Below are 72,089 nucleotides of genomic sequence, written 5' to 3' on the forward strand. Positions count from 1 at the left end.
TATTTAGTATGATAATTTTTACTAATAATAGTAGTGTTAGTAACATTTATAATCATACCACGGATAATATTAAGAATAATACTATTTAATAGAAATGATAAAAATAAAAATAATACTAAATAATAATAATATTTGATATAGATAATAGTATTAGTATAATTCCTAAAATTGTAATAATAATAATTATGATAACAATATTCCCAATTATAATCATAATGATAAATGTTAACTAATACAAATAATAATAGTAACATAACAATAATAATAATAATAATCAAAATAAATAAAAATAAAATAAAATAAAAAAAACTACCTTCATGTAACAAGCTTAAAGGAAAACAATCACCACTATCCGGACTCGAACCTGCGACCTCTCGCTAACCTGATACAGCCCTAACCATTCCTCTCCTCTTTACATTCTGTTATATTTTAGAACCTTAATTTATTTAATCCATTCCTTATAGTAAATCAAAGAGATAAAATATAAAATTAAAACTAAAGTTAATATCTTTACCCAAAAATAAATAATCGGTTGGGATGAGGGTTTTCAGGGAGCCTTTTAGCATCAGGGGTACGCTTCAACAATCTCATTCAATTAAAATAAAATTCACTCGATCAAGAACATAAATCACAATCGATTGAGACTTGTTTCATACTCGGTTGTATTTAATCTTTCATCCATTCATAAGAAATCAGGCCGTCGTTCTTCTTCCTCAACAGAGTCTGGTGACGTGCAGCGGTGGCTTATGGTGGTGTTTGGAAATCTGACAGAAACAGTAACATCAATAAAGCATAATTCGAAGATCGGTGATGGTTTTGGATCGGAATAGGAATCAGAGAGACTTTTGCTCACACCATCGTGTTTCATCTTCATTATCTTCATTATTATAGGTATTCTCTCCTTCATCATATCCTAATCCTCATCTTATAACAACAATTAATGTGATGTTTTTGTCGATGATGGTGGTTTCGACACATAGCTAGGACAGAACAGAAAATATAAAGCTGCAGTAGCAGTCATATGTATTTGTAGGTTTTTAGATTATTGTTTGATATTTCGATTGTGGGTTTGATTGTCATAAAACAGAAACAATCGGTGGTTTTGATGTGGTTTCAAGGTGTGATGGTAATTATGGTTGATCAGGAGAATAAAATGGTTAAAAGGTTGTGGTGGTTATGGTGAGATGGAGGTGAAAGTGAGTTGGGTGACGGATTTGCTAGTCACATAAAATAGAAACACTATATACTAATAACGAATAATTGGGTGCTATTGTGGATTGTATGGTGGTAGTTCTTGGTTGTGTTTGAGTGGGTTTGATTTGATCTGAAACAGAAACGAAAATTAGTGTAGCAGTAGTATTTAACTATGGTGATTGTTGTAGTGTTCGAACTATTAAGATAGAGGCTGCAGTAGTCGAACCTCAAACATAGCAGTAGCTGTAGATGGCGTTTTTGTGGTGAGGTGGTTTTCGATGGTGGTGAGTTTTGTGGTGCTTGTGTTGAACCGAAACAATAGCAGCAGTATAGTCAAATAACAGAAGTAAATTTGCAGGTCTCGTTCATGGTTCTCACGACAGAAAAATAGAAACAATAAATGTGATGCTTTGGTTTGGTAATGCGATTAAAACAGAAAAATAAATTGTAGCAGAAATTGACATGGTTCTTCGATGGTGTAAGGGTGGTGATGGATGCCGTTGGATGGTGGTCAAAGGTGGATAGGTGATGGTTGAGGGTGGCCGTTGACAGGTTGTAGCACCAAGGAGAATGTATGTGTGTTGGTGTTAGATAAAGATAATGAAGGTGCAACAGCTCGATAGTTATTGGATGGTTCGAAAGTGTTCATAGTTTTAAAGTGTAATGGAGAGTGGCGGTTTGCAAGGTGTTTGCAAGATAAAAAAAAAAACAAGAGAAAGAAAGATAGTGGTAGTGGTGGGTTTTGTTATTGAATATGTATGATAGTGTTTATGTATACGGATATATCTATCTTACATATTCTCCATCATTATATATATAATATATTAATATATAATTATAATAATAATATTAGTGTATGCAAAAGTAAAAGAAAAGAAACGCATAGTGATTAATTTGGATTGAAATGAATCAAGTGGAAGCTCTGTGTATGTGGTTAGAATTAATAAAGCAATCAATCAAGTACATTATACATAGATATTTTGTGTCGACATATTTATTAGATTATTATTTCGTGCATCGTTGTTAATTAGTGGCGGATAAGAGTCTTCGAAAAAAAAAATCCATATTTTTAAATTACTATAATTATTTATTTTGGTCATTATGGTATAAAATTCAGTCATTAACTATTAATTAAAAAATACATTAATTATTCACTCCCAATCCCAAGTACCATATAAAAAGTTTTTTTTTAAATTAAATAAATAGTTCCTAAATATATTTTTACTAAGCCTATAATTTATAAATCCCCTTTTCGAATCACCGTTTATTTTAAAATAACATAAGTTCCTTTTTAACTCGTTAAATACCTATCAAATGACAATAGAGCGTTACCGTCGTTTATTAAATAACTTCAAGATCACAAAATATATATTCTATATACTTTATTTATATATATACTCATTAAATATTAATTATTATATATTATTTTTATTTTTCAACATTGATTATAACAATTACAGTATATAATATTTCTTTTTATAATATACATATATATTTGTATATATATATTTAATTATATGCATTTCTATATATTATATATTAAATTAATAATATTAACTATTCTAATATTTTATATATTTATTTTCAACAATTAAATCGTATATTATTTCAAATAATATTTCAAATAAAATTATATATAACTATTTACAAATTAGTTGTTCGTGAATCGTCGAGAGTAGTCAAAGGTAAAATGTATACATGAGCACAGTTCACAGTTTTTGAGACTTCAACATTACAGACTTTGCTTATCTTATTGAAATCATATAAAGATTAAGTTTAAATTTAGTCGAAAATTCCCAGGTCGTCACAAAAACGTAGCTAGAGGGTAGATGAACAACTTTAAAGCTTGCACTTAGACCCGATTCAACCTTCTTCTTCCTTATTTTGAGCTCTCTCACTCTAGAAAAACCCTCTCTCTTTAAAATTGAATGGATGAGGTTGATGAAGGTGGAAATTGGAGTTAATGAGGGCCCAACAACTGGTTTAGGGCCTTAAAGTAGGACCCCATGTGATTTTACCAATTTACCCCTAAAATATCTAATTTTAAAAGGAAGTGAGCTGTCACAGCATATCGGCGCGGCGTGCCAAAAGGCTGCGTGGCGCGCCAGTCATCCAGTCCAGATTCTGCCTTTTATTTAAAATATGAAACGAACACCCACTCAACCCATATCATATTTACACATATGTACGATGAAATAATAGGGTCTTACAATAGGGAATATCTGGACTTCATAACCTTTCCGGCTCTGAAAGAAACGTTGGCCGCTCTTTCCGCCACCCAGGCATAACACTTGCGTTCTCAGTTTGCTGTCTTTGCTCAGCATCTTGCGGCAGATGAATTAAACCGGAGCGAGGCTGATGCTCTTCGCATTCACGAGCATTGCGTGATGTTTGAGATTGATAACCGTCGTGTGGCGGAGTTTTCGGGGACGATCACTCGCCTTGAGAGGGAGTTGGTGTCGGCGAAGGAGGCCTTGGAGCCCACCTGGGACGAGTAACGTGTTTCCCGGGAAGTGCAGGAAACGTTGAAGGTGACAGTTGCCCAGGAACAGGAGAAGGTCGCCCTACTTTTTGATGACAATAAGAAGTTATCAGAGAAGGTGTCGGCCACATTAGGCGAACTTACCCGCCTTCAACATGGTATTCCTGTGCTTTTTGGCCTCTCCCGAAGTCATCCATTGTTCATCAGCCGTTTAGCACCTTTATTGAGGCTATCAAGAGGCTGACTACGTTTAAGGTGTTGAAGGTAGTGCAGTATTTCTTGCCACCTGGTAGCGCGACCCAAAAGATGAAGACTGATTTGAGCGCTACCTGTGTCCAGGACTGCCAGCAGGCACATGAGGCTCTTGGCTAGATTAGTTTTGAAGAGTTAGACAAAATCGCAGGGACGAGAACTCATCCGTGGAGGATATTTTAAATTACCAACCGTAGAGATATGCACTCAACTGTGTTTTGTATGATTAATGTGACTTATTTATATCTTGTTACATATTGTGTATAAACTAGTTTATTTTGCTTCGAGTTGCGTATATTGTCATGACAAAAACGTAGATATATAGACTACGCATGAGTATGGTCGAGTTGTTTATACGGTAGAACCTGACCATCAATGATATGGTCGAACACCCTTGTTATCCGAGAAGGTTCTTCAAGGGGTGTCCTCCTACCAACGAAAGCTAGAAAGCATTTCTTCTGGCGGTAGGTCTGAAGTATGCCAAAATACTTTTGATTTTACTTGTGTCATATTCAGAGTTGTTACAGTGCATAAGTATATAAAATGAAACTTTATTGATGACTTATACATAGAATGATTTGAGTACATAAGTGTTTTGCATTTCTGCCATCCGAGTGGGTGATCAGTCCTCCCGGTCGCAGACAAGTTACACATGATATTTCTTTAAATGAAAGGCGTGCCAAGGGCGTTGTATCGGAACTCCGTCTGGTGTCTCCAGGTAGTATGCACCATAATTAGTTATGCTGACAACCCTGTAAGGTCCCTCCCATCTTGGGCCCAGTTTTCCGACATCTTGCTATCGGCTGGCCTCGTTGCTACGTAACACCAAGTCGTTTAACTGAAAGTCCAGTGGCTTGACTTTTTTGTCATAGTGGTTTGCAATTTTTTGCTTCTTTTCGGCTTGCCGGATATGTGCTATCATCCGTCGTTCTTCTAGAGCATCCAAGTTTTCTCATAATGCTTCATCGTTTTGTTGTTCATCGAATGTTGTTATTCGGTTGGTTGGGACAAGCACTTCAGCCGGGATAACCGCTTCGGTGCCGTACACCAAGCTGAAAGGTGTTTCGTTCGTACTGTCTTTTGGTGTTATCCAGTGCACCCATAGTACATGTTGGAGCTCGTCCACCCATCCTTGTCGGTGTTTACCTAGTCTTGCTTTTATCCCGGCAACGATGTCTCTGTTAGTGACCTCGACTTATCCGTTGACCTATGGATAGGCCACAGAAGTAAATGAGTGTTGAATGTCCGTGTCTGCACACCAGTCCTTAAATGGATTATGTGCAAACTGTGTGTTGTTGTCGCTGACTATCTCCCGTGGTAAACCGAAACGACAGACAATATCCTCCCATACAAAGGTTAAGATTTTTCTTCCCGTGATCGTGCTCAACGGTTTTGCCTCGACCCATTTTGTAAAGTAGTCGATTGCGACTACTAGGAATTTGATATTTTCGACACCTCTTGGGAATGGGCCGACAATGTCGATCCCCCATTTGCAGAATGGCCAAGCGGTGTATATAGGAATCATGTTAAGGCGAGGGGATCTGTGGACGGGAGCGTGTATTTGACATGCCTCACAGTTTACGATCAGGTCATATGTGTCCCGATACATGTGTGGCCAGAAATAACTCATTCTCTTGATCCTGCTAACTATCGTTCTGTAGCCAGAATGAAACATCCCAACCCGTATTCCATACGATAAATTTTTTTTTATATAATACACATTTACGCGCCAATTAAATATGTAAACCATTCCACAAGTTCCATTTAAACGTACATCAATTTAAATGTTTACAAAAGGCACGAAGGCCATTAATTAAGTTTAATACAAGTTTGACCCACTACAATGATAGTTTATAATCCAAACGACACTCGAGCATGGTTTGGGGCTAAACTACCCAAAATGTTAGGCCAATTTCAAAAAGCTAACACCAATAGCACCCCCCGGCAACATAAGCGGAAGACCACTTGTCTAAATGTATGCCCTTACCCTTGTCCAAGCCGGAACCTATAAAATGGTAAACAACGAGAGGGTAAGCAAGGCTTAGTGAGTGCAACAATTATATATATATATATATATATATATATATATATATATATATATATATATATATATATATATATATATATATATATATATATATATATATACATACATATATATAACCTACTTACTTTCAAACACTTACCAAATCCGCATACATACTAGTTACATAATTAGCATACCTTTCACATGTATAACGCTAAGTACCACGATAACAAGGCTAGTATAACAATACCATATAACACAACAATACAATATACTAAAACATAAGTATAACGATGATGTTCACAACATCCATAGTACTCAAGATCCCAAGGCTAGCTCAACGAATGGTATCGTCAACATTGAACTTAAATCCCATTCGCCTATATTAATGTGGTATCGTCAACACCGAACTTTAAACCCACATATGAGGTATCGTCAACAACGAACTTTAAACCCTCATCAACGTCACTATAATAATCGTATGGCATCGACAACATCGAACTTTAAGTCCATACGTGTGAGGTATCGTCAACAACGAACTTCAACCCATACCTCACAACTAAATAAATTATATACATGCATATATAATAATTCCACTCACCTCAAGTCTCTTGTGAAAGCTAATCGAGCTTACAACCCTTCAATGTAACGTACCTATTACATTATGCATTTATTAACATACAATCTAGTTGAATTAAATGCCAACTTCTAATCCTTGAGCATTTTATGACCAGATTGCATTAAATGACTCAACTACACCAAAACCGCCCATTAATGACCATTCCTAGTCATAAATCACTAAAAGCTAGTGATTAGGGTCTATTAACATCAACTAACACAAACTTGGTGTATTTCATACCCATTTTACCCAATTAGGTCAACTTTGACTCATATGACCCATTTTAACACTTACACTTGCAAGCTTAGTCAAACATGACCCAATTAACACCATTCAACTTTAAACAAGTGTTTTAATGCTTACAACACCATTAACACTTACAAACCTCATTTCATTAGACCAAACCCTAGATTATGGTAATTAGGGTTTCCTTTCAACAATCTAACCCAAAATTCACCCATTTAACCCTCAAATGGGTCACAAAAGTTCCATATGAACCAAACCCTAGCTTAAACTAAATAAAACTCAAAACTTAAAGTTGAGACTTACCAAAACTATCCTCTTGTAGCTAATAGCAAGGAGAACAACTTTAATTCTTGCTCCTAGGATTGATTCACAAAACTTTTTCTTCAAATCTCATGTTTAATCTAAGTGGATTTTAAGTTTTGAGAGGAAATTATGAAAGAAAAGAAAAAGAAATGAGAAATATAGGATAAGTGGCTAATATTAAAAGCTCCCATCAGATCTACACGCAAAAAGACCAAATTGCCCCTAAAACCCTTTTTAATTTGAGCAGAAATCGGAGTCAGAACTGCAGAGGTACCGCGGCGCGGCTCCTTTGTCGCGGCGCGACATATAGAAGGAAAAACGACCCTTCTTAACTCATGTTCTGATCTGGATTTGCTTTGATTGTCGCGTCGCGGCCCCTTTCCTCGCGGCGTGGCATTGGCCTATTCCTGATCACTTCGACAATTTAACATAAATCAAAGGTTCAAACAACAAGCACAACATCTTTCACCCTTCCTATGCACGTCTAAACCTCGACCTTAGGTCTCACACGACTCGATGCCAATGCGACACATTCATAAACACGTTCACACACGCATTCATATATATATATATATATATATATATATATATATATATATATATATATATATACACACACACACACACACACATATATGCACTAACTCATAAACTAACACTTTGGCTCATTTAATCACATAAACGAACACGTTATAAGCGTGCTAATAATTAAGTTTGTACCTTTAAACGCGCACGGAAAAACGGGGTGTTATGAAATGTCCCGTTCTTATTGATTAAAAACGTTCCATATTAATTGATTTCGTTGCGAGGTTTTGACCTCTATATGAGACGTTTTTCAAAGACTGCATTCATTTTAAAACAAACCATAACCTTTATTTCATCAATAAAGGTTTAAAAAGCTTTACGTAGATTATCAAATAATGATAATCTAAAATATCCTGTTTACACACAACCATTACATAATGGTTTACAATACAAATATGTTACAACAAAATCAGTTTCTTGAATGCAGTTTTTACATAATATCATACAAACATGGACTCCAAATCTCGTCCTTATTTAAGTATGCGACAGCGGAAGCTCTTAATAATCACCTGAGAATAAACATGCTTAAAACGTCAACAAAAATGTTGGTGAGTTATAGGTTTAACCTATATATATCAAATCATAATAATAGACCACAAGATTTCATATTTCAATACACATCCCATACATAGAGATAAAAATCATTCATATGGTGAACACCTGGTAACCGACATTAACAAGATGCATATATAAGAATATCCCCATCATTCCGGGACACCCTTCGGATATGATATAAATTTCGAAGTACTAAAGCATCCGGTACTTTGGATGGGGTTTGTTAAGCCCAATAGATCTATCCTTAGGATTCGCGTCAATTAGGGTGTCTGTTCCCTAATTCTTAGATTACCAGACTTAATAAAAAAGGGCATATTCGATTTCGATAATTCAACCATAGAATGTAGTTTCACGTACTTGTGTCTATTTTGTAAATCATTTATAAAACCTGCATGTATTCTCATCTCAAAAATATTAGATTTTAAAAGTGGGACTATAACTCACTTTTACAGATTTTTACTTCGTCGGGAAGTAAGACTTGGCCACTTGTTGATTCACGAACCTATAACAATATATACATATATATCAATGTATGTTCAAAATATATTTACAACACTTTTAATATATTTTGATGTTTTAAGTTTATTAAGTCAGCTGTCCTCGTTAGTAACCTACAACTAGTTGTCCACAGTTAGATGTACAGAAATAAATCGATAAATATTATCTTGAATCAATCCACGACCCAGTGTATATGTATCTCAGTATTGATCACAACTCAAACTATATATATTTTGGAATCAACCTCAACCCTGTATAGCTAACTCCAACATTCACATATAGAGTGTCTATGGTTGTTCCGAAATATATATAGATGTGTCGACATGATAGGTCGAAACATTGTATACGTGTCTATGGTATCTCAAGATTACATAATATACAATACAAGTTGATTAAGTTATGGTTGGAATAGATTTGTTACCAATTTTCACGTAGCTAAAATGAGAAAAATTATCCAATCTTGTTTTACCCATAACTTCTTCATTTTAAATCCGTTTTGAGTGAATCAAATTGCTATGGTTTCATATTGAACTATATTTTATGAATCTAAACAGAAAAGTATAGGTTTATAGTCGGAAAAATAAGTTACAAGTCGTTTTTGTAAAGGTAGTCATTTCAGTCGAAAGAACGACGTCTAGATGACCATTTTAGAAAACATACTTCCACTTTGAGTTTAACCATAACTTTTGGATATAGTTTCATGTTCATAATAAAAATCATTTTCTCAGAATAACAACTTTTAAATCAAAGTTTATCATAGTTTTTAATTAACTAACCCAAAACAGCCCGCGGTGTTACTACGACGGCGTAAATTCGGTTTTACGGTGTTTTTCGTGTTTCCAGGTTTTAAATCATTAAGTTAGCATATCATATAGATATAGAACATGTGTTTAGTTGATTTTAAAAGTCAAGTTAGAAGGATTAACTTTTGTTTGCGAACAAGTTTAGAATTAACTAAACTATGTTCTAGTGATTACAAGTTTAAACCTTCGAATAAGATAGCTTTATATGTATGAATCGAATGATGTTATGAACATCATTACTACCTTAAGTTCCTTGGATGAACCTACTGGAAAAGAGAAAAATGGATCTAGCTTCAATGGATCCTTGGATGGCTCAAAGTTCTTGAAGCAAAATCATGACACGAAAACAAGTTCAAGTAAGATCATCACTTGAAATAAGATTGTTATAGTTATAGAAATTGAACCAAAGTTTGAATATGATTATTACCTTGTATTAGAATGATAACCTACTGTAAGAAACAAAGATTTCTTGAGGTTGGATGATCACCTTACAAGATTGGAAGTGAGCTAGCAAACTTGAAAGTATTCTTGATTTTATGAAACTAGAACTTTTGGAATTTATGAAGAACACTTAGAACTTGAAGATAGAACTTGAGAGAGATCAATTAGATGAAGAAAATTGAAGAATTAAAGTGTTTTTAGGTGTTTTTGGTCGTTGGTGTATGGATTAGATATAAAGGATATGTAATTTTGTTTTCATGTAAATAAGTCATGAATGATTACTCATATTTTTGTAATTTTATGAGATATTTCATGCTAGTTGCCAAATGATGGTTTCCACATGTGTTAGGTGACTCACATAGATTGCTAAGAGCTGATCATTGGAGTGTATATACCAATAGTACATACATCTAAAAGCTGTGTATTGTACGAGTACGAATACGGGTGCATACGAGTAGAATTGTTGATGAAACTGAACGAGGATGTAATTGTAAGCATTTTTGTTAAGTAGAAGTATTTTGATAAGTGTCTTGAAGTCTTTCAAAAGTGTATGAATACATATTAAAACACTACATGTATATACATTTTAACTGAGTCGTTAAGTCATCGTTAGTCGTTACATGTAAATGTTGTTTTGAAACCTTTAGGTTAACGATCTTGTTAAATGTTGTTAACCCAATGTTTATAATATCAAAAGAGATTTTAAATTATTATATTATCATGATATTATGATGTACGAATATCTCTTAATATGATATATATACATTAAATGTTGTTACAACGATAATCGTTACATATATGTCTCGTTTCAAAATCATTAAGTTAGTAGACTTGTTTTTACATATGTAGTTCATTGTTAATATACTTAATGATATGTTTACATATCATAATATCATGTTAACTATATATATAACCATATATATGTCATCATATAGTTTTTACAAGTTTTAAACTTCGTGAATCACCGGTCAACTTGGGTGGTCAATTGTCTATATGAAACCTATTTCAATTAATCAAGTCTTAACAAGTTTGATTGCTTAACATGTTGGAAACATTTAATCATGTAAATATCAATCTCAATTAATATATATAAACATGGAAAAGTTCAGGTCACTACAGTACCTACCCGTTAAATAAATTTCGTCCCGAAATTTTAAGCTGTTGAAGGTGTTGACGAATCTTCTAGAAATAGATGCGGGTATTTCTTCTTCATCTGATCTTCATGCTCCCAGGTGAACTCGGATCCTCTACGAGCATTCCATCGAACCTTAACAATTGGTATCTTGTTTTGCTTAAGTCTTTTAACCTCACGATCCATTATTTCGACGGGTTCTTCGATGAATTGAAGTTTTTCGTTGATTTGGATTTCATCTAACGGAATAGTGAGATCTTCTTTAGCAAAACATTTCTTCAAATTCGAGACGTGAAAAGTGTTATGTACAGCCGCGAGTTGTTGAGGTAACTCAAGTCGGTAAGCTACTGGTCCGACACGATCAATAATCTTGAATGGTCCAATATACCTTGGATTTAATTTCCCTCGTTTACCAAATCGAACAACGCCTTTCCAAGGTGAAACTTTAAGCATGACCATCTCTCCAATTTCAAATTCTATATCTTTTCTTTTAATGTCAGCGTAGCTCTTTTGTCGACTTTGGGCGGTTTTCAACCGTTGTTGAATTTGGATGATCTTCTCGGTAGTTTCTTGTATAATCTCCGGACCCGTAATCTGTCTATCCCCCACTTCACTCCAACAAATCGGAGACCTGCACTTTCTACCATAAAGTGCTTCAAACGGCGCCATCTCAATGCTTGAATGGTAGCTGTTGTTGTAGGAAAATTCTACTAATGGTAGATGTCGATCCCAACTGTTTCCGAAATCAATAACACATGCTCATAGCATGTCTTCAAGCGTTTGTATCGTCCTTTCGCTCTGCCCATCAGTTTGTGGATGATAGGCAGTACTCATGTCTAGACGAGTTCCTAATGCTTGCTGTAATGTCTGCCAGAATCTTGAAATAAATCTGCCATCCCTATCAGAGATAATAGAGATTGGTATTCCATGTCTGGAGATGACTTCCTTCAAATACAGTCGTGCTAACTTCTCCATCTTGTCATCTTCTCTTATTGGCAAGAAGTGTGCTGATTTGGTGAGACGATCAACTATTACCCAAATAGTATCAAAACCACTTGCAGTCCTTGGCAATTTAGTGATGAAATCCATGGTAATGTTTTCCCATTTCCATTCCGGGATTTCAGGTTGTTGAAGTAGACCTGATGGTTTTTGATGCTCAGCTTTGACCTTAGAACACGTCAAACATTCTCCTACGTATTTAGCAACATCGGCTTTCATACCCGGCCACCAAAAATGTTTCTTGAGATCCTTGTACATCTTCCCCGTTCCAGGATGTATTGAGTATCTGGTTTTATGAGCTTCTCTATGTACCATTTCTCTCATATCTCCAAATTTTGGTACCCAAATCCTTTCAGCCCTATACCGGGTTCCGTCTTCCCGAATATTAAGATGCTTCTTCGATCCTTTGGGTATTTCATCCTTTAAATTTCCCTCTTTTAAAACTCCTTGTTGCGCCTCCTTTATTTGAGTAGTAAGGTTATTATGAATCATTATATTCATAGATTTTACTCGAATGGGTTCTCTGTCCTTCCTGCTCAAGGCATCGGCTACCACATTTGCCTTCCCCGGGTGGTAACGAATCTCAAAGTCGTAATCATTCAATAATTCAATCCACCTACGCTGCCTCATATTCAGTTGTTTCTGATTAAATATGTGTTGAAGACTTTTGTGGTCGGTATATATAATACTTTTGACCCCATATAAGTAGTGCCTCCAAGTCTTTAATGCAAAAACAACCGCGCCTAATTCCAAATCATGCGTCGTATAATTTTGTTCGTGAATCTTCAATTGTCTAGACGCATAAGCAATCACCTTCGTTCGTTGCATTAATACACAACCAAGACCTTGCTTTGATGCGTCACAATAAATCACAAAATCATCATTCCCTTCAGGCAATGACAATATAGGTGCCGTAGTTAGCTTTTTCTTCAATAACTGAAACGCTTTCTCTTGTTCATCATTCCATTCAAATTTCTTCCCTTTATGCGTTAATGCAGTCAAGGGTTTTGCTATTCTGGAAAAGTCTTTGATGAACCTTCTGTAGTAACCAGCTAGTCCTAAAAACTGGCGTATGTGTTTCGGAGTTTTCGGGGTTTCCCACTTTTCAACAGTTTCTATCTTTGCCGGATCCACCTTAATACCTTCTTTGTTCACTATGTGACCGAGGAATTGAACTTCTTCCAACCAAAATGCACACTTTGAAAACTTAGCGTACAATTCTTCCTTCCTCAATACTTCTAACACCTTTCTCAAATGTTCACCGTGTTCTTGGTCATTCTTTGAGTAAATAAGTATGTCATCAATGAAAACAATGACAAACTTGTCAAGGTATGGTCTACACACTCGGTTCATAAGGTCCATGAACACAGCTGGTGCATTAGTTAAACCAAACGGCATGACCATAAACTCGTAATGACCGTAACGTGTTCTGAAAGCAGTCTTTGGAATATCATCTTCTTTCACCCGCATTTGATGATACCCGGAACGTAAGTCAATCTTTGAATAAACAGACGAGCCTTGTAGTTGATCAAATAAGTCGTCGATTCTCGGTAGTGGGTAGCGGTTCTTGATGGTAAGTTTGTTCAACTCTCGGTAGTCGATACACAACCTGAATGTACCATCTTTCTTCTTGACAAACAAAACAGGAGCTCCCCACGGTGATGTGCTTGGTCGAATGAAACCACGCTCTAAAAGTTCTTGTAATTGGCTTTGCAGTTCTTTCATCTCGCTGGGTGCGAGTCTGTAAGGAGCACGAGCTATTGGTGCAGCTCCTGGTACAAGATCTATTTGAAATTCAACGGATCGATGTGGGGGTAATCCCGGTAATTCTTTCGGAAATACATCGGGAAATTCTTTTGTAATGGGAACATCATTGATGCTCTTTTCTTCAGTTTGTACTTTCTCGACATGTGCTAGAACAGCATAGCAACCTTTTCTTATTAGTTTTTATGCCTTCAAATTACTAATAAGATGTAGCTTCGTGTTGCCCTTTTCTCCGTACACCATTAAGGGTTTTCCTTTTTCTCGTATAATGCGAATTGCATTTTTGTAACAGACGATCTCTGCTTTCACTTCTTTCAACCAGTCCATACCGATTATCACATCAAAACTCCCTAACTCTACTGGTATCAAATCAATCTTAAATGTTTCGCTAACCAGTTTAATTTCTCGATTCCGACATATATTATCTGCTGAAATTAATTTACCATTTGCTAATTCGAGTAAAAATTTACTATCCAAAGGCGTCAATGGACAACTTAATTTAGCACAAAAATCTCTACTCATATAGCTTCTATCCGCACCCGAATCAAATAAAACGTAAGCAGATTTATTGTCAATAAGAAACGTACCCGTAACAAGCTCCGGGTCTTCCTGTGCCTCTGCCGCATTAATATTGAAAACTCTTCCGCGGCCTTGTCCATTCGTGTTCTCCTGGTTCGGGCAATTTCTAATAATGTGGCCCGGTTTTCCACATTTATAACAAACTACATTGGCATAACTTGCTCCGACACTACTTGCTCCGCCATTACTCGTTCCGACACCATTTGTTCCTTTCGTTCTATTAACCCCTGGTCCGTAGACCTCACACTTCGCCGCGCTATGACCATTTCTTTTACACTTGTTGCAAAATTTGGTGCAGAACCCCGAGTGATACTTTTCACACCTTTGGCATAGCTGCTTCTGATTGTTGTTGTTGTTGTTGCGGTTATTATTGTTGTTGGGATGATTGTTGTAGTTGCTGTTGTTGTTGTTGTTGTTGTTGTTGGGCCTTTTGTTGTAGTTGCGATTGATGTTGCGATTGTTGGGATAATTGTTGCGATTATTGTTGTAATTGCTGTTGTTGTTGTATTGGTGATTCTTATCACCGTTTTCCTCCCACTTTCTTTTGACTTGCTTCACATTGGCCTCTTCAGCAGTCTGTTCTTTAATTCTTTCTTCAATCTGGTTCACTAGTTTGTGAGCCATTCTACATGCCTGTTGTATAGAGGCGGGCTCGTGTGAACTTATATCTTCTTGGATTCTTTCCGGTAATCCTTTCACAAACGCGTCGATCTTCTCTTCCTCATCTTCGAATGCCCCCGGACACAATAGGCACAATTCTGTGAATCGTCTTTCATACGTGGTAATACCAAATCCTTGGGTTCGTAACCCTCTAAGTTCTGTCTTGAGCTTATTGACCTCGGTTCTGGGACGGTACTTCTCGTTCATCAAGTGCTTGAATGCTGACCACGGTAGTGCGTAAGCATCATCTTGTCCCACTTGCTCTAGATAGGTATTCCACCATGTTAACGCAGAACCTGTGAAGGTATGCGTAGCGTACTTCACTTTGTCCTCTTCAGTACACTTACTTATGGCAAACACCGATTCGACCTTCTCGGTCCACCGTTTCAATCCGATCGGTCCTTCGGTTCCATCAAATTCCAAAGGTTTGCAGGCAGTGAATTCTTTGTAGGTGCATCCTACACGATTTCCTGTACTGCTAGATCCAAGGTTATTGTTGGTATGTAGCGCAGCCTGTACTGCGGCTATGTTTGAAGCTAGAAAAGTACGGAATTCCTCTTCATTCATATTCACGGTGTGTCGAGTAGTCGGTGCCATTTCCTTCAAAATAGTCAAATGGAACAAGTTAATCATACAGAATATTAAGAGTAGTTAATAGTATTTCGTAGCATAATATGAACTCATTTATAAAAGCTTTTTCTTCATATTAGCGTTTTATAAGTTTAAATTCGGGTAGTACCTACCCGTTAAGTTCATACTTAGTAGCTAATATACAATTCAACTACTACAATTCTATATGAAAAACTGATTATAATAATATTTCGCGTTCAAACTTTTATACAATATTTTACAAACTTACAATACCGCTTACTTTACATAAAGCATGAAATATAGCACACAATAACTTTGATACAAGATAGTTGTGAAGATAATTCTAGCTAGTACACAAGTCGTTCAGCAAAGGCAATAAAGACACGTAATTCATACGTCCAGAAACAAGTCATGCATTCTGGTTTTACTAGGATTACTTCCCATCCTTGGTCTTGTGGAACAAAACCGTTATGGCCGTTGATAAGACAGCATGTTGTAACGTCGTCAAAGGGACGAGGGTTACGTAATGTCCAACAGTCCCGTAACAATCTTAAAACCTCATTTCTTACCCCAATTACCGACTCCGTCACTTGTGGAAACGTTTTGTTTAATAGTTGTAGCCCGATGTTCTTGTTCTCACTTTGGTGAGAAGCGAACATTACTAATCCGTAAGCATAACATGCTTCTTTATGTTGCATGTTAGCCGCTTTTTCTAAATCACGAAGTCCAATATTCGGATATATTGAGTCAAAATAATTTCTTAACCCGTTGCGTAAAATAGCATTTGGGTTCCCCGCAATATATGCGTCAAAGTAAACACATCGTAACTTATGGGTTTCCCAATGTGATATCCCCCATCTTTCAAAAGAAAGTCTCTTATAAACCAAGACATTCTTGGAACGTTCTTCGAATGTCTTACAAACTGATCTCGCCTTAAATAGTTGTGCCGAGGAATTCTGGCCGACTCTAGACAAGATTTCATCAATCATGTCTCCGGGTAGGTCTCTTAAAATATTGGGTTGTCTATCCATTTTGTGTTTTTAAACTGTAAAATAGACAAGAGTTAGATTCATAAAAAAAAATACTTATTAATACAAGCAATTTTTACATATATCATAAAGCATAAGAACACTATATTACATATATTACACCACACGAATACAACTATCTTATTCTGACTCGCTCGTTTCTTCTTCTTCGGTTTTGGTTCATTTTGCCAAGTTTCTAGGGATATATGATGTTCCCCTAATACGAGCCGTCGTTGTCCACATTGGTTTAGAAAAACCTGGTGGTTTAGAGGTTCCCGGGTCATTGTTACAACTTAAGGACTTCGGGGGTTGACGATACATATAAAGTTCATCGGGGTTAGAATTAGATTTCTCTATTTTTATGCCCTTTCCCTTATTATTTTCTTTTGCCTTTTTAAATTCAGATGGGGTAATTTCTATAACATCATTGGAATTCTCGTCGGAATCCGATTCATCGGAGAATTGGTAATCCTCCCAATATTTTGCTTCCTTGGCGGAAACACCATTTACCATAATTAACCTTGGTCGGTTGGTTGAGGATTCTCTTTTACTTAACCATTTTATTATTTCCCCCACCGGTTCCGATTCTTCTTCCGGTTCCGATTCTTCTTCCGGTTCCGACTCTTCTTCCGGTTCCTCTTCGGGAACTTGTGAATCAGTCCACGAATCATTCCAATTTACATTTGACTCTTCATTATTATTAGGTGAGTCAATGGGACTTGTTCTAGAGGTAGACATCTATCACATAATATCAAACACATTAAGAGATTAATATATCACATAATATTCATATGTTAAAAATATATAGTTTCCAACAAAAATGTTAAGCAATCATTTTTAAAGAAAACACGGTCGAAGTCCAGAATCACTAATGCATCCTAACAAACTCGATAAGACACACTAATGCAAATTTTCTGGTTCTCTAAGACCAACGCTCGGATACCAACTGAAATGTCCCGTTCTTATTGATTAAAAACGTTCCATATTAATTGATTTCGTTGCGAGGTTTTGACCTCTATATGAGACGTTTTTCAAAGACTGCATTCATTTTAAAACAAACCATAACCTTTATTTCATCAATAAAGGTTTAAAAAGCTTTACGTAGATTATCAAATAATGATAATCTAAAATATCCTGTTTACACACAACCATTACATAATGGTTTACAATACAAATATGTTACAACAAAATCAGTTTCTTGAATGCAGTTTTTACACAGTATCATACAAACATGGACTCCAAATCTCGTCCTTATTTAAGTATGCGACAGCGGAAGCTCTTAATAATCACCTGAGAATAAACATGCTTAAAACGTCAACAAAAATGTTGGTGAGTTATAGGTTTAACCTATATATATCAAATCATAATAATAGACCACAAGATTTCATATTTCAATACACATCCCATACATAGAGATAAAAATCATTCATATGGTGAACACCTGGTAACCGACATTAACAAGATGCATATATAAGAATATCCCCATCATTCCGGGACACCCTTCGGATATGATATAAATTTCGAAGTACTAAAGCATCCGGTACTTTGGATGGGGTTTGTTAAGCCCAATAGATCTATCCTTAGGATTCGCGTCAATTAGGGTGTCTGTTCCCTAATTCTTAGATTACCAGACTTAATAAAAAAGGGCATATTCGATTTCGATAATTCAACCATAGAATGTAGTTTCACGTACTTGTGTCTATTTTGTAAATCATTTATAAAACCTGCATGTATTCTCATCCCAAAAATATTAGATTTTAAAAGTGGGACTATAACTCACTTTTACAGATTTTTACTTCGTCGGGAAGTAAGACTTGGCCACTTGTTGATTCACGAACCTATAACAATATATACATATATATCAATGTATGTTCAAAATATATTTACAACACTTTTAATATATTTTGATGTTTTAAGTTTATTAAGTCAGCTGTCCTCGTTAGTAACCTACAACTAGTTGTCCACAGTTAGATGTACAGAAATAAATCGATAAATATTATCTTGAATCAATCCACGACCCAGTGTATACGTATCTCAGTATTGATCACAACTCAAACTATATATATTTTGGAATCAACCTCAACCCTGTATAGCTAACTCCAACATTCACATATAGAGTGTCTATGGTTGTTCCGAAATATATATAGATGTGTCGACATGATAGGTCGAAACATTGTATACGTGTCTATGGTATCTCAAGATTACATAATATACAATACAAGTTGATTAAGTTATGGTTGGAATAGATTTGTTACCAATTTTCACGTAGCTAAAATGAGAAAAATTATCCAATCTTGTTTTACCCATAACTTCTTCATTTTAAATCCGTTTTGAGTGAATCAAATTGCTATGGTTTCATATTGAACTATATTTTATGAATTTAAACAGAAAAGTATAGGTTTATAGTCGGAAAAATAAGTTACAAGTAGTTTTTGTAAAGGTAGTCATTTCAGTCGAAAGAACGACGTCTAGATGACCATTTTAGAAAACATACTTCCACTTTGAGTTTAACCATAATTTTTGGATATAGTTTCATGTTCATAATAAAAATCATTTTCTCAGAATAACAACTTTTAAATCAAAGTTTATCATAGTTTTTAATTAACTAACCCAAAACAGCCCGCGGTGTTACTACGACGGCGTAAATTCGGTTTTACGGTGTTTTTCGTGTTTCCAGGTTTTAAATCATTAAGTTAGCATATCATATAGATATAGAACATGTGTTTAGTTGATTTTAAAAGTCAAGTTAGAAGGATTAACTTTTGTTTGCGAACAAGTTTAGAATTAACTAAACTATGTTCTAGTGATTACAAGTTTAAACCTTCGAATAAGATAGCTTTATATGTATGAATCGAATGATGTTATGAACATCATTACTACCTTAAGTTCCTTGGATGAACCTACTGGAAAAGAGAAAAATGGATCTAGCTTCAATGGATCCTTGGATGGCTCAAAGTTCTTGAAGCAAAATCATGACACGAAAACAAGTTCAAGTAAGATCATCACTTGAAATAAGATTGTTATAGTTATAGAAATTGAACCAAAGTTTGAATATGATTATTACCTTGTATTAGAATGATAACCTACTGTAAGAAACAAAGATTTCTTGAGGTTGGATGATCACCTTACAAGATTGGAAGTGAGCTAGCAAACTTGAAAGTATTCTTGATTTTATGAAACTAGAACTTTTGGAATTTATGAAGAACACTTAGAACTTGAAGATAGAACTTGAGAGAGATAAATTAGATGAAGAAAATTGAAGAATGAAAGTGTTTGTAGGTGTTTTTGGTCGTTGGTGTATGGATTAGATATAAAGGATATGTAATTTTGTTTTCATGTAAATAAGTCATGAATGATTACTCATATTTTTGTAATTTTATGAGATATTTCATGCTAGTTGCCAAATGATGGTTCCCAAATGTGTTAGGTGACTCACATGGGCTGCTAAGAGCTGATCATTGGAGTGTATATACCAATAGTACATACATCTAAAAGCTGTGTATTGTACGAGTACGAATACGGGTGCATACGAGTAGAATTGTTGATGAAACTGAACGAGGATGTAATTGTAAGCATTTTTGTTAAGTAGAAGTATTTTGATAAGTGTCTTGAAGTCTTTCAAAAGTGTATGAATACATATTAAAACACTACATGTATATACATTTTAACTGAGTCGTTAAGTCATCGTTAGTCGTTACATGTAAATGTTGTTTTGAAACCTTTAGGTTAACGATCTTGTTAAATGTTGTTAACCCAATGTTTATAATATCAAAAGAGATTTTAAATTATTATATTATCATGATATTATGATGTACGAATATCTCTTAATATGATATATATACATTAAATGTTGTTACAACGATAATCGTTACATATATGTCTCGTTTCAAAATCATTAAGTTAGTAGACTTGTTTTTACATATGTAGTTCATTGTTAATATACTTAATGATATGTTTACATATCATAATATCATGTTAACTATATATATAACCATATATATGTCATCATATAGTTTTTACAAGTTTTAACGTTCGTGAATCACCGGTCAACTTGGGTGGTCAATTGTCTATATGAAACCTATTTTAATTAATCAAGTCTTAACAAGTTTGATTGCTTAACATGTTGGAAACATTTAATCATGTAAATATCAATCTCAATTAATATATATAAACATGGAAAAGTTCAGGTCACTACAGTACCTACCCGTTAAATAAATTTCGTCCCGAAATTTTAAGCTGTTGAAGGTGTTGACGAATCTTCTAGAAATAGATGCGGGTATTTCTTCTTCATCTGATCTTCATGCTCCCAGGTGAACTCGGATCCTCTACGAGCATTCCATCGAACCTTAACAATTGGTATCTTGTTTTGCTTAAGTCTTTTAACCTCACGATCCATTATTTCGACGGGTTCTTCGATGAATTGAAGTTTTTCGTTGATTTGGATTTCATCTAACGGAATAGTGAGATCTTCTTTAGCAAAACATTTCTTCAAATTCGAGACGTGAAAAGTGTTATGTACAGCCGCGAGTTGTTGAGGTAACTCAAGTCGGTAAGCTACTGGTCCGACACGATCAATAATCTTGAATGGTCCAATATACCTTGGATTTAATTTCCCTCGTTTACCAAATCGAAAAACGCCTTTTCAAGGTGAAACTTTAAGCATGACCATCTCTCCAATTTCAAATTCTATATCTTTTCTTTTAATGTCAGCGTAGCTCTTTTGTCGACTTTGGGCGGTTTTCAACCGTTGTTGAATTTGGATGATCTTCTCGGTAGTTTCTTGTATAATCTCCGGACCCGTAATCTGTCTATCCCCCACTTCACTCCAACAAATCGGAGACCTGCACTTTCTACCATAAAGTGCTTCAAACGGCGCCATCTCAATGCTTGAATGGTAGCTGTTGTTGTAGGAAAATTCTACTAATGGTAGATGTCGATCCCAACTGTTTCCGAAATCAATAACACATGCTCGTAGCATGTCTTCAAGCGTTTGTATCGTCCTTTCGCTCTGCCCATCAGTTTGTGGATGATAGGCAGTACTCATGTCTAGACGAGTTCCTAATGCTTGCTATAATGTCTGCCAGAATCTTGAAATAAATCTGCCATCCCTATCAGAGATAATAGAGATTGGTATTCCATGTCTGGAGATGACTTCCTTCAAATACAGTCGTGCTAACTTCTCCATCTTGTCATCTTCTCTTATTGGCAAGAAGTGTGCTGATTTGGTGAGACGATCAACTATTACCCAAATAGTATCAAAACCACTTGCAGTCCTTGGCAATTTAGTGATGAAATCCATGGTAATGTTTTCCCATTTCCATTCCGGGATTTCAGGTTGTTGAAGTAGACCTGATGGTTTTTGATGCTCAGCTTTGACCTTAGAACACGTCAAACATTCTCCTACGTATTTAGCAACATCGGCTTTCATACCCGGCCACCAAAAATGTTTATTGAGATCCTTGTACATCTTCCCCGTTCCAGGATGTATTGAGTATCTGGTTTTATGAGCTTCTCTATGTACCATTTCTCTCATATCTCCAAATTTTGGTACCCAAATCCTTTCAGCCCTATACCGGGTTCCGTCTTCCCGAATATTAAGATGCTTCTTCGATCCTTTGGGTATTTCATCCTTTAAATTTCCCTCTTTTAAAACTCCTTGTTGCGCCTCCTTTATTTGAGTAGTAAGGTTATTATGAATCATTATATTCATAGATTTTACTCGAATGGGTTCTCTGTCCTTCCTGCTCAAGGCATCGGCTACCACATTTGCCTTCCCCGGGTGGTAACGAATCTCAAAGTCGTAATCATTCAATAATTCAATCCACCTACGCTGCCTCATATTCAGTTGTTTCTGATTAAATATGTGTTGAAGACTTTTGTGGTCGGTATATATAATACTTTTGACCCCATATAAGTAGTGCCTCCAAGTCTTTAATGCAAAAACAACCGCGCCTAATTCCAAATCATGCGTCGTATAATTTTGTTCGTGAATCTTCAATTGTCTAGACGCATAAGCAATCACCTTCGTTCGTTGCATTAATACACAACCAAGACCTTGCTTTGATGCGTCACAATAAATCACAAAATCATCATTCCCTTCAGGCAATGACAATATAGGTGCCGTAGTTAGCTTTTTCTTCAATAACTGAAACACTTTCTCTTGTTCATCATTCCATTCAAATTTCTTCCCTTTATGCGTTAATGCAGTCAAGGGTTTTGCTATTCTGGAAAAGTCTTTGATGAACCTTCTGTAGTAACCAGCTAGTCCTAAAAACTGGCGTATGTGTTTCGGAGTTTTCGGGGTTTCCCACTTTTCAACAGTTTCTATCTTTGCCGGATCCACCTTAATACCTTCTTTGTTCACTATGTGACCGAGGAATTGAACTTCTCCCAACCAAAATGCACACTTTGAAAACTTAGCGTACAATTCTTCCTTCCTCAATACTTCTAACACCTTTCTCAAATGTTCACCGTGTTCTTGGTCATTCTTTGAGTAAATAAGTATGTCATCAATGAAAACAATGACAAACTTGTCAAGGTATGGTCTACACACTCGGTTCATAAGGTCCATGAACACAGCTGGTGCATTAGTTAAACCAAACGGCATGACCATAAACTCGTAATGACCGTAACGTGTTCTGAAAGCAGTCTTTGGAATATCATCTTCTTTCACCCGCATTTGATGATACCCGGAACGTAAGTCAATCTTTGAATAAACAGACGAGCCTTGTAGTTGATCAAATAAGTCGTCGATTCTCGGTAGTGGGTAGCGGTTCTTGATGGTAAGTTTGTTCAACTCTCGGTAGTCGATACACAACCTGAATGTACCATCTTTCTTCTTGACAAACAAAACAGGAGCTCCCCACGGTGATGTGCTTGGTCGAATGAAACCACGCTCTAAAAGTTCTTGTAATTGGCTTTGCAGTTCTTTCATCTCGCTGGGTGCGAGTCTGTAAGGAGCACGAGCTATTGGTGCAGCTCCTGGTACAAGATCTATTTGAAATTCAACGGATCGATGTGGGGGTAATCCCGGTAATTCTTTCGGAAATACATCGGGAAATTCTTTTGCAATGGGAACATCATTGATGCTCTTTTCTTCAGTTTGTACTTTCTCGACATGTGCTAGAACAGCATAGCAACCTTTTCTTATTAGTTTTTGTGCCTTCAAATTACTAATAACATGTAGCTTCGTGTTGCCCTTTTCTCCGTACACCATTAAGGGTTTTCCTTTTTCTCGTATAATGCGAATTGCATTTTTGTAACAGACGATCTCTGCTTTCACTTCTTTCAACCAGTCCATACCGATTATCACATCAAAACTCCCTAACTCTACTGGTATCAAATCAATCTTAAATGTTTCGCTAACCAGTTTAATTTCTCGATTCCGACATATATTATCTGCTGAAATTAATTTACCATTTGCTAATTCGAGTAAAAATTTACTATCCAAAGGCGTCAATGGACAACTTAATTTAGCACAAAAATCTCTACTCATATAGCTTCTATCCGCACCCGAATCAAATAAAACGTAAGCAGATTTATTGTCAATAAGAAACGTACCCGTAACAAGCTCCGGGTCTTCCTGTGCCTCTGCCGCATTAATATTGAAAACTCTTCCGCGGCCTTGTCCATTCGTGTTCTCCTGGTTCGGGCAATTTCTAATAATGTGGCCCGGTTTTCCACATTTATAACAAACTACATTGGCATAACTTGCTCCGACACTACTTGCTCCGCCATTACTCGTTCCGACACCATTTGTTCCTTTCGTTCTATTAACCCCTGGTCCGTAGACCTCACACTTCGCCGCGCTATGACCATTTCTTTTACACTTGTTGCAAAATTTGGTGCAGAACCCCGAGTGATACTTTTCACACCTTTGGCATAGCTGCTTCTGATTGTTGTTGTTGTTGTTGCGGTTATTATTGTTGTTGGGATGATTGTTGTAGTTGCTGTTGTTGTTGTTGTTGTTGGGCCTTTTGTTGTAGTTGCGATTGATGTTGCGATTGTTGGGATAATTGTTGCGATTATTGTTGTAATTGCTGTTGTTGTTGTATTGGTGATTCTTATCACCGTTTTCCTCCCACTTTCTTTTGACTTGCTTCACATTGGCCTCTTCAGCAGTCTGTTCTTTAATTCTTTCTTCAATCTGGTTCACTAGTTTGTGAGCCATTCTACATGCCTGTTGTATAGAGGCGGGCTCGTGTGAACTTATATCTTCTTGGATTCTTTCTGGTAATCCTTTCACAAACGCGTCGATCTTCTCTTCCTCATCTTCGAATGCCCCCGGACACAATAGGCACAATTCTGTGAATCGTCTTTCGTACGTGGTAATACCAAATCCTTGGGTTCGTAACCCTCTAAGTTCTGTCTTGAGCTTATTGACCTCGGTTCTGGGATGGTACTTCTCGTTCATCAAGTGCTTGAATGCTGACCACGGTAGTGCGTAAGCATCATCTTGTCCCACTTGCTCTAGATAGGTATTCCACCATGTTAACGCAGAACCTGTGAAGGTATGCGTAGCGTACTTCACTTTGTCCTCTTCAGTACACTTACTTATGGCAAACACCGATTCGACCTTCTCGGTCCACCGTTTCAATCCGATCGGTCCTTCGGTTCCATCAAATTCCAAAGGTTTGCAGGCAGTGAATTCTTTGTAGGTGCATCCTACACGATTTCCTGTACTGCTAGATCCAAGGTTATTGTTGGTATGTAGCGCAGCCTGTACTGCGGCTATGTTTGAAGCTAGAAAAGTACGGAATTCCTCTTCATTCATATTCACGGTGTGTCGAGTAGTCGGTGCCATTTCCTTCAAAATAGTCAAATGGAACAAGTTAATCATACAGAATATTAAGAGTAGTTAATAGTATTTCGTAGCATAATATGAACTCATTTATAAAAGCTTTTTCTTCATATTAGCGTTTTATAAGTTTAAATTCGGGTAGTACCTACCCGTTAAGTTCATACTTAGTAGCTAATATACAATTCAACTACTACAATTCTATATGAAAAACTGATTATAATAATATTTCGCGTTCAAACTTTTATACAATATTTTACAAACTTACAATACCGCTTATTTTACATAAAGCATGAAATATAGCACACAATAACTTTGATACAAGATAGTTGTGAAGATAATTCTAGCTAGTACACAAGTCGTTCAGCAAAGGCAATAAAGACACGTAATTCATACGTCCAGAAACAAGTCATGCATTCTGGTTTTACTAGGATTACTTCCCATCCTTGGTCTTGTGGAACATAACCGTTATGGCCGTTGATAAGACAGCATGTTGTAACGTCGTCAAAGGGACGAGGGTTACGTAATGTCCAACAGTCCCGTAACAATCTAAAAACCTCATTTCTTACCCCAATTACCGACTCCGTCACTTGTGGAAACGTTTTGTTTAATAGTTGTAGCCCGATGTTCTTGTTCTCACTTTGGTGAGAAGCGAACATTACTAATCCGTAAGCATAACATGCTTCTTTATGTTGCATGTTAGCCGCTTTTTCTAAATCACGAAGTCCAATATTCGGATATATTGAGTCAAAATAATTTCTTAACCCGTTGTGTAAAATAGCATTTGGGTTCCCCGCAATATATGCGTCAAAGTAAACACATCGTAACTTATGGGTTTCCCAATGTGATATCCCCCATCTTTCAAACGAAAGTCTCTTATAAACCAAGACATTCTTGGAACATTCTTCGAATGTCTTACAAACTGATCTCGCCTTAAATAGTTGTGCCGAGGAATTCTGGCCGACTCTAGACAAGATTTCATCAATCATGTCTCCGGGTAGGTCTCTTAAAATATTGGGTTGTCTATCCATTTTGTGTTTTTAAACTGTAAAATAGACAAGAGTTAGATTCATAAAAAAAAATACTTATTAATACAAGCAATTTTTACATATATCATAAAGCATAAGAACACTATATTACATATATTACACCACACGAATACAACTATCTTATTCCGACTCGCTCGTTTCTTCTTCTTCGGTTTTGGTTCGTTTTGCCAAGTTTATAGGGATATATGATGTTCCCCTAATACGAGCCGTCGTTGTCCACATTGGTTTAGAAAAACCTGGTGGTTTAGAGGTTCCCGGGTCATTGTTACAACTTAAGGACTTCAGGGGTTGACGATACATATAAAGTTCATCGGGGTTAGAATTAGATTTCTCTATTTTTATGCCCTTTCCCTTATTATTTTCTTTTGCCTTTTTAAATTCAGTTGGGGTAATTTCTATAACATCATTGGAATTCTCGTCGGAATCCGATTCATCGGAGAATTGGTAATCCTCCCAATATTTTGCTTCCTTGGCGGAAACACCATTTACCATAATTAACCTTGGTCGGTTGGTTGAGGATTCTCTTTTACTTAACCATTTTATTATTTCCCCCACCGGTTCCGATTCTTCTTCCGGTTCCGATTCTTCTTCCGGTTCCGATTCTTCTTCCGGTTCCGACTCTTCTTCCGGTTCCTCTTCGGGAACTTGTGAATCAGTCCACGAATCATTCCAATTTACATTTGACTCTTCATTATTATTAGGTGAGTCAATGGGACTTGTTCTAGAGGTAGACATCTATCACATAATATCAAACACATTAAGAGATTAATATATCACATAATATTCATATGTTAAAAATATATAGTTTCCAACAAAAATGTTAAGCAATCATTTTTAAAGAAAACACGGTCGAAGTCCAGAATCACTAATGCATCCTAACAAACTCGATAAGACACACTAATGCAAATTTTCTGGTTCTCTAAGACCAACGCTCGGATACCAACTGAAATGTCCCGTTCTTATTGATTAAAAACGTTCCATATTAATTGATTTCGTTGCGAGGTTTTGACCTCTATATGAGACGTTTTTCAAAGACTGCATTCATTTTAAAACAAACCATAACCTTTATTTCATCAATAAAGGTTTAAAAAGCTTTACGTAGATTATCAAATAATGATAATCTAAAATATCCTGTTTACACACAACCATTACATAATGGTTTACAATACAAATATGTTACAACAAAATCAGTTTCTTGAATGCAGTTTTTACACAATATCATACAAACATGGACTCCAAATCTCGTCCTTATTTAAGTATGCGACAGCGGAAGCTCTTAATAATCACCTGAGAATAAACATGCTTAAAACGTCAACAAAAATGTTGGTGAGTTATAGGTTTAACCTATATATATCAAATCATAATAATAGACCACAAGATTTCATATTTCAATACACATCCCATACATAGAGATAAAAATCATTCATATGGTGAACACCTGGTAACTGACATTAACAAGATGCATATATAAGAATATCCCCATCATTCCGGGACACCCTTCGGATATGATATAAATTTCGAAGTACTAAAGCATCCGGTACTTTGGATGGGGTTTGTTAAGCCCAATAGATCTATCCTTAGGATTCGCGTCAATTAGGGTGTCTGTTCCCTAATTCTTAGATTACCAGACTTAATAAAAAAGGGCATATTCGATTTCGATAATTCAACCATAGAATGTAGTTTCACGTACTTGTGTCTATTTTGTAAATCATTTATAAAACCTGCATGTATTCTCATCCCAAAAATATTAGATTTTAAAAGTGGGACTATAACTCACTTTTACAGATTTTTACTTCGTCGGGAAGTAAGACTTGGCCACTTGTTGATTCACGAATCTATAACAATATATACATATATATCAATGTATGTTCAAAATATATTTACAACACTTTTAATATATTTTGATGTTTTAAGTTTATTAAGTCAGCTGTCCTCGTTAGTAACCTACAACTAGTTGTCCACAGTTAGATGTACAGAAATAAATCGATAAATATTATCTTGAATCAATCCACGACCCAGTGTATACGTATCTCAGTATTGATCACAACTCAAACTATATATATTTTGGAATCAACCTCAACCCTGTATAGCTAACTCCAACATTCACATATAGAGTGTCTATGGTTGTTCCGAAATATATATAGATGTGTCGACATGATAGGTCGAAACATTGTATACGTGTCTATGGTATCTCAAGATTACATAATATACAATACAAGTTGATTAAGTTATGGTTGGAATAGATTTGTTACCAATTTTCACGTAGCTAAAATGAGAAAAATTATCCAATCTTGTTTTACCCATAACTTCTTCATTTTAAATCCGTTTTGAGTGAATCAAATTGCTATGGTTTCATATTGAACTATATTTTATGAATCTAAACAGAAAAGTATAGGTTTATAGTCGGAAAAATAAGTTACAAGTCGTTTTTGTAAAGGTAGTCATTTCAGTCGAAAGAACGACGTCTAGATGACCATTTTAGAAAACATACTTCCACTTTGAGTTTAACCATAATTTTTGGATATAGTTTCATGTTCATAATAAAAATCATTTTCTCAGAATAACAACTTTTAAATCAAAGTTTATCATAGTTTTTAATTAACTAACCCAAAACAGCCCGCGGTGTTACTACGACGGCGTAAATTCGGTTTTACGGTGTTTTTCGTGTTTCCAGGTTTTAAATCATTAAGTTAGCAAATCATATAGATATAGAACATGTGTTTAGTTGATTTTAAAAGTCAAGTTAGAAGGATTAACTTTTGTTTGCGAACAAGTTTAGAATTAACTAAACTATGTTCTAGTGATTACAAGTTTAAACCTTCGAATAAGATAGCTTTATATGTATGAATCGAATGATGTTATGAACATCATTACTACCTTAAGTTCCTTGGATGAACCTACTGGAAAAGAGAAAAATGGATCTAGCTTCAATGGATCCTTGGATGGCTCAAAGTTCTTGAAGCAAAATCATGACACGAAAACAAGTTCAAGTAAGATCATCACTTGAAATAAGATTGTTATAGTTATAGAAATTGAACCAAAGTTTGAATATGATTATTACCTTGTATTAGAATGATAACCTACTGTAAGAAACAAAGATTTCTTGAGGTTGGATGATCACCTTACAAGATTGGAAGTGAGCTAGCAAACTTGAAAGTATTCTTGATTTTATGAAACTAGAACTTTTGGAATTTATGAAGAACACTTAGAACTTGAAGATAGAACTTGAGAGAGATCAATTAGATGAAGAAAATTGAAGAATGAAAGTGTTTGTAGGTGTTTTTGGTCGTTGGTGTATGGATTAGATATAAAGGATATGTAATTTTGTTTTCATGTAAATAAGTCATGAATGATTACTCATATTTTTGTAATTTTATGAGATATTTCATGCTAGTTGCCAAATGATGGTTCCCACATGTGTTAGGTGACTCACATGGGCTGCTAAGAGCTGATCATTGGAGTGTATATACCAATAGTACATACATCTAAAAGCTGTGTATTGTACGAGTACGAATACGGGTGCATACGAGTAGAATTGTTGATGAAACTGAACGAGGATGTAATTGTAAGCATTTTTGTTAAGTAGAAGTATTTTGATAAGTTTCTTGAAGTCTTTCAAAAGTGTATGAATACATATTAAAACACTACATGTATATACATTTTAACTGAGTCGTTAAGTCATCGTTAGTCGTTACATGTAAATGTTGTTTTGAAACCTTTAGGTTAACGATCTTGTTAAATGTTGTTAACCCAATGTTTATAATATCAAAAGAGATTTTAAATTATTATATTATCATGATATTATGATGTACGAATATCTCTTAATATGATATATATATACATTAAATGTTGTTACAACGATAATCGTTACATATATGTCTCGTTTCAAAATCATTAAGTTAGTAGACTTGTTTTTACATATGTAGTTCATTGTTAATATACTTAATGATATGTTTACATATCATAATATCATGTTAACTATATATATAACCATATATATGTCATCATATAGTTTTTACAAGTTTTAACGTTCGTGAATCACCGGTCAACTTGGGTGGTCAATTGTCTATATGAAACCTATTTCAATTAATCAAGTCTTAACAAGTTTGATTGCTTAACATGTTGGAAACATTTAATCATGTAAATATCAATCTCAATTAATATATATAAACATGGAAAAGTTCGGGTCACTACATGTTACAACTCTCCCCCACTTGAATCGAAGTGTGTCCTCGCGATCCAAGCCGCATGACAAGAAGGAAGATAAACCAACACAAACTCTTCGGGCTCCCAAGTAAACTCGAAACCCTTACTTCGACGCCATTGAACTTTAAAAGTCCTAACCTCTTTATGTCTCAACCTTTTGACCTTCTCATCAAGTATGGCAATCGGTTCCTCAATATATTCTAACTTATTGTTTCACCCAAGATGAATCATCCACAAGACACTTACAGAGATGGGAAACATGAAATGTATTATGGAACCCCGCAAGCTCTTCGGGTAATTCCAAACGATACGCGACTTCACCAACACGAGCTAAAACCTTAAATGGTCCAATAAACCGAGGAGCTAACTTTCCTCATTTCTGGAATCGAATAATACCTTTCCATGGTGAAACCTTAAGCATCACCATGTCACCTTCTTGAAATTTGATCGTTCGTCTACGTTTTTTGGCATACGACTTTTGCCTATCTTGAGCCTTCTTTAAATGCTCTTGAATCATATCAATCTTACAATTCGTGTCTAAAACTAAATCGGTACTCCCGATTTCCTTTTGTCCCACTTCACCCCAACAAATCGGGGTTCGACACCTACGCCCATAAAGCATCTCATAAGGTGGCATCCCAATACTAGTATGATAACTATTATTGTACGAGAATTCCACCAAAGGTAAGTGCTCGTCCCAACTACCACCAAAATCGATAATACATGCCCGTAACATATCCTCCAATGTTTGATTCGTACGTTCGGTTTGACCGTCCGTTTGAGGATGATACGCCGTGCTCAACTTCAATTGTGTACCCATATCTTCATAAAACTTTTCCCAAAACCGAGATGTAAAGCGAGTATCTCGATCCGAAATAATAGATATAGGAACACCTTGTCGAGAGATGACTTCCTTGATAAACAACTTAGCCAAGGTCTCCGACGATATCGCTTCCTTAATGGGAAGAAACAAAGCACTCTTCGTCAGTCGATCAACTATAACCCAAATCGAATCAAACTGGGTTCTCGCCGTTTTAGGTAACTTTGTGATGAAATCCATGGTAATGTGCTCCCATTTCCACTTCGGGATTTCCAACGGTTGTAACTTACCATACGGCTTTTGGTGCTCGGCCTTAACTTGCAAACACGTGACGTATTGCTCAACATACTTCACAACATCACGTTTCATGCCCAGCCACCAATAATCCTTCCTTAAATCAAGATACATTTTCGGTGCGCCCGGATGAATGGAATACTTTGACTTATGTGCTTCATCAAGTAGCACTTGTCGGTAACTACCCATCTTAGGCACCCACACTCTTCCTTGAAAAGTCAACAAACCACGCGAGCCCATAGTAATGAACTCTGATTGTCCCACAATTCGCTCCGCATGCTTGTTGTGAACGTAAGCCTCTATTTGAATCACACCGAGTTTTTCAAGAAAATCGTTAGTAATAATCATACGTAACAATCCCAATCGTAATGCCGGGTGATGACTCTTTCGACTTAACGCATCCGCGACCACATTCGCCTTGCCCGGATGATAAAGTATTTCACAATCATAATCTTTCACCACATCCATCCACCTACGTTGACGATAATTCAAATCTCGTTGATTAAAGAGATGTTTCAAACTCTTATGATCCGAATAAATTGTACTCTTGACACCATACAAGTAGTGGCGCCAAATTTTCAACGCATGTTCCTTTAATTGTTGAGAGGCATAAGCGATGACTTTACCTCTTTGCATTAGAACACACCCGAGCCCATTTAACGAAGCATCACAATAGACCGTCATGTCTTCCACTCCTTCCGGCAACACTAACACAGGAGCTTGACACAACTTCTCTTTTAACAGTTTAAAAGTAATTTCTTGCTCGTTCTCCCAATTAAACCTCGTGTTCTTCCTCGTTAATTTCGTCAACGAAGAAGCGATCTTAGAAAAGTCTTGGATAAACCGACGATAATAACCGTCCAATCTGAGAAAACTTCGGATTTCCGTAGGCGTAGTCGGTTGTCTCCAACTCTTCACCGTCTCTATCTTCCCCGGATCTACTTGAATACCGTCTTTGTTCACAATATGGCCAAGGAATTGAACCTCCCTTAGCCAAAGTTCACATTTGGAGAATTTAGCATACAACTTCTCCCTTCGTAACGTCTTCAGTACTTCCCGCAAATGACGTTCATGTTCGTTCATACTCTTTGAGTAGCCTAGTATGTCATCAATGAACACAATCACCAACTTGTCCAATATAGGTTGGTACACTCGGTTCATAAGATCCATGAATGCCGCCGGTGCATTTGTAAGACTAAAAGGCATTACTACGAACTCAAAATGCCCATAACGCATTCGAAAAGCCGTTTTCTCAATATCTTCCTCACGGACCCACATTTGGTGATAGCCGGACCGTAGGTCAATCTTTGAGAAATACGTCGCACCTTGGAGTTGATCAAACAAATCATCGATCCGAGGCAATGGATAACGATTCTTGATCGTCACCTTATTCAACTCTCGACAATCGATGCACATCCGCATACTACAATCCTTCTTTTTCACGAATAAAATCGGAGCGCCCCATGGCGAAGCACTCGGTCGAATAAAACCCTTCTCAAGCAACTCTTGGGTTTGATTTAACAACTCTTGAATTTCTGTTGGTGCTAAACGATAAGGAGTTTTAGCAATGGGAGTAGCTCCCGGAACCAACTCAATGCGAAATTCAACTTATCTTGCCGCCGGAACACCCGGTAGCTCGTCCGGAAAAACGTCTTCGAATTCACTAACCACTGGAATTTCACAAATGGGTGGTGGCTCATCACGAGTATCAACAACATGGGCAAGAAAAGCCATGCCACCACTAACAAGAAAACGACGTGCCCGTGCAAAAGAACATATCGGCACAAATCTTCTTCGTTTATCACCGTGAATAATTAACTCTCCCCCACTTGGGGTCTTCACACGGATAAATTTCTCATGGCATGCAATATCGGCTCTATTTCGATCGAGCCAATCCATACCAACAACGATATCAAAGTCTCCCAAAGTCATCGGGATGAGATCAATTTTAAAGTTTTCGTCACCAAAAACAACGTCACAATTCTTACACACATCAACCACTAGAACCGTCTTGCCGTATGCTATTTTGACTTCTACGGGACGACTTAACTTAGCTAACGGTCTATCAAGTTTAGGCACAAATTTTGGAAACACAAACGACAAATTTGCAGCGCTATCAAAAAGAATCCTTGCCGGATTGGAATTAACCAAGAAAGTACCTTAGACAACTTCGTTGGATTGCTTGGCTTCGTCGTTAGTCAACAAATAGTTTTGCCCTCGAGCTGTACCCGCCGCCTTCTCTAGCCTTTTAACATTATCGTTGTTCAAATCGGGACACTCTGACTTTCGGTGTCCTTCTTTGTTGCAATTAAAACAAGTGAGCTTGTTTGTTGAATTTGGCTTCGGACAATCTCGAGCCATATGTCCACGTACCCCACAATTGTAGCAAGTAGGGACAAAGTTTCCAAAACCGCCGGTAGCGCCCTTCTTCACACTATTGAAACTTTCGAAACCCTTTTTGTTCTTGTTCTTTTTATTTGAAAAATTCGAATAACTCGAACCTTCAAACTTTCTTTTTGAAAAAGTGAAATCACTCTTCCTTGGAACCTCCGGCTCAAAACCCCGAGCCAACTCGAATAGCTCTTCAAAAGTCTTAGCCATTCCCCGGCTAATCTTACCCTTTAACTCGTCGCTCAAGGTACGGTAGAAATCTTTCATTAGCTTGTGATTGTCACCAACATATTCCGGGCAAAAACGAGTCTTTGCCAAAAAGGTAGACTTGAGAGTAACCAAGTCCATTGAACCTTGTTGCAAATGATGCAACTCATCCCGGATTCTATCAAGGTCGAAAGAAGTTCGGTATTCTTGGAAGAATTCCTTCTTAAACTCCTCCCATGTCAAGATCATGCATTGCTCTTCACCATATAAATTGATTTTATCGTCCCACCACAACTTGCCTTCTTCACGTAGCATGCTAGACCCATATATCGTCTTCTTCTCGGGAGGACACTCCGCGGTACAGAACGCTCCCTCGATATCGGAAATCCAACAAATGCTTTTCAATGGATCCCTCACCCCATTAAACATCGGAGGTTGAGTATCCTTGAAGTTTTTGTAGTGGAAGTCTCGCCTTCCTTCACCTCCTTCACCACGAGGATAAATGTTTCTAGCTTCAAGAGCCTCATCGACAGTGGCCTTCATTCGTTCATTAATTAAATCGGTTATTTGCTCGTCAACCGATTCCTTGAAAACTTTTATCACGCTAACAAGAAAATCCTCCTTGTAGTTCTTCAAGATGGCCTCAACTTTGGCCGTGAATTCGAGGTCCTCGCTTGTACCACCGATATCGTTATCGTGTCCGTTTCTCGTCTTCATTCTATAAAATGGAAAAGGTTAAACCATGAACGAAAGGCATAACACGTAAGTATATACATGCGCACCACACTATTCCATCTTGCTCAATAATCGTAGTACATTACTCGTTTGACACGATTTGCACCCGTAACAACGGTAGCTAATCGTTGTTACGCGAGCACGTCGCATTAACTTGCTAGTACAATGTCCGTCTTGCTTGATGATTGATAAACACAACTCAAAACAATTAGCACAAGGGTAGTTCACATAAACCAAAGCACTAACAAATTTCGATTAGACCCAAAGTCCTACAAGTCCCGCATAAAGCGCTCACACAATAAAGCCCAAGTCTAGGCACCTATCTCAAGTCGCCTAAATCCCTTAGACCATTGCTCTGATACCACTTGAAACATCCCAACCCGTATTCCATACGATAATTTTTTTTTATATAATACACATTTACGCGCCAATTAAATATGTAAACCATTCTACAAGTTCCATTTAAACGTACATCAATTTAATTGTTTACAAAAGGCACGAAGGCCATTAATTATGTTTAATACAAGTTTAACCCACTACAATGATAGTTTATAATCCAAACGACACTCGAGCATGGTTTGGGGCTAAACTACCCAAAACGTTAGGCCAATTTCAAAAAGCTAACACCAAAAGCACCCCCCGGCAACATAAGCAGAAGACCACTAGTCCAAACGTATGCCCTTACCCTTGTCCAAGCCGGAACCTATAAAATGGTAAACAACGAGAGGGTAAGCAAGGCTTAGTGAGTGCAACAATTATACATACATATATATAACCTACTTACTTGCAAACACTTACCAAATTCGCATACATACTAGTTACATAATTAGCATACCTTTCACATGTATAACGCTAAGTACCACGATAACAAGGCTAGTATAACAATAGCATATAACACAACAATACAATATACTAAAACACAAGTATAACGATGATGTTCACAACATCCATAGTACTCAAGATCCCAAGGCTAGCCCAACGAATGGTATCGTCAACATCGAACTTAAATCCCATTCGCCTATATTAATGTGGTATCGTCAACACCGAACTTTAAACCCACATATGAGGTATCGTCAACAACGAACTTTAAACCCACATCAACGTCACTATAATAATCGTATGGCGTTGTCAACATCGAACTTTAAGTCCATACGTGTGAGGTATCATCAACAACGAACTTTAACCCATACCCCACAAGTAAATAAATTATATACATACATATATAATAATTCCACTCACCTCAAGTCTCTTGTGAAAGCTAACCGAGCTTGCAACCCTTCAATGTAACGTACCTATTACATTATGCATTTATTATAATACAATCTAGTTGAATTAAATGCCAACTTCTAACCCTTGAGCATTTTATGACCCGATTGCATTAAATGATCAACTACACCAAAACCGCCCATTAATGACCATTCCTTGTCATAAATCACTAAAAGCTAGTGATTAGGGTCTATTAACATCAACTAACATAAACTTGGTGTATTACATACCCATTTTACCCAATTAGGTCAACTTTGACTCATATGACCCATTTTAACACTTACACCTGCAAGCTTAGTCAAACATGACCCAATTAACATCATTCAACTTTAAACAAGTGTTTTAATGCTTACAACACCATTAACACTTACAAACCTCATTTCATTAGACCAAACCCTATATTATGGTAATTAGGGTTTCCTTTCAGCAATCTAACCCAAAATTCACCCATTTAACCCTCAAATGGGTCACACAAGTTCCATATGAACCAAACCCTAGCTTAAACTAAATAAAACTCAAAACTTAAAGTTGAGACTTACCAAAACTATCCTCTTGTAGCTAATAGCAAGGAGAACAACTTTAATTCTTGCTCCTAGGATTGATTCACAAAACTTCTTCTTCAAATCTCAAGTTTAATCTAAGTGGATTTTAAGTTTTGAGAGGAAATTATGAAAGAAAAGGAAAAGAAATGAGAAATATAGGATAAGTGGCTGATATTAAAAGCTCCCATCAGATCTACATGCAAAATGACCAAATTACCCCTAAAACCCTTTTTAATTTGAGCAGAAATCGGAGTCAAAACTGCAGAGGTACCGCGGCGCGGCTCCTTTGTCGCGGCGCGACATAAAGAAGGAAAAACGACCCTTCTTAACTCATGTTCTGATCTGGATTTGCTTTGATTGTCGCGTCGCGGCCCCTTTCCTCTCGTCGTGGCAGTGGCCTATTCCTGATCACTTCGACAATTTAACATAAATCAAAGGTTCAAACAACAAGCACAACATCTTTCACCCTTCCTATGCATGTCTAAACCTCGACCTTAGGTCTCACACGACTCGACACCAACGTGACACATTCATAAACACGTTCATGCACGCATTCAAACATATATATATATATATATATATATATATATATATATATATATATATATATACACACACACACACATATATGCACTAACTCATAAACTAACACTTTGGCTCATTTAATCACATAAACGAACACGTTATAAGCATGCTAATAATTAAGTTTGTACCTTTAAACGCGCACGGGAAAACGGGGTGTTACACAGAATGTGTGGAGCAGGCTCCTTCGTGTATTTCTTGTGTGATCTCTTTGGACTGCGCTGGGCCAATACATCTTAAGTAAGGCTCTGTGAATGATTTCCTATACAGGATGCCATTTTTAAAGTTGCACATTAGTGCCCGCATTCGTATCCTGCGGGCTTGTAGTTTGTCCTCTGGGAGGGTACCATCAGCAAGGTATTTTATGAAAGGTGTCATCCAACACTCTTCCTCCGTCGTGATTGTTGCCATGAGAGTATCCTCTTCGGTTGACTTTCTTTACAGTACTTCAACCATAACCTTTTTGGTGAAGTGGTCGTAGAGCAGAGAGGCAAGCTTGCTCAAAGCATCTTCTTTCTTATTACGGTTACGGGGTATTTGTTTATTTCGAATATTGCGAAGGTGTTGGTTAGTACTTTCGTAAGCTCTAGGTATTTTTGCATTGATGTATCTCTTACTTCAAAGCTGCCGTTTAACTGGCTTGCTACTAGTTGTGAGTCGACATAAGCTGTAAGTTGTCGTACATCAATACTTTTTTCCAAGCGTAATTCGGATATTAGTGCTTCGTACTCGGCCTCATTGTTTGAGGCGGCGAACTTCAACCGGATAGCGTAGGTTATTTTTTCTCCATTTGGGGAAATGAGGAGTAGTCTTATGCCGGCTCCTTTCTCACTTGACGCTCCATCCGTATATAGTTCCCAGAATTCGTCTATTTCCCTTCTTGTAACAGTGGTTTCTCCTTGTTTGATCATGTCAGATGGGAGCTCTACCAAAAGTCGGCTATGACTTGGCCCTTTACTGAATGTCTCGGGAGGAAGGTGATTTCGTGTGCGCCAAGTTCTATTGTCCATTTTGCCATTCTTCCAGAAATTTCTGGTCTAGTCAGAACGTGTTTGATCGGTTGGTCTGTGAAGACTTGTATCGGATGTGCTTGAAAATATCGCCGCAACCGTCTGGCTATGTGCACTAAGGCGTAAATTAGTTTTTCCATGGCCGGGTAGTTTACTTCTCCGTTTTGTAATACTTTGCTTACGAAGTACACCGGCATTTGGATATTACCTCTGTCGGCAACTAGAACCAAGCTGATTGCTTCAGAGGAGACGGCAAGGTATACCGTGAGGGTTTCACCCTGTATAGGTGCCGTTAATGTTTGCAGCTCCTGTAAGAATGCCTTTACATCCTGGAAGGCCTTCTCAGCCTCATCCGTCTAAATGAAATCTATTTTGTTCAGGCAGCCCTTTAATGTCTGGAAAAAGGGGAGAGCTTTGTCGGCGGCTCGTGACAGAAACCTTGTAAGTGCCGCTAGCTTCTTGTTTAAGCTTTGCACGTCTTTTTTTATTCCTGGGTGATTGCATGTCTTTGATTGCTTGGATTTTCTTCGGGTTTGCCTTGATTCCTCTCGAAGTTATCCTGAAGACTAAGAAACGGCCTTCTTCCATTCCGAAAGAGCATTTTGATGGATTTAACTTCATATTGTTCCTCTGTTTTGCTCTTGATGATGATGTCGTCCACGTATGCTTCGATATTTCGTCCGATTTGGTCCTGGAATGCTTTGTCGATTACCTGTTGGTATGTTGCTCCAGCATTCTTTAACCCAAATGGCATTTTTGTATAACAGATGTAGTGACCCGAACTTTTCCATGATTATATATATTAAATGAAAACTATATTTGCATGATTGAATGTTTCCAACATGTTAAGCAATCAAACTTGTTAAGACTTGATTAATTGAAATAGGTTTCATGTAGACAATTGACAACCCAAATTGACCGGCAATTCAGGAACGTTAAAACTTGTAAAAACTATATGATATATATATATATATATATATATATATATATATATATATATATATATATATATATATATATATATATATATATATATATATATATATATAGTTAACATGATATTATGATAAGTAAGTATCTCATTAGGTATATTAACGATGAGTTATATACATAAAAATTAGACTACTAAGTTAAGAAACTCGAAACAATATATATAACGATTATCGTTATAACAACGTCTTACTAAATATATATGTATCATATTAAGATATTGTTACACTATATTTAACATGGTAAAATGATAACTAATTATATCATTAAGTGTGTTAACAATGAACTACATATGTAAAACAAGACTACTAACTTAAAGATTTTCGAAACGAGACATACATGTAACGATTATCGTTGTAACGACATTTTAATGTATATATATCATATTAATATATATTCATACATCATAATATCATGATAATGTAATAATTTAACATCTCATTAGATATAATCAATAATGGGTTAACAACATTAAATGAGATCGTTAACTTAAAGGTTTCAAAACAACACTTACATGTAACAACTAACGATGACTTAACGACTCAGTTAAAATGTATATATATGTAGTGTATTAAGATGTATTAATATACTTTTGGAAGACTTCAAGATACAAATCAAAATACTTGTACTTAACAAAATTGGTTATAATTGCATTCTCATACATTTTCATCAAGAATTCTACTCGTATTCGTTCGGTACTCGTACTCGTACAATACCCAGCTTCTAATTGTATATACTATTGGTATATACATTTAATTATCAGCTCTTAGCAGACCTTAATGAGTCATCAAACATGTGGGAACCATCATTTGGCAACTAGCATGAAATATCTCACAAAATTACAAAAGTATTATAAATCATTCATGAATTATTTACAAGAAAACAAACTTACACATCCTTTATATCTAATCCATTACCAACGACCAAAAACATATACAAACACTTTCATTCTTCAATTTTATTCATCTAATTAATCTCTCTCAAGTTCTATCTTCAAGTTCTAAGTGTTCTTCATAAATTCTATAAGTTCTAGTTTCATAAAATCAAGAATACTTTCAAGTTTGCAAGTCTACTTCCAAGCTTTCAAATCCATTCCAAGTAATCATCTAAGATCAAGAAACCTTTGTTATTTACAGTAGGTTATCTTTCTTATTCAAGGTAATACTCATATTCAAACTTTGATTAAATTTCTATAACTATAAACTATCTTAATTCGAGTAAAAATCTTACTTGAACTTGTTTTCGTGTCATGATTCTACTTCAAGAACTTTCAAGTCATCCAAGATCCTTCGAAGCTAGATCATTTCTTATCACTTCCAGTAGGTCTACCTACTAAACTTGAGGTAGTAATGATGTTCATAACATTATTCGAATCATATATAAATAACTACCTTATTCGATGATTTAAACTTGTAATCACTAGAACATAGCTTAGTTAATTCTAAACTTGTTCGGAAATAAAGTTAATCCTTCTAACTTGACATTTAAAATCAACTAAACACATGTTCTATATCTATATTATATGCTAACTTAATGATTTAAAACCTGGAAACACGATGAACACCGTAAAACGGGACATATGCCGTCGTAGTAAAACCGCTGGCTGTTTTGGGTTTGATAATTAAAAACTATGATAAACTTTGATTTAAAAGTTGTTCTTCTGGAAAAATGATTTTTCTTATTAACATGAAACTATATCCAAAAATCATGGTTAAACTCAAAGTGGAAGTATATTTTTCAAAATGGTCATCAAGACGTCGTTCTTTCGACTGAAATGACTACCTCTTACAATATTGACTTGTAATCTGTATTTACGACTATAAACTTATACTTTTTCTATTTAGTTTCATAAATTTCAATTCATTAAAAATCCATAGCAACTTGAATCACTCAAAACGAATTTAAAACGAAGAAGTTATGGGTAAAACAAGATTGGATAATTTTGCTTGTTGTAGCTACGTGAAATTTGTAACAAATCTATACAAATCATAACTTAACTAACTTATATTGTATTATACATGTATTCTAACATATATTATGTAATCTTGGGACACCATAGACACGTATACAATGTTTTGACATATCATATCGATCCATCTATATATATATATATTTCGGAACAACCATAGACACTCTATATGCAGTAATGCTTGAGTTAGCTATACAGGGTTGAGGTTGATTCCAAAATAATATGTATACTTTGAGTTGTGATCTAGCCTGAGACTTATATACACTGGGTCGTGGATTGATTCGAGACAATATATATTGATTTATTTCTGTACATCTAACTGTGGACAACTAGTTGTAGATTACTAACGTTGGACTGCTAACTTAACAAACTTAAATTGTTAAAACGTAATAAAAAATGTTGTGAATATATTTCGATCATACTTTGATATATATGTATATATTCGTTATAGGTTCGTGAATCGACCCGTGGCCAAGTCTTATTTTCCCGACGAAGGAAAAATCTGTGAAAATGAGTTATAGTCCCACTTATAAAATATATTATTTTTAGGATGAGAATACATGCAGTTTTATAAATGTTTTACAAAATAGACATAAGTGATCAAAATTACATTCTATGTTGAATTATCGAACCGAATATGCCCCTTTTTAGCTTGGTAGCCTAAGAATTGGTGTTTATTATAATTGCCACCAATTGATGCGAATCCTAAAGATAGATCTATTGGGCCCAACAAGCCTCATCAGAGTTACGGATGCTTTAATACTTCGATTTATCATGTCCGATGAGAGTCCCGGAATGATGGGGATATTCTATATGCATCCTGTTAAGGTCGGTTACCAGGTGTTCATCATATGAATGATTTTTATGCAGTTTGCATGTTATTGAGAAATGAAAATTGAAAATCTTGTGGTCTATTATTACGAATTGATAAATATATAGGTTAAACCTATAACTCACCAAAATTTTTGTTGACGTTTAAAGCATGTTTATTCTCAGGTGATTATTAAGAGCTTCCGCTGTTGCATACTAAATAAAGACAAGATTCGAGTCTGCATGCTTGTATAATATTGTTTAAAAACTGTATTCGAAGACTTATATTGTTGTGTAGTATTATTGTAAACCATTATGTAATGGTCATGTGAAAAGGCTATGTTTTAGATTATCATTGTTTGATAAACGTCATAATATTTTGAACATTTATTGATAAAATAAAGGTTATGGTTTGTTTAAAAAAATCGAATGCAGTCTTTGAAAAACGTCTCAATTGAGGTCAATACCTCGCAAGGAAATCAATTAATATGAAACGTTTATAATCGATATGAACGGGACATTTCAGTTGGTATCCGAGCGTTGGTCTTAGAGAACCAGAAATTTGCATTAGTGTATCTTACCGAGTTGGTTAGGATGCATTAGTGAGTCTGGACTTCGACCGTATTTTCTTTAAAAACGATTGCTTAACACTTTTTGTTGGAAACTATATATTATTAACATGTAAATATTATGTGATATATTAATCTCTTAACGTGTTTGATATTGTGTGATAGATGTCTACCTCTAGTACAAATCCCATCGACTCACCTAATAATAATGAAGAGTCAAATATATTTTGGGAAGATTCACAAATTCCTGAGGAAGGACCGGAAGAGGAGGAATCGGAAGAGGAGGAAACGGAAGAGGAGGAACCGGAAGAGGAGGAATCGAAAGAGGAGGAACCGGAAGAAGAAGAGGTTTCGGAGGAAGAAATATTAATAACTACAGAAAAACGGTTAAATAAAAGAAAATCCTCAACCAATGGACCAAAGTTAAAAATGGTCAATGGAGTTTCCGCCAAGGAAGCAAATATTGGGAAAATTACCAGTTTTCTGATGAATCGGATCCCGATGAGGATTTCGATGATGTTATAGAAATTACCTCGACCCAATTTGATAAAGCAAAAGAAAACAATAAGGGAAAAGACATCAAAATAGAAAAACCCGAACCCAAACCCGATGAACTTTATGTTAACATGAAGTACCCTGATGGGGTGTACCGTAAACACCCGTATTTCTTAAACTTTCACTATAACCCGGGAACATCTAAGCCACCAGGTTTTTCTAGACCCTTTGAGAAAAGAACGGCTCGTATTAGGGGAGTACCATATATCCCTAGGAAATTAGCGAAACGAAACAAGTCCGAAGAGGAAGAAACGAATGAGTCGGAATAAAGAGTTATAATCATGATATGTAATATATGTATTGTAGTGTGTTTGTATTTTCATGTTATATGTAAAAATTGCTTGTTTGTTCGTTAATTATCTTTTACGAAGCTAATCCTCGTCTATTTTACAATATAAAAACACACAATGGACGTTAAGGATAGACAACCCAATATTTTAGAAGACCTACCAGGGGATATGATCGATGAAATCTTGTCTAGAGTCGGCCAGAATTTGTCGGCACAATTATTTACGGCAAAATTAGTTTGTCAAACATTTGAAAGACGTTCCAGGAATGCCTTTGTTAATAAAATACTTTCCTTTGATAGATGGGGTATATCACATTGGGGAGACCTTAAGTTACGTCGTGTTTTCTTTAAGGCATTAAACCCAGATGCAATTTTACGCTACGGGTTAAGAACCTACTTTGACTCCACATATCCCAATATAGGACTTCGTTCTTTAGAAAGAGCTTCTAACATGCAACATAAAGAAGCATGTTATGCTTACGGTTTAGTGATGATCGCTTCTCATCAAAGTGAGAAAAAGAACATTGGATTACAACTGCTAAATAAAACATTCCCACAAGTGACAGACTCAGTAGTTGGGGTGAGAAACAAGGTTTTTAGATTATTACGGGGCTGTTGGGCATTACATAACCCCGTCCTTTTGAAAACGTTACAACATGCTGCCTATCCAACGGTCACAACGGTTATTTTCCACAAGATCAAGGATGGGAAATAATACTAGTAAAACCTGAATGCATGACTTGCTTCTGGACTTATGAATTACGTGCCTTTATTGCATTTGCTGAACGACTTGCGTATTAACTAGAATTGTCTTCGCAAGTGCTTTGTATCAAAGTTATTGTGTGCTATATCTTGAGCTATAAGTAATATAGCAGTATTGTAAGTTTGAAAAATATTGTATAATAGTTTGAACGCGAAATATTATTGTAATCAGTTTTTCATATAGAATTGTAGTAGTTGAATTGTATGTTAGCTACTAAGTATGAACTTAACAGGTAAGTACTACCCGAATTAAAACTTATAAAATGCTAATATGAAGAAAAATCTTTTATAAATAAGTTCATATTATGCTACAAAATACTATTGACTACTCTTAATATTCTATATGATTAACTTAATTCTTTTGGCTATTTTTGAAGGAAATGGCACCGACTACTCGTCAGAACTTGAACATGAGCGAGGAAGACTTCTTTGTTTTTCTTGCTGCCAACATAGCCGCAGTATAGGCTGCAATGCAAAACAACAATAATAACTCTGAATCTAACAATGCAACTAATGCCACAAGAAATCGTGTAGGATGCTCCTACAAAGAATTTACTGCCTGCAAACCTTTGGAATTTGATGGAACCGAAGAACCAATTGGATTGAAACGGTGGACCGAGAAGGTCGAATCGGTGTTTGCCATAAGTAAATGTACTGAAGAAGATAGGGTGAAGTACGCCACACATACCTTCACAGGTACTGCGTTAACATGGTGGAATACCTATCTAGAACAAGTGGGACAAGATGCTGCTTATACACTACCATGGTCAGCATTCAAGTACTTGATGAACGTGCATTACCATCCCAGAAACGAGGTCAATAAGCTCAAGGTAGAGCTTAGAGGATTACGAACACAAGGTTTCGACATTACTACGTACGGACGAAGATTCACAGAGTTGTGCCTATTATGTCCAAGAGCGTTCGAAGATGAAGAAGAGAAGATCGACGCGTTTGTGAAAGGGTTACCAGAAAGAATTCAAGAAGATGTGAGTTCACATGAGCCTGCCTCCATACAAAAGGCAAGTCGAATGGCTCATAAACTCATAAACCAAATTGAGGGAAGAATTAAAGAGCAAGCGGACGAAGAAGCCAACATGAAACAATGCCAAGAGAAAGTGGGAAGAAACCAGTGACAAGGGTCACCAATACAACAACAACAATAATCACAACAACTATTCCAACAACCGCAACATCAATCGCAACAACAACAATCGAAATCCCAACAATAATTACAACAAACGTCCCAACAACAATAACTACATCAACCGTCCCAACAACAATAACAACCACATCAATCCCAATAACAATCTCAATAACAACAATGACAACAACAATCAAAAAATTCCATGCTATATGTGTGAAGGATATCATCCAGGTAAATTTTGTGAAGTAGTATGTACCAAATGTAATAGGAAGGGTCATGCTGCAACGAAGTGTGAAGCTTTCGGACCAGTGACTAAAAGAACAAATACTGCCCACATTATTTGTTTCGAATGTAGGAAGAAGGGCCACTACAAAACTACGTGCTCAAACCAGGGAAATAATAATGGACAAAGCCGTGGGAGATTTTTTAACATTAATACGGAAGAAGCGCAGGAAGACCCGGAGCTTGTTACGGGTACGTTTCTTATCGATGAAAAACCTACTTATGTTTTATTTGATTCGGGTGCAGATAGAAGCTATATGAGTAGAGATTTTTGTGCTAAATTAAGTGGTCCATTGACGCCTTTGAATAATAAATTTTTACTCGAATTTGCAAAAGGTAAATTAATTTCTTCAGATAAAATATGTCAGAATCGAGAAATTAAACTGGTTAGCGAAACGTTTAAGATTGATTTGATACCAGTAGAGTTAGGGAGTTTTGATGTGATAATTGGCATGGACTGGTTGAAAAAGGAGAGAGCGGAGATCGTATGTTACAAAAATGAAATTCGCATTGTACGAGAAGAAGGAAAACCCTTAATGATGTACGGAGAAAATAGCAACACGAAACTAAATCTTATTAGTAATTTGAAGGCGCAAAAGCTAATAAGAAAATGTTGCTATGCTGTTCTAGCACACGTCGAGAAAGTCAATTCTGAAGAAAAGAACATCAATGATGTTCCCGTCGCAAAAGAATTTCCCGATGTATTTTCGAAAGAATTACCGGGACTACCTCCACACCGATCCGTTGAATTTCAAATAGACCTTGTACCTGGAGCTGCACCAATAGCTCGTGCTCCATACAGATTCGCATCCAGTGAAATGAAGGAACTCCAAAGCTAACTACAAGAACTTTTAGAACGTGACTTCATACGACCAAGTACATCACCATGGGGAGCTCCTGTTTTGTCTGTCAAAAAGAAGGATGGTACATTCAGGTTGTGTATCGACTACCGAGAGTTGAACAAACTTACCATCAAATACCGTTATCCACTACCAAGAATCGACGACTTATTTGATCAGCTACAAGCCTCGTCAGTTTATTCGAAGATTGATTTACGTTCTGGGTATCATCAAATGCGGGTGAAGGAGCATGATATTCCGAAGACTGCTTTCAGAACGCGTTATGGTCATTACGAGTTTATGGTTTTGCCGTTTGGGTTGACTAACGCACCAGCTGTGTTCATGGACCTCATGAACCGAGTATGTGGACCATACCTTGACAAGTTTGTCATTGTTTTCATCGATGACATACTTATTTACTCAAAGAATGATCAAGAGCACGAAGAACATTTGAGAAAAGTGCTAGAGTTGTTGAGGAAAGAAAAACTGTATGCTAAATTTTCAAAGTGTGCATTTTGGTTGGAAGAAGTTCAATTCCTCGGTCACATAGTGAACAAAGAAGGTATTCAGGTAGATCCAGCGAAGATTGAAACTATTGAAAAGTGGGAAACCCCAAAAACTCCGAAGCATATACGCCAATTTTTAAGACTGGCTGGTTACTACAGAAGGTTCATACAAGATTTTTCCAAAATAGCAAAACCCTTGACTGCATTAACGCATAAAGGGAAGAAATTTGAATGGAAGGATGAACAAGAGAAAGCGTTTCAATTATTGAAGAAAACGTTAACTACGGCACCTATATTTGAAGGTATTTAGTATGCCCGAGAGACGTATTAAATTAATGTGGCTAATATATTATGATCCAAGTCGGGTCATACCCAATAACAAGCTTACCGACACCTTAAACGTATTTAATCTTAACAATTGGTTTGTTAAATAAATACGCGACACTTAAATTTCAGAAAATCGGTTTTCTGAAACACTATCACTTGAGATAAATTATTTGGACAATTTATATATATATAATTATTTATAGGTTTAAATGATTATATTGTGTTATATTTTATAAAAGGCTTATAAAATATAAAAGTAACAAAACAATTACATGTTTTATATATATATATATATAACATGTTTATATATTTATTAAGACATTGTTTTATAAAATAAGTGAGCAGATTTTGGGTCTCCTAGACACTCACATGCTTGTCTTATTTTGTTGCTTTTAAGACTTCACAAGTCCTTAGGTGCATGTGCAACTCAAGGACCAAAGTTTGAATAAATTCTCTCAAGTAAACACATACATACATGCTTGTAAAAACTGCACAAAATCAGTAAAAAAATACTGATTCTGGCCGTGAGCTTTGAGCACCATAGAGGGGTCCTTAATTTCATTTTACAAGCTTGTTTCAAGTGTCAAATAAATCCTAACCAAAAGCAAGAGTGTTGGGGTTCAAAGCTTGGGGTATACTACACTTGAGGCTTCAAGTTAGAAGCTCATTTCATCATCATCTTTGAGGGTTGTTGCTGTCCAAATTTTCCAGCAACTTATGAGAGGTTTTCAAGCTTGTTCAAAGGTGATTAAGGTTCCAAAGTATAGCTAAGATTAAGGGTGGTGTTGGAGCATAAGAGCTTGGGGTTCTACACACTTGAAGTTTCAAGTTAGGAGCTCTTTCCACCTTCATCTTCATCAAAGTTTCTGCACTTCTTGAGCAGCCCTCAAACTTGTTTTGAGGAGGTATAACTTCTTTCCTTTCTTGACAATTAGTAAGCATATGTTCACAACTTGATCCATGGGATTTAGCTTTAAATTGGTTAAAGTTTAACAAGTAAAACTTGATAATTACACGCTTCCGATTATAATGATTCTTAAATGGTTTTAGAAATAATGGAACTTGTTAAATCCCAACAATGGTATCTAGAGCCGAGGTTGTTGAAATATGCTTCGAATTGTTGTTTAAAACCCACTACATTTGCAATCTACTAACATGCATGAATGTAGATTGCAAAAACAAATGGGTTTGGGTGGGTTTGTAAGCTTGGCCGAATTTGAAAGAGGTTCCAAGAGGGTTTGGAACTTGCATTTTGGTCAATTTTGGTTGCATGTTAAAGTTCACAATCCTAGCCTTGACCTTGTGTTGATTGCATGTTATATTTGGTTGATTTGTTATATTCATTTGGTATGTAATATTATTCATTCAATTGGCATGTAATAATTATTATTTTGGCTATGTAATTTGTTTTACATTTGGTATGTAAAATAGAATAGGTTGTATTTCATTTTCTAGATAAAAATGTATTAGGATACATATTTTGTAAAAATGAAGAACAAGATCATGAAGACTTCAAGAACACAAGGAGCATATGGATGCAAGGTTAAGTGGGAGATTGAAATCTCCTACTTTGTATGATTAACCCTTACCCGGTGACATTTGTTTTCGGCTAAACAAATGTCCACCAAAATGGCTAGATTGTGAACATACTTATTTTGCATGTGTGGTTGTTTGTATGATTATTGTTTTGTATGTTTGGTTGATACAATTAATCACAAGATAACAACTAACAAAACGACATTTTAATTGGTTAAATTAGACGTGCTAAGTACATGCAAAACGGCAATTTAAATGGTTAAATTTAAAAGGCAACTGAGAACCTTAATAAATGGTTATTAAGAAAATGATAAGGATCATACATATAAAATGGTTTATATCAAGTAATTGGCTTAATTACAAAGCATGAAAATGGATTTTCAAATAAACCATACACTAAATGCATGTTGGTGTATGGTGCAAAAGTTTTCCTAAACTAGAAATAACGAAAACTCAAAATCCCTTTAACCAACGAGCTTAACAAGTTTAACGCCATCCTTTTGTGAAAACACTTAGACATATTAAGAAACTCTTGACGGGATAAAGGTCACCTAACCGTCATGAGCGGACTAATATCAATAAGGTAAATTTCGCACACTTGTGGGATAAAGGTCACCTAACCACTTGTATGTTGAATTTACATGTTTACACAAGTGGGACGACTTGATTTGGGAATCATGAACTTAGGGTCACCGAAGCATGAGGAACAAATAGGCGTTGATGGGATAAATATGCCATGCAAAAGGATTGCATGATCCCATACTCTAGAAGTTGCAAATGGATTGCAATTGTCATTTATTGACTACCTAGCTAAATCAAATTGCGGGATAAAGGTCACCTAACCGAAATTTGGTTTACCGTTGGATTCTAGAATTTAATAATTCAATTTGATTTAAAGGGTATTGAATGTTAAATTAAAATCGATACTTAAACGAACTTTGTTAATTTTGTAGATGGCCGCCAATAACAACAACAACATTCCTAACGCACCACTTAACCTAAACCACCTATCATTAAGGTCTCTCTTAGAGAAAGACAAACTCAACCATACAAACTTTATGGATTGGTTTCGCAATCTTCGGATTGTCCTCAAACAAGAGGATAAAATGTATGTGCTTGAGGACCCCATTCCCGATCAACCGGATGAGAATGATGTGGAGGCAATGGCCTCTTACGATAAGTATTGCCACGACTCCCTTCAAGTCTCATGCTTAATGCTTGGGACTATGATACCCGAACTCCAAAAGGATTTCGAGCATCATAGTGCATACGACATGATAACGCAATTGAAGGAGATGTTCCTCCAACAAGCGCGTGTCGAACGCTTCGAAACGGTTCGGGCGCTACATGCTTGTCGTATGGACGATACCCAATCGGTTTCATCTTATGTACTTAAGATGAAAAGCCTTATCGATCGTGCTAACCGTCTTAACCTAAACATATCTAATGAGTTAGCCACCGATCTTATCCTTAACTCCCTATCAAAAAGGTTTGATCAATTTGTAATTAATTACAATATGAATGGGATGGATAAGAGCATAGGTGAGCTTCACGGTATGCTTAGAACGGCGGAAACTAGCATGGGTAAAAGGGCTTTACCCGTGTTAGCAATCGATCAAGGTGGATCCAAAGGTAACACCTCTAAGCCAAAGGTGGCTAAGAGGAAAGGACCCGCCCATCAAGGCAAAGGGAAGGGGAAGATGGTTACCCCAACCAAGAACAAGGCTAAGAAGCAAAAGGTAGCCGAGAAGGCAAACCCCAAGGAAGACCCATGTTTCGGTTGCGGTGAAATGGGTCATTGGAAACGAAACTGTCCGGTCTATCTTAAGGAGTTGAAGGACAAGAGGGATGCAGGGCAAACCTCAGGTAATATATATATGGTATATATAGAGCTTAGTATTACTTCTTCTAATACATGGGTATTAGACACTGGATGTGGAACTCACATTTGCAATTCATTGCAGGGGTTCAAAAGAAGTAGCAAGCAAACGGGAACATCAAGTCTCTACATGGGTAATGGAGCCAAAGTGCAAGTGAAGGCTCAAGGAGACTTTGTGTTGAAGCTTCCAAGTGGTTTGGAACTTATTTTGAAAGATGTTTTGTATGCACCCGATTTATGTCGAAACATTATTTCCATTTCCCGTTTGAAACAATGTGGTTTTTATCTTAATTTTGTTAATGATGATATCCATATTTATTTAGATAATGTATTCTATTTCAAGGCTTCACCTTCAAATGGAATTTATGAATTGGTTCATGATGACACATCATCTAGTAGCTCAATGTACCATACAAGCACCAAGAAACTCAAAAGGGATTTGAGTGATTCCTATTTATGGCATTGTCGCCTTGGTCACATAAACAAGAACCGAATGCATACACTTCAAAGGAATGGACTTTTGAAATCAAATGAAATGGATTCATTTGATGTATGCGAATCTTGTTTACAAGGCAAGATGACTAAAGCACCTTTCAAAGGGACTTATGAAAGGGCTAAAGATTTATTGGGATTAATACATTCGGATGTATGTGGACCCTTTAAACCCATAACTAGGAATGGTGAAAGATACTTTGTTACTTTCATTGATGACTTTAGTCGTTTCGGATATGTCTATTTATTAAGACACAAGGACGAAACGTTTGAAGCATTCAAAGAATATCAAAACAAAGTACAAAATCAACTCAATAGGACAATTAAGGTACTACGTACCGATAGAGGAGGTGAATACCTAAGCGATACCTTCCAAGATCATCTTAGGAGTTGTGGGATTATCTCACAACTTACTCCACCCGGAACACCCCAACTTAATGGAGTTTCCGAAAGGAGGAACCGAACCCTAATGGATATGGTTCGATCTATGATGGCAAGAAGCTCGTTGCCTCTATCATTTTGGGGTTATTGTCTAAGCTCCGCGGCTCGTATTTTAAATATGGCCCCAACCAAGAAAGTGGAACGAACTCCTCACGAGATGTGGTTTGGTAAACCTCCATCTCTATCGTACTTAAAGGTATGGGGATGTGAAGCTTATCCTAAGCGTTACGTCCCTAATAAGTTGAATGCTCGATCCACGAAGTGTATCTTCATAGGATATCCCAAGGATGATATGGGATACTATTTCTATGATCCATCCGAGCAAAATGTATTTATTGCTCGGAAGGCGGAATTCCTTGAAACTAAGTTCCTAATGGAAGGAAATAGTGAAAGGAAGATAGATCTTGAAGAGGTTCAAGATCAAGTAGATGATACACAATTGGTTGACACTAGCACTCAACATGAAAATGTTGATAGTGATCAAATGGATGATCAAAATACACAAGGCATTCGTAGATCTGGTAGGATTAGCAATCCTCCTGAGAGATATGGGTTTCTCATAGATGGTTGCTATACGGTTGATTTGGATGAACCAACAAACTACCAAGATGCTTTATCAAGGATTGATAAAGATAAATGGCAGGAAGCCATGAACGCCGAGATGCAATCCATGTATGAAAACCAAGTGTGGGAACTTGTTGAGCAACCTCCTAGCTCTAAGCTAGTTGATTGCAAATGGCTTTTCAAAATGAAAACCGACATACATGGAAACTTGGATACATATAAAGCTAGACTTGTTGCAAAAGGTTTCACTCAAACTCAAGGGGTTGATTATGATGAAACTTTCTCGCCTGTGGCAATGCTAAAGTCTATTAGGATATTATTTGCGATTTCTGCTCACTACGACTATGAAATATGGCAAATGGATGTCAAAACCGCTTTCCTAAATGGATATCTTATGGAAGATGTCTATATGGTCCAGCCTGAAGGTTTTGTTGATCCAAAATATCCTAAAAGTGTATGCAAGTTAAAGAAGTCAATCTACGGATTGAAACAAGCATCTAGAATGTGGAATCATCGTTTTAATGAGGAAGCCGAGAAATTTGGCTTCATTAAAAATGGTGATGAAGCTTGTGTATATAAGAAAGCTAGTGGGAGCACTATCATGTTCCTTGTACTATATGTGGATGATATATTATTATTTGGGAATGATATTACGACAATGCAAGGAGTCAAAACTTGGCTAAAGAGTTGCTTCTCCATTAAGGATCTTGGAGATGCACAATACATATTGGGGATAGGGATCTATAGGAATAGATCCAAGAGATTGATAGGTTTAAGTCAAAGTACATACATTGATAAAATCTTGAAAAGGTTCAAGATGGAAAACTCTAAGAGAGGTTTGGTACCTATTCAAAAAGGAACCGTTCTCAGTTCATCTCAGTGTCCTACCACGAAAGATGAACAAGAGAGAATGAAGAAAGTCCCATACGCATCTGCTATTGGGTCTATCATGTATGCAATGATATGTACTAGACCGGATGTGTCATGCGCTCTAAGCTTGACAAGTAGATACCAGAATAACCCAGGAAATAGTCATTGGATTGCTGTTAAAAGCATATTGAAATACCTTAGGAGGACTAAGGATATGTTTCTAATATATGGGTCTGGTGAGGAGGAACTCGCTGTAAAAGGTTACGTGGACGCGAGTTTCCAAACTGATCGAGATGACTCTCGATCACAATCCGGTTATGTCTTCATGTTAAATGGTGGTGCGGTCTCTTGGAAGAGTTCGAAACAGGAAGTTGTTGCGTTATCCACTACAGAGTCGGAGTACATTGCCGCCTCACTGGCAGCTCAGGAAGCTGCATGGATGAAGAAATTCATCGACGACTTAGGAGTGGTCCCTTCCATTCAGGACCCTCTTGAGATCTTTTGTGACAACGAGGGTGCGATTGCTCAAATCAAGGAACCTCGTGCTCATCAAAAGACTCGTCACATTGAGCGGAGATTCAACTACATCAGGGATGAGGTTGAAAAGGGAAAGATATGTATTCACAAAGTTCACACAGATCAAAATGTTGCGGATCCACTCACGAAGCTTTTACATGGGCCAAAACATGAGGGACATGTTTGTGCATTAGGGCTTTGATATTCTAGTGATTGGATATGATCTATTTTATGTATTGTACCGGAACGAAATTATTCAAACTCATTAATATAACTATGGTTATTTTGCATATTTCATCCATGAATAAGCAACTATTCTAAATTTCCGTAGTCGATCACATTTGTGGGAACAAGTGTGAGGTTTAGACTATTATGAACTTGGATTGGTATACATTCATAGGTTGAATGTGGGGCAAGGTTGCAACCAAGGTTCATAGATATTTGTGGGAAACAAATATTGGAAGACCCGCTCTCAAGAATTACTGTATAGAGCCTTTGTGGTTGATCACATGTAATCTTGAGTAAAGGCGAATATCATTGTATCCTCTGACCTGAGATACATATTGGGTTCGGATATTCACCAAGAACTGTGCCTTGATTCTTTCCTTCGCTATTCTGAAACATGGTAGTACATAAGGAAGAACTCAGGTATATTACAAAGTGTATATCTAGGACGTATGTAGTCAAGATGGAATTTGTCCCTCTTATTCGTTGAGAGTCAGATGTCTAAGGCCTGAAAAGTTAAATCTATAAGAGAGTGATCACTCTGTATCTCTTGGATTTAACATGACATCTAGGATGAAAGGATATAATGAAAGATTCACCTACATATATCAGCTCGAGTAGGGAGCTCGAAAGGGATGATGTTATTGAATGGAACAAAGTCATAACATATTAGGGGTGATGGACGGTGTGTTAGGCTGTATCCATCACTTGCATTAATTTCTTATGTTTCTCGTGCAAGTGGGAGATTGAAGGTATTTAGTATGCCCGAGAGACGTATTAAATTAATGTGGCTAATATATTATGATCCAAGTCGGGTCATACCCAATAACAAGCTTACCGACACCTTAAACGTATTTAATCTTAACAATTGGTTTGTTAAATAAATACGCGACACTTAAATTTCAGAAAATCGGTTTTCTGAAACACTATCACTTGAGATAAATTATTTGGACAATTTATATATATATAATTATTTATAGGTTTAAATGATTATATTGTGTTATATTTTATAAAAGGCTTATAAAATATAAAAGTAACAAAACAATTACATGTTTTATATATATATATATATAACATGTTTATATATTTATTAAGACATTGTTTTATAAAATAAGTGAGCAGATTTTGGGTCTCCTAGACACTCACATGCTTGTCTTATTTTGTTGCTTTTAAGACTTCACAAGTCCTTAGGTGCATGTGCAACTCAAGGACCAAAGTTTGAATAAATTCTCTCAAGTAAACACATACATACATGCTTGTAAAAACTGCACAAAATCAGTAAAAAAATACTGATTCTGGCCGTGAGCTTTGAGCACCATAGAGGGGTCCTTAATTTCATTTTACAAGCTTGTTTCAAGTGTCAAATAAATCCTAACCAAAAGCAAGAGTGTTGGGGTTCAAAGCTTGGGGTATACTACACTTGAGGCTTCAAGTTAGAAGCTCATTTCATCATCATCTTTGAGGGTTGTTGCTGTCCAAATTTTCCAGCAACTTATGAGAGGTTTTCAAGCTTGTTCAAAGGTGATTAAGGTTCCAAAGTATAGCTAAGATTAAGGGTGGTGTTGGAGCATAAGAGCTTGGGGTTCTACACACTTGAAGTTTCAAGTTAGGAGCTCTTTCCACCTTCATCTTCATCAAAGTTTCTGCACTTCTTGAGCAGCCCTCAAACTTGTTTTGAGGAGGTATAACTTCTTTCCTTTCTTAACAATTAGTAAGCATATGTTCACAACTTGATCCATGGGATTTAGCTTTAAATTGGTTAAAGTTTAACAAGTAAAACTTGATAATTACACGCTTCCGATTATAATGATTCTTAAATGGTTTTAGAAATAATGGAACTTGTTAAATCCCAACAATATTGTCATTAGCTGAAGGGAATGATGATTTTGTGATATATTGTGACGCCTCGAAGCAAGGTCTTGGTTGTGTATTAATGCAACGAACAAAGGTAATTGCTTATGCGTCCAGACAATTGAAGATTCACGGGCAAAATTATACGACTCACGATTTGGAATTGGGCGCTGTTGTTTTTGTATTAAAGACTTTGAGGCATTACTTATATGGGGTTAAAAATATTATATATACCGACCACAAAAGTCTCTAACATATATTTGATCAGAAACAATTGAACATGAGGCAGCGTAGGTGGATTGAATTGTTGAATGATTATGATTTTGAGATTCATTACCATCCGGGGAAGGCGAATGTGGTAGCCGATGCTTTGAGTAGAAAGGACAGAGAACCTATATGGGTAAAAGCTATGAATATAATCATTCGTACTAACCTTACTACTCAAATAAAGGAGGCGCAACAGGGAGTTTTAAAAGAAGGAAAATTGAAGAATGAAATACCCAAAGGATCGGAGAAACATCTTAATATTCGGAAAGACGGAACTCGATATAGGGCTGAAAGAATTTGGGTACCAAAGTTTGGAGATGTGAGAGAAATGGTACTTAAGGAAGCACATAAAACCAGATACTTAATACATCCTGGAGCGGGAAAGATGTACAAAGATCTCAAGAAACACTTTTGGTGGCCGGGTATGAAAGCCGATATTGCTAAATACGTAGGAGAATGTTTGACGTGTTCTAAGGTAAAAGCTGAACATCAGAAACCATCAGGTCTACTTCAACAACCTGAAATCCCGAAATGGAAATGGAAAAACATTACCATAGATTTCATTACTAAATTGCCAAGGACTGCAAGTGGTTATGATACTATTTGGGTAATAGTCGATCGTCTCACCAAGTCAGCACATTTTCTGCCAATGAGAGAAGATGATAAAATGGAGAAGTTGATGCGATTATACTTGAAGGAAGTTTTCTCTAGACATGGAATACCAATCTCTATTATCTCTGATAGAGATGGCAGATTTGTTTCAAGGTTTTGGCAGACATTACAGCAAGCATTGGGAACTCGTGACATGAGTACTGCATATCATCCACAAACCGATAGGCAGAGCAAAAGGATGATACAGACTCTTAAAGACATGTTACGATCATGTGTTATTGATTTTGGAAACAGTTGGGATCGACATCTACCGTTAGCAGAATTTTCCTACAAAAACAGTTACCACTCGAGTATCGAAATGGCACCGTTCGAAGCACTTTATGGTAGAAAGTGCAGGTCTCCGATTTTTTGGAGTGAATTGGGGGATAGACAGATTACGGGTCCAGAGATAATCCAAGAAACTACCGAGAAAATCATCCAAATTCAACAACGATTGAAAACCGCTCAGAGTCGACCAAAGAGCTACGCGGACCTTAAAAGGAAAGATATAGAATTTGAAATTGGAGAGATGGTCATGCTTAATGTTTCGCCTTGGAAAGGCATTGTTCGATTTGGTAAACGGGGGAAACTAAATCCAAGATACATTGGACCATTCAAGATTTTAGATCTTGTCGGACCAGTAGCCTACCGACTTGAATTACCTCAACAACTCGCCAATGTACATAATACCTTTCACGTCTCGAATCTGAAGAAGTGCTTAGCTAAAGAAGATCTCACTATTCTTTTAGATGAAATTAAAATCAACGAAAAACTACAATTCGTTGAAGAACCCGTCGAGATAATGGATCGTGAGGTTAAAAGACTTAAGCAAAATAAAATACCAATCGTTAAGGTTCGATGGAATGCTCGTAGAGGACCCGAGTTCACCTGGGAGTGTGAAGATCAAATGAAGCTGAAATACCCGCACCTATTTCCAGAAGATGCGTCAACACCTCCAACTGCTTAAAATTTTCGGGACGAAATTTATTTAACGGGTAGGTACTGTAGTGACCCGAACTTTTCCATGATTATATATATTAAATGAAAACTATATTTCAATGATTGAATGTTTCCAACATGTTAAGCAATCAAACTTGTTAAGACTTGATTAATTGAAATAGGTTTCATGTAGACAATTAACCACCCAAATTGACCGGCGATTCATGAACGTTAAAACTTGTAAAAACTATATGATGATATATATATATATATATATATATATATATATATATATATATATATATATATATATATATATATATAGTTAACATGATATTATGATAACTAAGTATCTCATTAGGTATATTAACGATGAGTTATATACATAAAAATGAGACTACTAAGTTAAGAAACTCGAAACGATATATATAACGATTACCGTTATAACAACGTCTTACTAAATACATATGTATCATATTAAGATATTGTTACACTATATTTAACATGGTAAAATGATAACTAATTATATCATTAAGTGTGTTAACAATGAACTACAAATGTAAAACAAGACTACTAACTTAAAGATTTTCGAAACGAGACATACATGTAACGATTATCGTTGTAACGACATTTTAATGTATATATATCATATTAATATATATTCATACATCATAATATCATGATAATGTAATAATTTAACATCTCATTAGATATAATCAACAATGGTTTAACAACATTAAATGAGATCGTTAACTTAAAGGTGTCAAAACAACACTTACATGTAACGACTAACGATGACTTAATGACTCAGTTAAAATGTATATATATGTAGTGTATTAAGATGTATTAATATACTTTTGGAAGACTTCAAGATATATATCAAAATACTTGTACTTAACAAAATTGGTTACAATTGCATTCTTATACATTTTCATCAAGAATTCTACTCGTATTCGTTCGGTACTCGTACTCGTACAATACCCAGCTTCTAACTGTATATACTATTGGTATATACATTCAATGATCAGCTCTTAGCAGCCCTTAATGAGTTATCAAACATGTGGGAACCATCATTTGGCAACTAGCATGAAATATCTCACAAAATTACAAAAGTATTATAAATCATTCATGAATTATTTACAAGAAAACAAACTTACACATCCGTTATATCTAATCCATTACCAACGACCAAAAACATATACAAACACTTTCATTCTTCAATTTTCTTCATCTAATTAATCTCTCTCAAGTTCTATATTCAAGTTCTAAGTGTTCTTCATAAATTCTATAAGTTCTGGTTTCATAAAATCAAGAATACTTTCAAGTTTGCAAGTCTACTTCCAAGCTTTCAAATCCATTCCAAGTAATCATCTAAGATCAAGAAACCTTTGTTATTTACAGTAGTTTATCTTTCTTATTCAAGGTAATACTCATATTAAAACTTTGATTCAATTTCTATAACTATAAACTATCTTAATTCAAGTAAAAATCTTACTTGAACTTGTTTTCGTGTCATGATTCTACTTCAAGAACTTTCAAGCCATCCAAGATCCTTTGAAGTTAGATCATTTCTTATCACTTCCAGTAGGTCTACCTACTAAACTTGAGATAGTAATTTTGTTCATAACATCATTCGATTCATATATACATAACTACCTTATTCGATGATTTAAACTTGTAATCACTAGAACATAGTTTAGTTAATTCTAAACTTGTTTGGAAATAAAGTTAATCCTTCTAACTTGACTTTTAAAATTAACTAAACACATGTTCTTTATCTATATGATATGTTAACTTAATGATTTAAAACCTGGAAACACGATGAACACCGTAAAACGGGACATATGCCGTCGTAGTAAAACCGCGGACTGTTTTGGGTTTGATAATTAAAAACTATGATAAACTTTGATTTAAAAGTTGTTCTTCTGGAAAAATTATTTTTCTTATTAACATGAAACTATATCCAAAAATCATGGTTAAACTCAAAGTGGAAGTATATTTTTCAATATGGTCATAAAGACGTCGTTCTTTCGACTGAAATAACTACCTCTTACAATATTGACTTGTAACCTGTATTTCCGACTATAAACTTATACTTTTTCTGTTTAGTTTCATAAATTTCAATTCATTATGAAACCATAGCAACTTGAATCACTCAAAACGGATTTAAAATGAAGAAGTTATGGGTAAAACAAGATTGGATAATTTTGCTTGTTGTAGCTACGTGAAATTTGTAACAAATCTATACAAATCGTAACTTAACTAACTTATATTGTATTATACATGTATTCTAAGATATATTATGTAATCTTGGGATACCATAGACACGTATACAATGTTTTGACATATCATATCGACCCATCTATATATATATATATATATATATATATATATATATATATATATATATATATATATATATATATATATATATATATATATATATATATATATATATATATATATATATATATATATATATATATATATATATATATATATATATATATATATATATATATATATATAAATATATATATTTCGGAACAACCATAGACACTCTATATGCAGTAATGCTTGAGTTAGCTATACAGGGTTGAGGTTGATTCCAAAATAATATATATACTTTGAGTTGTGATCTAGCCTGATACTTGTATACACTGGGTCGTGGATTGATTCGAGATAATATATATTGATTTATTTCTGTACATCTAACTGTGGACAACTAGTTATAGATTACTAACGTTGGACTGCTAACTTAACAAACTTAAATCGTTAAAACGTAATAAAAAATGTTGTGAATATATTTTGATCATACTTTGATATATATGTATATATTCGTTATAGGTTCGTGAATCGACCCGTGGCCAAGTCTTATTTTCTCGACAAAGGAAAAATCTGTGAAAGTGAGTTATAGTCCCACTTTTAAAATCTATTATTTTTGGGATGAGAATACATGCAGTTTTATAAATGTTTTACAAAATAGACACAAGTGATCAAAATTACATTCTATGTTGAATTATCGAACCGAATATGCCCCTTTTTAGCTTGGTAGCCTAAGAATTGGTGTTTATTATAATTGCCACCAATTGACGCGAATCCTAAAGATAGATCTATTGGGCCCAACAAGCCTCATCCGAGTTACGGATGCTTTAGTACTTCGATTTATCATGTCCGATGAGAGTCCCGGAATGATGGGGATATTCTATATGCATCCTGTTAAGGTCGGTTACCAGGTGTTCATCATATGAATGATTTTTATGCAGTTTGCATGTTATTGAGAAATGAAAATTGAAAATCTTGTGGTCTATTATTATGAATTGATAAATATATAGGTTAAACCTATAACTCACCAACATTTTTGTTGACATTTAAAGCATGTTTATTCTCAGATGATTATTAAGAGCTTCCGCTGTTGCATACTAAATAAAGACAAGATTGGAGTCTGCATGCTTGTATAATATTGTTTAAAAACTGCATTTGAAGACTTATATTGTTGTGTAATATTATTGTAAACCATTATGTAATGGTCATGTGAAAACGCTATGTTTTAGATTATCATTGTTTGATAAACGTCATAATATTTTGAACCTTTATTAATAAAATAAAGGTTATGGTTTGTTTAAAAAAATCGAATGCAGTCTTTGAAAAATGTCTCATATAGAGTTCAATACCTCGTAAGGAAATCAATTAATATGAAATGTTTATAATCGATATGAACGGGACATTTCAACAGAAAATGCCTTTGTTTGTGAAGAATGCAGTTTTTTCTTCGTCAACTTCTGCCATTGGGATTTGTTGGTAACCCCTGTATGCATCCAGGAAGCTTAGAAACTGGAAACCCGAGAGGGACACCACCTTCTAGTCGATTTCCGGCAGAGGGTAATTGTCTTTTGGGCATGCTTTGTTGATGTCCTTGTAGTCGACGCACATGCGCCAAGATCCGTTTACCTTTTTTACCATCACGGGTTCGCCACCCATGTTTGTTATATTACTTTTTTCATTATACCGGCATCGACCAGTCGTTGTACCTCGTTGTCCAGGAATTCGCTCTGTTCTAGCGCCATTGCTCTTTTCTTCTGAACGACCGGTGTGATGTTCGGGTTTACGTTTAGCCGGTGCTGTGCTATCTCACGAGGGACTCCTGTCATATCGGATGGCTCCCAGGCGAAGACATCGATGTTTTCCGCTAGGAGTTTGCAAAGTGTATCCTTTGCGTCACCACTCAAAGTCGTCCTTATTTGGATCCTTTACTCTGGGTATTTAGGGTTCAGTGATACATAGCCATCATCATGCACTGTGATGTGATCTGCCCCTTTAAAGATTTGCAAGCACGCAACCGGCTCCATCTCCTGTGTCCGGATGGTAGCTATGTCGGCTGGGGTTGGAAATTTTAGCATGCCGTGTACTGTGGACGTGATTGCCCCAAATTTTTGCATGGCGTTACGCCCAAGGATGACGTTGTACCGGGAGTCTGTTTTGACGATAGAGAATTCTATGTCTGCAGTGCTTAGAAAAGGTAATTTTCCTAGTACAACTTCCAGCGTGATGGAGCCTACTGGCCAGGTTGCGGCACTATTGAACCCTGCTAATGGGGATGTCGCGGCTTTCTTTTGCCGGCGAATGCTCTCTGGTAACTGCAAAAAATAGTGTTCAAACATGACCTCTACTCCTGCACCTGTGTCGGTGTAAATTCGTTCAATTTTACAATTTGAGATGTGTGCCCGAATGATGACAGAATCTGAACACGAGTTAATATTAAATAATGACGGGAAGACGATTGGTTCGTGCTTCCATTCATCAGCACTCCTGATTTGCGTCGTTGTCCGGCGACCCATGAGTGAAACATGTACACATCAGCGTCGGCTGTGTTATTCGGGCTTGCTTCTTCGTCTTCTAGCTCGTTAGGGTAAGCAGTGATTAACTTTGTACCTTTAGATAGCGCCATTTGATCAAACCAAAATCGTTTAGTGTAGATAGATTTCGGGTTTGAGTGCTTGATTTAGGAAAAAGAGTAAGTCAAATGTTTTAACTCCAATTATTGTGCAAACCCCGATTTGGAATCTGGATTCCAAGGGTGTAAAACAATCGATTGAATTAACCTTATTCGATTATTATCGAAAAAGTTAATATCTAAGAGTGGGGATTAATTCCGACGATGATCGGAGCATTTATCGGAATAGAGTTAATGACTGGAGTAATGCTACCGTAGTTGATTTGGGCAGAGTAACATTAATGCATCCAATGTTGTGTGAATGAATGATCTTGTCATCGTATTTATAGGTGTTGCGAGGGAATGATGACGTGGCACATGTCCCTTTCATGGTTGTAACAAACTTTTTCAATCCTGAGGGGTGACGTGGCACCTGTCCTTTTCATGGGAATAATCGAGCAGATCCTAAGAAACTTTTCAAGATTCGTGGGCTGACGTGGCATGCAACTTGTTTGTATTTTTGTTCTGGGATCGATTATTCGTTCCGGGATGACGTGTCTACTCTGGGACAGTGCACTTTCTCCGGGACGGCGTGCTTGTCCCGGGAGGGTATCTTTATGCTGGGTAGAAATACCGAACCGAGAAGTGGTGACGGTACCAGCAGCATGTCGGTTCTGTCTAAGGTGTCACGGAGCTCTCAGTCTAATCCGAGAAGGTTTTGCTTTCTACTTGTTCCAAGTGTTTCTTCATGGTTATAGTTATCATGACAGGCTACATGATGACGGATGATGTCGGGGAGTAGCCCTTCTTCCGGGATGAACTGTGCCGGGTAAGATCCTAGCCGGTCGCTACTTTGTTAATGTCGTTTTGAGACGGATCATTATGCGTATCCTTAGCTGATATTTTGACTAAAAGATTTAGAGATAAACAACATCCTTTTCTTTTAAATAAATTGGGTGTTAAAGATATGTTTTTAAAGAATGTTGCAAAACAAACTACCGCGGTTGGTTACTATCAGAGGCTAATCTAGTAGTATGCCCGTGGGGTCACGGGACACCACTAGTTCGAAAATTTTAAGTAAAAAAAACTCTTTAAGTTGTATAAGACGCCACTAAATTTAAGTGTAGGACCCCATATATTTTCCAGATTTATAGGTTTTATTTTAAATTGTATTGAACACCACTAAATTTAACTACTCGGATCCTATAGTTTTTTTTAAAGTAAACTCTCACTAAAATAACATACAAATATAAGTGGTACCGAAAAAAAATTTCGGTATCCCGTTGACCTATAATCCTGGAATCGCCATTGGTTACTATTTTATTTATGCTGCAAGTTAAGTTTGAGGGGGAATGTTTAAAGTATAAGAATTGAATCAAACTTAACATTTATACAAGTTTCTTACTTGTGGTGTTTTCTAGTTAATGTACAGGTTTATGAAAGATGAGGGGCTAAAGTGTATTTTGCTAAAGGCTTAAGGGTTGCAGTGTAGATGTAAGGATGTTCAAGGTTGCATTGTGTGCCAAGGAAAAGATATGTAGCCGTTTGAAGATTATCTAAGGGGCGTTTTATGGTCAAATGCTAATACATACAACCCATAGAAATTTGGGTTAATTGATCTCTTATTCTTATAGCCGATAAAGTTATTATATTCCTCTCAATTTTTGCATCTGCTATTTTGATTCATCATTTTTGTGTATCATTTTGTTTTCTGTTCTGTTTCATTGTTGTAAGGGTTTAGCAATTGAGAGTGATTCTTATTTTCTGAGAGAAGTTGTAACGACCCTGGATTTTCCAACGTTTAATTATTAATAATTTATTATTAATGCTTGCGTTTTAATGAATGTATTCTTATACGTGTTACTTGTTACCGTTTTTAACTCTACATGCCTGATTTGTCTTTGTGACACACGTACTTTACACGAATAATATTTTCGAATATTATTTACATTCATGATTAATTTTTATTAATCATTTTTAATTAAGGTTACTAGTTAATTACTTGGGCTTTTATTTAGATTATTACTTATTTGGACTTGGGCTTGTGTTAATGGACTTAGAAGCCCACCCTACTTATCTTAATGGACTAATTAGCCCATTATTATGCAAGTATTACATTAAGGCTTAACTAGATTAGTTAGTGTCATGTGGAGGCTATTTACATGCACACTTACACACCTTTCCCATGCTAACTTGCTTTATTACCATTTTTAGCTAGCATCTTCACCCATACATGCAAATAACTAGTGGACTCTTGCCTCCTTGGTCCCTTGAGAAACCGTCGGCCTTCAATGGGTAATAGGGAGGTTTTGTTTTCAAATTTTGGTGACTTATTTACTAGCATCTCATCCCATTTCTCACACACTTCATTTCTTACTTTCATTTTCTCTCTAACTTTGTAAGTTACAAGCTTCACTTCTCCCTTCTTTTTCTCTTTGAAATCGAAGCATAAGCATCCATATCATCATCATTCTTTTACTTGTTCCTTGTTGTTGTTTAATTACTTGTAGTAGTTGTTGTTTCTTTACTAGTTGTAAGAATCAAACTATCTAGTTTATTCTTCATATCATCTTGTTCATACAAGAACCTAAACTTCCTAGTTATGGTTCTACACTTAATGTTTTAAAAGATTTAAAGTTCATGAGTTTATAATCATACTTGTATTCATGTTTGTAAACTTAAGGTTTACTTTCCTTAAAGATCAAAGCCTTGGCTTGAATCTTTAAAGTATGAACAACCATGAACTTGTTACTTGTAGATTTAATTTATTTCTTCATTTTATGTACTTTAAAGTTGTGATGTTGTTAAATTGGTCAAGTATTACTAGTTAATCTTGATCTCATTTTTCTTGAACTAAAGTTAACTTTATAAGTTCAAGAACATGGAAGTATAACTTTCTAGTTATAACTTCATATACTTGTGTTGGATCTAAGTTTCTATAACTTATGGTCTTCTAATTTTGTTGTAAACAAGAGCTTATGAGTTTACATACATTATTCAAGTTGAAAATCTAAGTTTCATAACTTATGGTTTCATTAAAGTGTAGATCCAAGTTTTGTAACTTAGGATCTAACTTAGGAACACTAGATCTAGACTTTCTAGTCTAGGATCTTTAAGATCTAGCTAAGATCTAAGTTCTACAACTTAAGATCTTGATTATTTAACTTACTTTCAAATTTATAGCTTAATATTACTTTTGTAACTCATGTATGTGTCGGATCTAAGATCTTGATGTAACTTTGGTTCATCAAACTACATACAACTCTTAAGTGAGTTGTGCAACTTATCTTAGACCTACACAAGTTTTATGATGGTCAAAACTTGGCTAAGATGATGCAAACCCATCAACGAGTTGTACACTTGAAGCTATACGCATCAAGGATGAGAACCGTGATGAGCATCAAGCACCAAGAACCCACCGGAACACATTTCTTACTGTTTCTGGAACTGATCAGACTACCTGGGCTACTGGAAAGTTAATTTTCAGTTATTTCGGTTCGAGTAGATGATTTTTCTTTTAGACCTCGTCTTAATCCGAGTTACGGTTTAGGATCTATGGCCTCCCGAAAGTCACTACACCCTATTAACGATGGATGATGATGATGATACTTAAGACCTAAATTACATACATTTAAACCTTTGGGAACGATTTACTGACTTAGTAACTTTTTACTTTGGTTGAGGACTTTCGGACTAACTACTTTCTTACTTTTCCCGTGTCAACTTTACTACTACTTTTCACTGTGAGTTATAGCATCCCTTTTTACTTTAACTATTTTGGGAACTGAGAATACATGCGCATTTTACTTTTTACATACTAGGCACGAGTACTTAAACTTTATATATGTGTGGGTTATACAACGGCATAAACTTTCCCCTTAGCTCAGTAACATTTAGTCATTGGTCTTTGAACCGGTGAACGCGAATTTTAGATATGGATCCATAGGGTTTGACATCCCCACTCGGGCTAGTAGCGCTAGCATTTAATGGATGTTTAATACTTCGTAAACTTACGCACTCGCCAAGTGTAATTTTAGGGGGTGTTATAAACGTTAAGTTAGTTTCCAAGTGCCCACAGTTACATATACTTTTCATACTGTTTTGAAACGCTGTTAAAGCACTGAAATCTCGTGGCCTACCTTACATTACTGTTATACTTAAACTATAGCTCACCAACCTTTGTGTTGACATTTTTAAGCATGTTTTTCTCAGGTGCTTAAGGTTTTGAAACAACCCAACCCGTATTAAAACCGGCCCATAAAAATTTTTCCTTTTAATACGCGTTAAATAATACTTTAGGTCCCGTTACACATATTCCAAAACGTATTTGTTATCAAGGTAAGTTCATCGAACTTAAAACATACATTAATGATTTAAACTCCTTAATACAATGGTTCATTAATTAAATCGTAAACCGATTATAATCATTATGACCCGACTAGTTACGTTTACACAAAACCGAGCATGGTGATTTGGGACTACGCTACCCAAATCCTAATCGAGTCCAAAAGCAAGATCTTCTAAAGCAACCTAGCCGAGATCTCTAATTCCCAAGCTTACCCGAGCCGCCAAGCATGCGAACCTATAAAAATATCAACAACGAGAGGGTAAGCTAACGCTTAGTGAGTGAGAATATACTACATACATATATATGCATAAAATGGACACGCCACAAAATAGCAAATACCGCATACCGGAGCATCCAAACATAAAGGCAAGCTAGTCTAAGCATACCGTAAGATCACTAAGCAATGAGCTAAAGATACATCAACAAAATATAAGTTTGCCAACAACGATGTGAACAATGCCAATAAGCTACACCCGGAGGGTTAGCTACAACACGACAATACAACATTATATGTATACAATATATATGTATATATATGTATATATCTCTCGAATAACATAATTTGCTTACGCTTACAACACAATAACCATGGTTAACCAATCGTACAAGGGAACGATACTCGTAAGAGACCGTCGGAGTTCGTAACATCCATTAGCGTTACTTAAACACCGCGTAATCACTAATCCCCCGGGTGATGTCTTAAACACCGCGACTAATTCACCCCCATGACAATGTGGCGTCTTAAACACTGCGACGAATCCACACGCCAATCAAAATAATGAGTGGTGTCTTGAACACCGCGACAATTCCACTCCCATGACAATGTGGTGTCTTAACCACCGCGACAATACCACATGCCAATCAAACAATGAGTAGTGTCTTAAACACCGCGACACTACCACTCGTTACTTAGAATGTGGTGTCTTGAACACCGTGACAATACCACATTCATACTACACAAATACATACATTATATACGTACACGCATAATTATTCCACTCACAATATTAACCCTTCGCCATTGGGGTTATATAATCCACATCACACGCCCATGTGATAGAGTACACGCAAGGTGTGCACCTCGTCAAAGATGGTCAACCAAAACGCACAACCGTGCCAATCGGACCTACACACAAGTCCATCAATCCACCTATATGTGAAGTGAGCTCTATAACCGAGAACCACTTCACCCGACCCGCACCCATCCTACACATACATATGCATATAGGATATTAACACTCACCTTGTCGCCTTGAAGAAATGCTTCCAAGTAATCCGCAACTCTTCAATGGAAAGTACCTAATCCATTATCACAAATTCAACAACACACTTAGATTGGATTTACAAACCAACCCAATTTGACACTTAGTGCAAATTCGACCCAAATGCACTTCCAAGGACAAACCGCGTCCAAACTAACCAATAATGACTAACACAAGTGATAATGGTCCTAATATGCCAATTAAGCCCGAATACAAGTGTTAAACACTTATCGTTCTCAAAATCGCCCACAAACCCTAATTTTGACCCATAAGGTCAAAATCTCACCATTTACAAGTTTTGACACCAAAACATGTTTAACTCGGTTTTATACTTCAACTTAATCCATTTTAAGTTTATAAACCTTAATAAATCAACAATCGGGTCATAATCCTCAACAAACCCTAATTTTGACTCTAGTCAAAATTAGTCAACCATGAAAACCCTAAAAGTCTTCAAAACACCAATAATCACTAATGCTAATGATTATACACCATTCTCAAGTCTTAAACATGGTTAAATCATTAACCAACCCAAAACCCGCCTTTAACACTTATATACCCGAATCTTGGTGTTAATCTCCAATTAGCAACTAAATGGGTTTCACCTATGAATCATACAATCAAAAGCCCCAAATTTGAATGATGAACACGAAAATGAATTTCGGAGTTAGAGCTTACCACTAGTATCACCGTGTAGCTAAGAACGAGGAGAACACACTTGTCAACTACGCCAAAGATCAATTCCCGATTCTTCCTTTCCAAAAATCCGTTTGAATCCAATTGGGTGTTTGAGTTTTTGAGAGGAAAATGAAATGAAAAGGGAAAAGAAATTAGGAAATGAAAGGAGTGGATGAGATTTAAGATCTCAATCTGGTTCAAACGCGAAAAGACCAAAATGCCCTTATTATTCTCTTAAAATTACAAAATCCGGAATCAATTTGCCAGCATGGTCGCGCCGCGACCCTATTCGTCGCGCCGCGACGATTGCCTCGAACTGGTGGCTTTGTTTACATGCTTTCTGATCCTGATTCTAGTGTAATGCCGCGCCGCGACCTTCTGTGTCGCGCCGCGACCCAAGGCGTGATCTGACATAACCTTTCGCACTCAAAGCTTTAATACTAGAAAATGTCCCGAACCCTTCATACGCCTATCGTACATACCCAATTCACCTATAAATCATGTACGGGGAAAAACGGGGTGTTACAACTCTCCCCCACTTAAATTCGATCACGTCCTCGTGATCCTAGTCACGAACCCAAACGGACCCACACTTCACGGTCCTCAAACTTAAGTCCAAACCGACTTTCCTAAGCAATTCTTCCCACCGAATTGCCTTTAACAACTAAATCGTCACCCGCGATTTATCAAATCCACAATCCGAGCACTAAAACCATGCTCATTCCCTGACATCGGGAAAACTCAATCAATCTCGTACAAAGATATCAATCCCTTAGCGTACCCTTACCGAGTACAATGCTAAAAGCAACCAAGTCTCAACCTAAGGTCAACAACCTGAAACAATGAAGACCGAACCAAACGAATCCTGACGGATAACACCAATCACTAAACATCCCTTGTAGTGCGCAATACGATCAATACGCAACTACCGTAACATCATAATCAAAAGGCTAAAACCGATAGCGCCCAAAACGACTATGAAAACGCCAAATCCAAAGGTGTACAAAATCGACTATCGTCACACCCGTAACAACACGTGAGCGAAACACGGCTATTGCATCACTAATCATACCACATGGTCCTCGCGACCCCACCATCGGCGTATAAAAACACCCGATCGATCACACAACACGGTCCTTACGACCCCACCATTGGTGTATAAAACAACCAACAGATCAACATCACGGTCCTTACGACCCCACCATCGGTGTATAAAACAACCGACAGATCACACAACACGAAGGCTGGCCGAAAACACACGCGCCTTAGTGAATCCGAACTACACGCGATTCACTACCATGATGAAGTCAGCGAACCCCGAAGGTCATGCTTCACCGATCTCAACACCTCGCTCATGGTGAAGTCAGCGGACCCGAAGATCATGCTTCACCAATCAACCATACCATAATGAAGTCAGCGGACCCCGAAGGTCATGCTTCATTATTCACAATACCAGGATGAAGTCAGCGGACCCCGAAGGTCATGCTTCATCAAGCAACACCTTTTTGGCCTCGAACGACGAGTAGCGTAACATTGCGCTCTGCTACGCCATAGTGAATCCTAACGGATACCACTAACCATTCCCACAATCGAGCAAGAACCACTTATATCAAACATAGGTACCCACAATAATTCTCCAAAAGAGAATCCGACACACACCTCCCTTAACCGAAGGATTTCACCTTGCTCGCCAAACACGTCCATTGTCTCTCAACGAGATTTACCACGTTACCACCTCAGTGATAATTCAAATCCAAACCATAAGTACAATTTATCCGAAATTGTACTGTACCACAAATCGACCAAAATCAGGTCTCGACAACATTTTCCGGATCTACCAAAAGCATCATCCGAAATCTCACACTAAAACTTCCTCGTGCGGGAGTGTAACTCCCCCATTTGGAACTACGTCCCATATCCACAACTCGTACAACCGTACAATGCTACCTAAGGTAGACTTTACAAAGATTGGGCTCACACGACCCGTCACCATATCTTGCTCCAGCCTTGAGCACACAAAGGATTTCAATCAATCCTTAAACACTTCGAGCAAAAAGTGTACCACGATTACACAAACCATACCTTCGCAATCATCCAATTGCTTTAGTTTGTCAAATTACACCTAGTCACTCATGTACCTAAGGATTTCACTTCGGTACCCTAAGTACAATGTAACCGCAACACAATCGGAGTCGAACACCACGCTAGTAGGTATAAAAGAGGCACCTAATGTCGCGTCATAAAGACTCCATTACCAACACACATCGAGATTTAAAACACTCGATCTCAAGGGTTCCAACCAACTGACGAACCTCATGATTCGTCACTTCAACATAAAAGCGAACACGCGCTTAACAACCAAACACCAAAACCATTTCCGTGGCTTGGTAGAAACGTTTCCCAAATACTAAGGAATGCTTGGTTGCACCAAGTCTTACGCCCTTCGCCCGTCAATCAAAACGTCTTCATAGGGTACTTCCATTAGGAACGTCACCCATATCAATAACATGCACAACACAATGCATTTAATAAACTCAACTTCAAACGGCACTTAATAAATAATCAAAAGACATATTTATTAAAACGAAACGTACCTTAACGTCTCCTTGCCGGCCCCGTCCCCGCTAACTTGGGACATTCCGACTTACGATGTCCTTCTTCTTGGCAATTGAAGCACACCATGCCATCGCCTTTTGGTACCGAACATTCCCACGACTTGTGACCCCTCACGCCACAATTGTAACATCTAGCCGCACTAGAATCCGACATACCCGTTCGCGTACCACCCGTGCTCACACTCGGACCCTTAGCCCTCTTACTCGGAGCACCATAAGAAACGACCCTTCGCTCACTTGAAGGTTCACCCATTTTCGATCGTGAATACGACTCGAAACCTCTAGCCAAGTCGAATAATTCCGAAAACGATTTCGCTTGACCCC

The sequence above is a fragment of the Rutidosis leptorrhynchoides genome, chromosome 1 (assembly GCF_046630445.1).
Source record: "Rutidosis leptorrhynchoides isolate AG116_Rl617_1_P2 chromosome 1, CSIRO_AGI_Rlap_v1, whole genome shotgun sequence".
NCBI lineage: Eukaryota > Viridiplantae > Streptophyta > Magnoliopsida > Asterales > Asteraceae > Rutidosis > Rutidosis leptorrhynchoides.